We start from the raw sequence: 72,089 nt of genomic DNA, 5'->3' as shown, positions 1-72,089 counted from the left end.
TAGATGAATAACATTTCAATCAATGGTTGGTTCATATCCCAATCGTTGACGATTGGTTGACGTAGATGAAAAGATATCATTGACGAAGACAATATATTTTTATATTCATGTGTGAATGTTATACAATGTAATATATTCTTCATTTTGATCGTGTTAAATTCAAATATAAATGATTATTATTAACTAATACAATATTGTTTGTCTCAATATAATGTAAAATTTACATGTAAAATAATATTTTGCAATATACAAAAAAAACTATTCACAAACCAATTCTTATAGTGTATTATTTATTTATATATAAAAAAGTTATATTCACAAATGAATAAATCAACATGTACAGTTTATTCACATAAATAAAAATAATAGATTATAATGATGTTTCTAGTAGTAGGATTGAAGTTACTAACAATAGCAATAAATATGTCGTAATGATTTCTAAACTTTATTCATATATGAATAGAATAATATGTCATGATGATGTCATCATTAGTAGGAATGAAAATATAGTGACATCATCAAAAAAAATTGCCGCAATGAAGTTTAGTCTTGGAATTGGACAAAATTCACATATTTGATGTAAAATGGTGTGACTTACAAAACTCAACGCTCCAAGTTGATATACGCTGTTTTTCGGCCATTCGAGACTGTTTATGGCCTTAAAATGACGTATTTCTATTTTTATAATTTTCCGAAAAAAATGTTATCATTTATTCACAAATGAATATAACTTAGTTATATGTGAATAAATATACATTCTGATCGTATACTTTTTTATATTTAATTTTATATATTTTGTACTTCTTGGTTTTATTAACAATTTTATTCATTTGTGAATAATACATATATATTCACATTTGATTATTACATATATTTATTTGTGAATATTACATATATTCACATGTGAATGTAGTTCCTATATGTTATTCATATATGAATTACAAACTTGCTTTATACCTCAAAACGAAGTATTTTCATTTTTTTAATTTTCCAAAAAAAATGCCTTATCATTTATGAATATTACATGAATTCATTTGTGAATATTATATATATATATATATATATATATATATATATATATATATATATATATATATTCACATGTGAATATAATTTTTATATGTTATTCACACATGAATTACATACTTACACTGTGTTTCTAAAAGACATACATTGATTCTCGTGTAAAGACATATTTACTTGTGAATATTACATGATATATTTAGTTTATGCATTTCATTGAACAGTTGGCGTGCAAATAAATTATCTTATATAATTATGGTAAAAAATTAACAATTGAATCCAATAATTACAACACAAATCAAATTATATCAAAATCGATCAATAATCAGTACGTTGAGATAAAAAATTGTGAAAAAAAATGTATGAAAATCGGAAATTTTCACACTTGGAAAACAATTTTTTTTAAATTCTTCAAATATATGGTTATGTTGATGAATTTTCGATTGCTATCTGTCGTTTGATATTGGTGAATGTTCGATTGATGAAGTGATAGAATCATGACTTACACTTAATAATACGAATAAATGTTTTTGATGATGAATCACAACATTTCGACAAATAAACGAAGATTTTTTATGAAGAAATTATGTTTTTATGAAGTGACGTCGATGCTTTTTTTATGAAAAACATGTGACATTGATGTTTTTTTATGATGAAAATGTGACGTTGATGAAGAACAAATGATGCTGATGAAGAACATTGGAAGGATCCACATAAATGGATAATAGATAATGTTGATGAAGACCAGATGAACAATCTAGAAGAACGTACCTTAATGATTTAATATAAATGTATTTTAAATATATAAAAATGTTTGGGTGAGAATAATTCCCCCATTCTCAACCTTTTATTTTTTCTCAATTGAATTAGCTATATATATATATATATATATATATATATATATATATATATATATATATATATATTGCAGATTTAGATGCTCAGTTTGTTTATATATATATATATATATATATATATATATATATATATATATATATATCATTTTTAAATAATTAATAACCATATTTATAATTACCATCAACCAATAATAATAAAGACTAAAAACAAATAATTTAAGCACATAAAAGATACCAATGATTGAGTCCTTTTTGAGTATTTTTTTTTCTGAAAAAACTAATAACATATTTTATTTATACATTTATTAGCTTGTTTTTTATTATTATTTTGATCTTGGATTATATAAATAAAATTTTACATTTTTAAATACTTTATCTTATGATTATCAAGAAGATCAAGAAGAAGAAAAATTAAATTCAAGGGCTGCTTGCTATCAGTGAGAGAAAGACTACATGTTTTTTAACGACTGAAAATATACAACTAAAAGAGAAAACTAGCTGGGTGAGCCAGGACAATTATAGTACATAGACACAATAGTTAAAGTAAAATACATGTGAAATTATAGAAACTGTAAATGACAGTGTGAGAACTAAGAAATGGACTTTTTAACAACTACCAAGGGACTAAGTTAGAGTTGATCTTTCCTTTTGGACATGGAGTATCTGAAGCTAGAAGCCAACTTAATTCCAAAAAACAACCGATTCATGGAGATCCATGTTGAGATGTCAAAATAAGGAGGCGATGTAGATGGTTATTTTGGTCCAATTTGTATATTATACTTAGTCACACTCTATCATGCCCCATATATAGCAAAATATTAATGTCATAAGTGATACCACATCATCCATTTACAAGGGTATTTTGGTCCAATTTTCCATTAGCTACAAGACCATGATTCCAAACTTCAGATTGTTTCTACTTCCAATAAGCCAACTATGTATTATATAAACTTGGCTAAAATGAAAGACATTAAACATGCCAAAATTAACTAAAATAATCATTCAAATTCTTACAAGTTATTAAGTACATTGTCCTTTTCACACACAAAACCATACCAGGCGACATAAAACAAATCAAAAATCAAAGTATATTGTCCTTTATGGTAAAAATCGTACTAAGTGACAGAAAACCAAGAAAAAAAATTCAAAGTACCTTTCATGAAAAAAAAAACAATAAATATGATTAAAAACCAAAAGAAAAAAAACTATTAACAAAAATGCTCCCTATATAAAAAAATGCATAAATGGTTTGTTTAAAAAAAACTAACATAACTGGTCTCTGTTTAAGAAAATGCATAAATGATCTCTAAAAAAATGAAATAGTCCCTGTTTAAAAAAAAAGAACCTATATAATGGCTTGTTACATAACATAATTAAGCTTTTGAAACCATCTCTAATTTGTGAATATTTTTCTAAAAAAAAGAGAAACTACCTCAAGAGACCTAACATGTCATTTGTCTATAAAAGTAATGAAAAAATAAATAAAACAACACTTTTGTAACTATCTTTAATAAAAAAAAATATTCATGTAGTAGAACTGAAACATACTCCATTAGTTAGCAATAGCACCAACAGATGGATTTCGATAACCGACACCTTTTCTTCCACATTCTTCCATCTTCACACCAAACTACTTATCAATAAAAAAAAAGGAGCATTGTGGTGTTAGTGTGAATAAGAACATGGATGCAACACTTAAAATTAAGATGTTATCATACCAATCTTCATCAGACATTATCAACAACACAATGCCCATCCAGATTGAACATTATCCATGTGATTTTTTTTAACACATCAACACACATTGTCGTGTAGTCATCTAGTGGCTGGCTGTGTGTGTCTGTTCATTAACCAATTGTAATGTTCGTGTCACTCCTCATTCCTGGGCATGAACCTCCAATTTCATTACCTTCATACGAATGAATATTAAATTTTGGCCAATAAAATGCCCCCATCAACCACAAAAATCTGCCATGGGCTCGTAGTCTATTGAAAAACAAAAATTCATCCATAAATCAACCACATACCCTTACTTATAGTACCCTCATATTATTCCTAAACAATAGAAATTATTAATAAATTAAAAAAGGAAACACAAAGAAAATAAAATATCCACATAACCCAAGTCAGAGATTAAAGATATCAACAAAAATCGCTAGATACATTCGAGATAAAGAACCCTGCACTTGAAACCGTCAAGGAAGAAAAAATTATGAAGAAAAAAACCCCTTCTTCTCATTTCTCTATTAAAAGTCATACAAACAATGGAAAAAGTTCGTCATAGAGAAGTGTGACAGGAAGAAAATCTATAAATTTGAGCCTTTACAAACAAACACATTTTCTAGAAACACCATTTTGGCCAATTCAACCTCTGCTCAATCAGAAAGTTACCTCGGTACTCGCTGACTTTAGTTCTTGGATTAAAATGAAAATCTTCACAACTCCTATTCTTAATATCAATGCTCAATTAGAAAGGATCCTTTCAAAAAGTATCTGTCAACAATTCCTGATTTTCCACATTATCTTACAAAAACAACACTCAATTTTAAAACCCCCAAAAAATGAAAAATACAAAAGCGGAAGATATATATATATATATATATATATATATATATATATATATATATATATATATATAGAGAGAGAGAGAGAGAGAGAGAGGAGGGGGACCATGAAAACCGAGTTGAGAGCTCTCATCTGATAATCTTTTTGATTCATTTGACCTACACAATACAATGAAAACCGAGTTAAGAGAAAACCTGTGATTTATAACCAGAATGAGAGAGAGGATGACGAAGAAGTTCTTGGTGGTGGAGACGACGGTCGATGACGAAGTGACAATGTCTTGGGTTTTCACAGAAGGAGGCTTCTTTGTTGTTCACCTGCAAATTTTTATATCAAACATCACAATAATAAGGGAGATTGTTATCACATGATTACCAGGAATGAAAATGGAACCTGTAGGCATAGATGTTTATGTGTACAAAGTACCAGTTTAGGGTTTTTATTAGAGAAAACGAGAGGGACTATTGTTATGGTGTAATTGTGTAACATCTTGATTCCTAGGTATTTTTCATTTTGACCCTTGGTATGGGTATTGTTTGTGAATTTGGTTCTGCATGACATTTTTGTAAATTTTAGGAGTTTCTTGCCTACGTTGGGCGTATGTGGCATGGACCAAAACCCTAATATTTAGGGTTTGTGCACTATTTATACATCCTTAACTCTCAAGGCTCCCTTTATTCATCAGCCTCCAACCTCATATTCGACCCTTACAAACCCTAATCCATTTTGAGCATCCTTGAGCCATTAGTGTGTGTTTTGGGGTTCATAGATGAAGGAGACGGAAAGGAGAACACCTTGGAAGCTTGGAGCGAACTTGGATCTGGACGCTTTGCACCCTTCTTCATCTCTAGAAGGTATAAAGTTTATACCTTGATGCTTATTTTGTTAGATCTAACTTGTATGATGCTATTATGTGATTTTTGTCCCCAAGCTATGGTGTTTTTTATTACGGCATGCTCTAGACCAAATGGGTTGTCCTTTTGGACATTTTGGAGCGTCTAAGGTCATAAAAGTGCAATCTTGGTCATTAGTTTCCTTTCATGCATGGGATATAATGTCTTATTGAGTTAAGAAGTTAGGGTTTTTAGTTTTGAGCACTTCCCTACCATGCAAAGTCATAAAGTTGGAAACTTTATGACTTAAGATGTTATTTTGGGACTAGAACTGGATTTTAGAATATATAACTTAAGGGATTAAGCTCTTAATATAATGAAAAATGTGGTAGACATGTACGTTGGGCGTACAATATACTATGGTATGCTGGGCGTACGAGGTCAACACCCTGCTTTTTGGCCAAGAGCTTGAGTACGCTAAGCGTACAAGCTGAGTACACTGGGCGTACTCAGCTGAGTCAACTCGTCTGGCTTTTTGACTTTCGACTTTGACCTGATTTTGACCAAGTTTGACCTAAGGGTATTTTGGGTATTTTGATTTATAAGTTAAGTTTGGTTATTTTCCAATGAATAAGTGACTGGTAGAGCTGATATTCGTAGCAGTGTCCTGTTTAACTATCTTTTCAGACTGAGAGGTGAGTTTTCCTCATTGTACTTGTGGGTCGATGGCACCAATGTTGGCCCACTGAGTTATGTATCTTGGTTTAGAGGATGTTGCTACGTTGTATTGATCTGTTAGAATTGAATCTTGGTATATAGAATGTTGTCATGCGGTTGTGATCTGTAGATCTGCTTGTGAGTCTATTGACTGGCTACATGATTATTTGTTTGCTGAATATATGTTATCTGGTATATGTCAACATAGTATGGTTGGGTTGAGATCGTACTGCTTTGTGCAGTCAGTTAACAAACCCGGGGCAATCCAACCGAGAGGTTGTGGGCCAGGGCAATCCAATCGGGAGACTGTGGACCCAATATGCATTACGTAGGGCAATCCAACTAGGAGGTTGTGGGCCTGGGTAATCCAATCGGGAGGTTGTGTACCCATTATGCAATATAATTATCTGTTTGGGCGTGTGTGGTACCTTGGGGAACTCACTAAGCTTTGACTTATAGTTACAGTTTTTGTGTTTTTGATACTTTAGATGATCGTGGGAAAACAAAGATGTGATCGTGCACATCCTCTTGGTTTTGATGATACTGATTTGAGACACTCTGATATATGATTCTTACTTTTGAGAACAATGTTTTGTAAACTTTTGGTTTTGATTTGGGTTTGATCTGAAAACAATGATTTCTCTTGGTTTTAAAAATGAAATTTTTACTTTGATTTTTGAGATGTTACAAATTGTGAGCGTAGATTTTTGTAGGCGGCCACTGTTGAATGGTGTTTAAGCGGTGGTGCAATTCCATTTACCTGTTATCATGGGAAGATGTTGCAAGGAATTCAAATGAGAAGGCTAGGTCAAAAGCAGAGATATTTGCTTTGCCAAGACTTTCAACACTCAATTGATCAGGGGTTAAACCATTAAAGGGGTTGGGTGAAGCGGTGGTCACAACAAAGGTAATTGTTGGAAGACTTTCAAAACGATTGAGGGAGTAAGGTACCTGGTGGCGGAGAAGGCGACGTCATCTAAGGTTTAAGGTGATTTTTTTGCCATAATATGAGGGATGGAAACGTGGTGATGGATTTTAGGGTTTTTTTGAGAGAGATGGTGATGGTGAGTGGTTGAAGGTAACACCATGTTAACCGAACTGAGAGAGGAGATGTTATAGGACATGCCATATAAAGTGTATCTCCTATTGACCGATCCAATTTGCTGAATAATGTGAGAGGAAATACATATTCAATTCTGACTGATTTGTGGTTTAAAATTCAAAATCCGAGTTTTTACTTTTTCAACATGTTAATACATGATAAGAATTGGCCGGATAAGAATAAGAGTTAGTTTCTTCAATTCGTAAAACATTTGCGCATTGTGTTTAACAATTTGTACTACTAGTTAAAATTAAAACTTTCTTGTCCTAAATTAGCTAAATGTTTTTAAGGTGTATATATATATATATATATATATATATATATATATATATATATATACACACACACACACACACATACACAAGTTCAACAAGGAGCCATTTTAAACCCTAGAACCAAAGAACCATTTTTTTTAAGTTTTAGATCTTATTATTTATCGAAAAAAATTCTAAAAATAAAGAAATTCATAACTTTTTATCTTCTTTCCATTGATATCAAATTTGATAATTTTTTTTTTACTTTTTTTATATGCTCAGATTCACATTGTGAATCTACACTATAAATTATTAATTTTGTATAAATTCACTATATGAATCTGCACAAATTCATAGTGTGAATCTGCATAGATTTCATAGGGTGAATCTGCACACATTCACGATGTGAATTTGAACAATTTCACAGTGTGAATCTAAACATATAATTTTTTTTTATTTTATCAAATTTGATATCAATGGATGGAGGATAAAAAGTTATGAATTTCTATGTTTTTTTTATATGAAAAAATTGCTCTAAAAGCTGAGAAAATATTGATTCCTTGGTTCTAAGGTTTAAAATGGTTCCTTGTTGAACCCAACCATATATATATATATATATATATATATATATATATATATATATATATATATATATATATATATATATATATATATATTAGGGGTTTGCGCGGTGCGGTTTGGTGCAGTTTAGAGTCAAAACTACAAACCACACCGCATATGCGGTTTGAATATTTTAGAAATCGCAAACAGCACCACAAATGTTCAAAACTGCGTTATGCGGTGCAGTTTGATGCGGGCAATTTATGCGGTTTGGTTGCGGTTTGTGCGGTTTGATGAGTTGTTCAACATTAAGTCTATCAAAAAACCAAAATCCAGTTAAAAAAATTGATTGCTTTTATTTTATAAAAACAAATACAATTTTCAAGTGAAATCGTTTTTAATAAATTGTGATTCATGCTACTATAGTTTTGTAGGTCACTACTAGAAAAACAGCCTTTTACGACGCTCATTACGCGTCGTAAAGGGCTCAGACGACACGCAAATGCGCGTCAAGGAAGGCCCTGTCATAAAGAGAGACGACGCGCATTTACGACGCTCATTTACGACGCGCAATTACGACGCGCGTTTACGACACGCAATGCGTATCAAGAAAGGTCCTGTCATAAAGGAAGACGACACGCATTTGTGTGTCATAACCTTACGACGCGCGTGTTAATGACACGCAATGCGTATCAAGAATGCCCCTGTCAAGAAAGGTCATGTCATAAATGAAGATGACACACATTTTTGCGTATCGTAAATTTAAATGTTTACAAAAAAATAAATTTATATATTTATTAATATTTAAATTAAATTTTCATTTAATTTCTCATAATATAAATAAAATAGCATATACAAAAAATACAATCCATTGCATAATGTAAAATAAAATTTCATACTCAAAAAATAAAATAAATTGCACAAATTATAATGTCATACAAAGAATCATTCAAATGTTAAACAAAAATAATACATTGCTAACATGGGTTATACATTCCTATAAAACTAACAAATAATCATACAACTCTGTTTCTTACTAGAAACATTTGATGTTATTTGTTTCTGCCAACGCCTTGTGTGTGTACCACCTGCTTAATGTGTACTGGAAAGGAATGCCAAACGTGATTACAAGTCTCCCTTAATCTTGATTACTCACCTGCTTAAGTAGAATGTTGTTGTTGAGAAGGTTACCTAGAAACAGAGAAAAACACAACACCTCTCCCACAATCACAACATCATTTACAAAAAAAAAAAAAAAAAAGGAATGTCAATTACTTTCATTAAGACTTTCATTCAATCACAAAAATATTAAATAAAAGGGTGAAAAAAATAACTTACTTTTGATAAGTTGATCTACCTTAGAGAAAACACAGCTAAAGCATTGAACAAGACCCTAGGGCCTTCTTCTAATGTAAACACAAGGCTCGTCTGCAAAATTGAGGCGATAAAATAAAACTTGAATATTGTTTGGGTAGTTTATATATGATTTGATAATTTGATTTAAAATACATTAAAATAAATTATCTTTTTTATTACCTTATGGGGCTTGTCAATTCCTGGGATTATAGGTTCTCTTGCTAGTATTAGAAAACGAGTTATGTTATCTAAATCATCCTGAACATTCAATATAACAATTATAAGACAAAAGGAGAAATGTATATTTGAAAATACTATGAGATATGATTTTTTAAATGTTATCAATCCATAAATTAAGCGCAACAAATAGTTTCCTATCTTTTTTAAAAACTTTTATGGGGGTATAATGACTGAAATGCCCTTGTATTTATATACATGTTTACAAATATAACTTTAATAAATAGGTGACACCTGGATTATTTGTGCTAGAATATCAAGCCCAATTTCAGCAGCCCGAGAACTTGCAACTGCTCCAGTGTCTCGTATGGATTCCGAGGCTACAATGTATTAAAAAAAACTCTTAACAAATTTTAAACAAAGAAAAAAACACAATATTAAAAGTTTAAACACAAGAATTAGCAACATACTTTCATTTATTTGATTATTGTAGCACCCTACTTCATTGATCAAATTGATCAAGTTCCTGTGTCATCAACATAACTCTACTAAATCACAAACTAGCACTTACTTTCTTACAATTTTACAAAATAACCAATGACATTGATTTTGGTCTACACAGTTCTCCAATTTTGTCTATTTTAGACATCTAACTCATACTTGAAAAATTTTTTTGTATCAAACTGATAGTTGTCCTGTGCTAAAGTAGTTCCAACCACATCTTATGTCTCAATGAACACCAATTTATGTTGGATTATTTCTTGGACCATACATAAGTTTCAGTTAAATAAGTTCAATTCCATTCATCACTTAATTTAGCAAATTGATAGTTGTCATGTGCTAAAGTAGTTTTAATAGAATCTTCCCTTACGGCTCCATGGTACAAAACCATTGACAAAATCAGGACTTGTAACTGCAGAAACAGGGGACCCATTGGCCTCACCGTTTTGCTTTTTGGCATTTGGGCCTATGCCATTTTTACTCATTACTTCAACAACCTTGAAAGGTGTAATGATATATGTATCCTATTTATATGCAGACAAGCATGCTAGTATATGAACCTGTTCTACTGCTTCCGGAAGGAGTGAGGTCCGCTGAGGGGACTGAGCCTAGCTGTAATAGGGTTGCTGTGAACCATGTTGACCTTTCACTTGAAAGTATTAATTGTTTTTCAGACTCAGAAAGAAACTCTGAAAGTGCCAAGTCAGCTTGTTGCCGGATTTCATGGCTGGAATCACTTAACATATTAAATAAACCTGAGATCTCCACATGTGACATGTCAGATGAATCCAAAAATGTTGTGAGAAAAAAACACATGCAAATTGACGGGAATACCCTTTAACTGTGAAGTGAGATCATTTACCATCAAGAAAATCAGGAAGAAAACCGAGTATGTCTATGTCTGGAACATTGTCTAACATAGTGATCCATCCAACCAAAAATTGGCGAACATAAGGATTCAACACATTCATATGCTCTTTCAACAAAGATATAAATTCTTCAATGCTGATAAAAGATAAAAAATTATTCAGGATCCCAAGTTCAATACATTTTACAGTAGTAAACCTATCAAATTTATACAAAAAATTGAAAGATGATCACCTGAATTAGTCAGACTCTGCCATAATGTTCTGTTTTCAACAATAAGAACAACTGTGATTCAGCATTAGAACAAATATAACAAATAAAAAGATGAGTCATTTACTTACCTTAACGAGTTTATCTAACAGATGAGATGCACTTTGTACATTGGGATCTGAGTCTGCTGAAAGCTTACATAAAGCATCAAATATCTTATTGAAGAACACAATGAAGTCTCCTCTCATAACCTGCAAAAGGCATAAAGTAAGCCCTAAATGTGTTGTTTACATTTTATACACCATTTGATGAACTCATAAGTCATAACTAATTCTCACCTATGTGATGTTGTATAAAGCTTCACAAGCATAATAACGAACTCTGCTATCTTGATCGGAGAAAGAGTTTATAAAATTTTACTTTGCTTTAGGAATAGATCATCGAAAATTACTCCAACTTTATTCTGTTTTCTCAATCTAATTTATGTGGAGACTAACCATCTCAAATAGGTTTAAGGTATTAACAGAGAGCACTCTGCAGGTACCATATGTAGTGGTGCTTTGTGCTTGCTAAGGTGGAAGGAAACCACAGCCAAGGCCGTGGTTACCATACCAGATGAACTTATTGAAATTAACTTTTAACCCCGATGTAATGCTAAAACATCTAAGAAGTTGCCTCAAGTTTTTGAAGATCACCGACCTCATGCTTAACTGACAAAAACAATTACTGTTAATTCTTCGAAAAATAAATAAACACATAGACATATATATTATTATCCATACAATAAATATATAGATGAACTGTATTTGGACAATGGTGTCTTTTAACAGATATGGGGTCTTGTCCTGTAGCCATGACTGGGAATTTTCATGCGTAAATCCCTGTGAAAAAGGGGGAACAACTGACAATTCACTCACCATGATAAATAATATCGACAATAAAGAAATGAAGAAAATTATGAGAGATGTAGGGTAGGTTTAAGATAGGACAACTTTGTAGAGTACCCAAAACATCTCTCTCTTCTCTTCTCTTTCCTTTTTTTTCTCTCTCTCTCTCTCATACACACAAACACGCATATTCATAGATGGAAGGTGAATCATGGTGTCATTGGTTCAAATTCTGCTTTTTGGTGGAGAGAAGAACCTGATGCCTCTTTTTGGTGGTACAATTTGCTAGCAGGTGGATTGTAATGGAAGAAGAGGCAAGAGAAAATCATCATTCGTCAAATATATATCCAATGGCCGAGGACCCACATATTTATGTTCTTCTTTCTCAAATCACATGAACTTTTCAAAATCAGCTTCTATATGTATGTGAGAAATAAATCGGGCTGAACTCATCAATTAGGGTTTGAAGCACTTATAAGAATAATTCAAACATTTTATCAGCCTAACCTTATCATTAATCACTCTACAAAGATGAAATAGGCAGAGATTAGTCTAAATTAACATGAAAAAGGGTAAGGAAACAAATACAAGTGCCAAGTAGAAAATATGAAGTACTAACTAGACCATAATCACTAAACTTCAAATAATACCGATTTTATAAATATTTAAGAATGGAAGAATGTTAATCCTCTATACAAGAAGTATATATGTAGAAGTAGAGTAGAAAAGAAAAAGAAGAGGTGAGGAGAGGAGATGACCTAAAATCAGAATCTGCAATTGAAAAAACATGACGATCTAGCTCCCCAAATGCTACTCCTTTGTAGCGTTGCATCATTGTGAAGTCATTGAAATAAAAGAAAATAAATATACCTGAGAGAAGTCGTGGGAGCTAGAACCAACGTAAGTGCACATACATATCTTTTATGAAAAAACCCTAAGTCGGTGTCTTAGTCAATAACTTGTACCAAAAAACCCTAAATCACTATGAGAGAAGAGTGAGGCCTGAATCGCTTTCATTGAGATGGGATATCTTGAAGCGGAGATGTATAGCAGTCCGATAGGGCGGGGATACTTTACTCATGCGGTACAATCGGACGAATCAAGGGTGTCGAGCTAACCCACACCAAGTCGATTGAAGTTCCTGCCTTAAACCTTGCAGTTACCGTAAAAAAACACACAAAAGTATTGGGCTAACAATATACGTATAGTTGATGGTCGCCATTTTGTGATCTTTAGGAATGAACGCGATTTTTTAAGAAAAAAATTGTAGAATGGTTATATGAGTTGTCGAGGTGTATAGCAGGTATCGTGATTAGGGTTTGCATAGAGAAGGGAAGAAGAGAATGAAGGGATATCTGAAGCGGGGTATTTAAAAATTTTAGAATTTTAAGAGAATTTCATTTCCCACTTTTAAGAAACGCGCCTTTTGAGAAAAACATAAAGCGACACTGATAGAGGACGCACATTTTAGATAAAGTGCCCTCCGTGTTTTTGATTTTTTTACATTAGACACTAATTTAAGGGCGCGCAATAATACGTGACAGAAATCCTTAAATTTTTTGATGAGATGACACTTTTTTAATGTCACTCTCTTTTGCGTAACATTAATCAACGAGCGTCGTGGTTTGCGCGTCGTGAAAGGGTCTTTTTCTTGTAGTGGGTGTCACTGTTATTGCTTTATATTTCCGTTATAGTTGCTATATTCTTGTAAACGATGAGATCTTGATCTAATAGTGATTTAATGTTACGTTATAGATATTTGATTATTGTAAGAAATATATTTAAAAACATCGTTTCTAAATCGTGATTTGAAGTTATAACAAAGTAAAGAAATATATATATATATATATATATATATATATATATATATATATATATATATATATAACACGCGGTGCGGTGCGGTTTGAACCGCGATTTTATAAATACAAACCGCAAACCATAAACCACACACGCATAGTGCGGTTTGATAAAATGACGAACCGCAAACCGCACCACGAAATTCTAAACCGCATTATGCGGTGCGGATGGTTTGTGCGGTTTTTTGCACACCCCTAATATATATATATATATATATATATATATATATGATTGGTTTTTTACAAGATCTGTAATAAAACATAATATCTTAATTCTAATTGTCCTTATATATATATATATATATATATATATATATATATATATATAGTTCCTTTTATGTACTATATGTATACAACAAGTTTTTACTTTCTTATTTAAACAAATTTATGAATACTTTCCTTCATGTTCATTATTGTTCCTTATTATTGCCAAACTTAATGACATTTGATTAAAGAAACGAATGGTAATTGACTTCGAAAAGACCCTGGGTCTCAAAGGATTGATTTTGGACCATAAGGAAAAATGTTATTGGGCTAGGTGTTTAGACCTTGGGCTTAGAGAGAAGTTGGGCTTAATTCGGACTTTGGGCTTGCTGGCCCAAGGGTGCCACGATGTGGTAGGCTAATGACCACACCATGACATAATAGTTAAATAAAGAAATGTGGCTGGATGGCTGCCACAACATGGTGAGATGATGGCCCCAACGTGGTAGTTGTTGTATCCAAAGCCCAAAATTTTAGGGTTTCTCTCAAATTTAAAGACCTTAACTCTTGGATAAGTCCATTCCCCCTTTTTGAAACCCTAGCCTCCCTTCCATGGTTGTGAGCATGGTGGCCTAGTTTTGAGCTTTATTTCATGGTTTTGAGAAGCTTGAGGAAGAAGGGGCTCCATCTTGGTGCAAGGAAGAAAAAAGCTAGTTTAGATCCTTCATATTCTTCAGATTTCCGAGTCATTTGTAACGCCCCCAAAATTATAATGTAAAAATTTCATTTTTAATTCAGCCAGAAACACCAATTTTCCTTTTTCCAATCATTCAAAAGCATATCAGAATAAAAACAGTTATCAGAGTACAATCCCAAAATTATAAAGTGCGGAAACATGAGGGGATGCACTGCGATCAAGCTGAGCCCTTCCCATTCGAACCAGAAGTACCAGAAACCATAATCATAAAAACTGTAAGCACAAAGCTTAGTGAGTTCCCTAAAATACTGCATACCATACATACAATGGGCTCCGCCTACCATCGGGTCCTACCCGATATTGGGCCTCGCCTGGTATCGAGCCCTTCACGGTATACCTACAAACACATAGAATACATGCAAGAGTCACAAAGACAACTACCATACTATAACATAATCCAATAGGCCGACATTGGTTTCTTCGACTTGCAAGTACTGTAAGAAGACTCACTTGAATCAAAAAGCTGACGAATACTCAACTCAAAACCGTCGACCGCAGCTAACTGATCTCATGCTTAACACCTCCTATTTATCCACACAAGATAAATCCTAAGTCTACCTTCTAAAAATGGAATTTGACCAAAGTCAGCCCAAGCCAAAAGTTAACGGTCAACGTCAAAGTCAAGAATCTCGTGGAAAGTGAAGAATCTATTGGTGGAGTTTTTCAAGCCTAAACTTTTTCAAAAAACTTCTTGATTAATAAAATTTTCTATTTAGTTTTTTTTTAATGATTCGTGGGTTCGTAGACTTCTAAGGAATTGTAAGTACATAAGATCATACAACAAAACAATGTGAAAAAACTATCTAATTGTGGATATATATATATATATATATATATATATATATATATATATATATATATATAATGTTTTTATTTTTAACCTTTTTAAAAGATCCATCGCTTTTATGTCAAAACAATCATTAAAATTCTTAATACGAAAACTATGAGTAAATTACAATTTTGGTCTATGTGATTTGCTCTAATATGCACTTTAGTCTAATAAATATATATTTTTTAACATGGTTGGTCTTGTGGTTTCAAAATATTTAGTGGTTGTCCTTGAGGCCGTTACCATCTAAGATGCTACATTAAGTACATGTGAAATGACGGTATTGCCCCTCTGTTTGTCCTTTTCTTATTTTGTTTATTCTTATTTATTTATTTTAATTATTAACTATAATAAATATAAAAGAAACATACAAAGTTAGCCAAAAATCTAATTACTTTTTAAAAAATAACTTAAAAAATCATTTATTTAGAAACTAACTAAAGAATTGTCTTCAAGATTCTTGAAGTGCAATTTTGGCTCAATTTTTAGTCTGACAAGAATAAGTGTATATAAAATATTTTCTTTAGATTTTTCTAAACAAATCGCAGGTGGCTGTGCTCTACTTGCCTCCCACCTACAATTTACTCTAAAAGTATCTTGTTTTTTTTTTTTTATTATTATTATTATTATTATTATTATTATTATTATTATTATTATTTTTAACTTTTCCAAAATCATTGGTACAAGCCACTGAAGCACAAGTCGTGCATTAGTTACTTGTACATTCTTATAAGGACCATCCACTTGCAAAAGTACAAGTCCCTAATGCACGACTTGTGCATCAGTAGCTTGTACGTTCTCATCTACACATATATCTATGAATGTACAAGTCATAATGCACGATTTACACATCAAATACTTGTACATTACACTCCAAATGCAAAATGCTCTCAAAACCCAACGTGCATTTACTATCCCCCAAATGCGATTCGATCTCTCTCTCTCTCATACCCTTTAGATGAGATTTGCTCACCAGATTTCATATATTATCTATTTTTTCATTTTTATTTTTATTTTTTTTTTGAAAATAAATCATAAACAAACATATCCTAGATGTATAAAACTTAATAAAACATGATTAAAACACTAAATAAGTAGAGATCTTATAAAGTTTTCGGAAGAGTACATTTCTATAACCATTAGAGAGGTCGAGAGAATTTTATGTAAGCTGAAAACTAGAAAATAAGTGTATTTACTTCTGCCTCATGGGTCTTTATTGGCCCAAATCACAGCCAAACAGACTCAAGTAACAGCTGCAAGGTAGGATTTCGTAGGTGTGACTAATCACCTGCGAAATGAGTGGCTATTTTCCGAAAATTGCTAATTTTGGCTATTTTTTAAAAAAAAAATAGCGTTTTTAGCTAAATTTATAAATTACTCTAAGAATAACTCCATCATTATCACTGCTAATTATGACCAGAAAAACATCATAAATGGTCCCTATGGTTACCAAAAATCTGAAGTTTAGTCTTTGTGGTTTAAGAACTTCATAGATGGTCCCTATGTTTTCAAAACTTTTGACGATTAGTCTTATTGCTAACTCCGTTAAGTTTTGTCCGTTAACTGAAAGGTATTTTCGTCATTTCATTGCCACATGGACTATTTATGATGTTTTTTCTTATTTTAAAAAAAAAAGTTATATATATAATTATTTAATCTCTCTCTCTCTCTCTCTCTCTCTCTCTATATATATATATATATATATATATATATATATATATATATATATATATATATATATATATCATTTACCATAGAAACAACCATATTAAAGTTCATCCTTAGCTTTTGATTTTCGAGTTCACATCATAAATTCTTCATATTTGTCTTCTTGTTTCTTTCTATTATATTTCATCCTCCTGATCCATGTTCATAACATGTCAAACAATTTAGACTTGAGATCAACTTCCCCGTTCTCCCTACAAACCCTACAACAATGCCCTTACCCCCATCTCCAAATCCCTCCTGATTCTGAATACGACAACAACCAACACATTGTTAGCTCTGGTAGCAAAATTTGAGATACTGTAGGGTGCTGACCACATGGTTGCCCTCTTGGTTCAAAAACAAGCCAAGACCAACCATCATCATCACCGTTATTGGGTCGATTAGAGAGAGTATCTCAAATCGGATTCGTTACAAGCCCTAAGACGATTATGACACTCTTCGAAGCTGTTTTTTCTTAAATCAGAGTCGTTACAAGTCCTAAGACGATTCAGAGAAGCTGCCGAATCTTGCAAAATCATACTGGAAACAATCGAATCTATATTACCCAATGGAATTCTTGATGATTCTTAATATCATAAGCTTCAAGAAATTGTAGATAAAGCGGTTGAGTTGTTACCCGATATTTGGAAACTAGCTTCAGATCCACAATCAACCATTTTATCATACAGGCGAGCGTTGCTTGTCCAATGGATTCTTGATAAAAGACCCGTCGAGTGTTGTACTGTTGCACACCTTCATGAAAGGCATCAACGTGTGAACTAATCGTATCCCAACCTTTGATTTGTGGGTTTGTTTTTAGATGCCAAACTTTTGATTTACTTGTAGGTTTTCTAAGGGTTTTGGAACAACAAACCTAAATCTTTGATTTTGTTGAGGTTCTATAATGGTGTTTTGAATAGGGATGAAGGTTTCATCTTCATCAGTTTTTGAACAAAGATGAAAGTTCCCTAGTCACACCAGAAATCCATGTATATGTCTTTTACTTCTGCCCCTCATCTCACCTCTCCAACCTCCTCTCGCCTCTTACCTGTTCTTCTTCATCATCGTCATCTCCCTCTGGACTTGTCACCAAATAAAAATTAAAACTTGTAATCAAATCCAAACCAAAATCAAGAACAACCAATAAATCAATTCCCCCATCGAAATCAGAGGAATGGAGAAGTATAGAGGGATAACAGGTGGGGTGAATAAGCTTTTGGATGAACAAGAATGGTGAAAAGATGGTGGAGCTCAATGGAGGTGTTGGGTTGATTTTTCTAGCATTTTGTTTTCTGTTTCTATATGTGTTTTTAGAGAGAGAGAGAGACTTTTTATATATAAAATTTTTATGTTTAATTTTTTTCTTTTTAATAAAAAAAAGAGAATACATCATAAATGGTCCATGTGGTAGTGAAATGACGTAAATGCTCTTCAGTTAACGCACAAAATTAACGGAGTTAGCAATAAGGACCAACCGTCAAAAGTTTTGAAAACACAGGGACCATCTATGAGGTTTTTAAACCACGAGGACTAAACTTCAGATTTTAGGTAACCACAGTGACCATTTGTGATGTTTTTTCTTATGACCATGATTGCCAATCTCGACCATTACACAAATCACCACCATCACCTCCAATCGCCACCACCACCATTACCATCAATCACAACCAATCACCACCACATTTAAATATCAAACCTAAAATAAAAAGCAAATTTAAACATCTAACTGAAAAATCAAAACCACATTCACAGTTATAATTGCAAAATCAAAACATAAAAACTCACTCACCATGGATGCATTAAGTCTATTTCTTTTGGCATGAAAACACTCACTAATCATTCCATCTCCTCAACTTCCATACACATACGAACAACACCAATGCTTCACTATATATATATCCTCACTAGAGTTTGAAAAGTATCAGAAAACTAGGGTTCTATCCTTACTAGAAAATCAAACATGTTCCCACCTTCTAACCCTAATCCTAAATCAAACTGAGAAGTAAAAAGAAGACGAAGAAGATGAGATGGTCGGAGAGAGCACATGTATGTTAACTGGGACACCGATGCTTGGAATTGAAGCCTAACCATCATCAACAATCGTCACCACCATAGAAATTCGGATTTGGAGCTATAGGAGTGAATGTGATGATCAGGGGAGATGAGATAGTGAGGAGAGCATAAGGGCTTGTTTTCAGGAGATGAGACGATAGAGGAAATGTGAAGGTTGGGGGAGGTGAGACTTAGGGTGACAAGGTCAAGAGAAGGAATTACGTTAGGTTTCCGGCCAGGTCAAGGGAAAGAGCGGTGATAATTGAAGAGAAAGCGTGAGACCTCAAAGTCATTAGGGCTTCTTTTATTTAATTTAGATTAACTGGTCCTAAAATTTTACATGTTGTAACAACTTTGGTTTGAGGGTAAATATGTCTCTTTAAATTGTAGGTAAGGGAAAATTAAAGGTAACTATCTTAGGGACAACCAATGTAATTTTTTGAAAGTATAGGGACCAGCCAAGTCAAAGTATCAAATTTAGACTAAAAATGTAGATTGATACAATCCACAAGGACCAAAACTTGTAATTTACTCAAAAAGTAATTTCAAGAGCGGGGCCATGCTTTCAAGAGCCCAACGTACGAAATAAACGTGGCCATTGCTTTGGCCTTTAGTAGACATGTGAATCACGCTCTTTACCCACCCTCCCACATTTCAAAGTCAATAAATACCACTTTTCCACTCATTTCCGGATCACTGAACGGCCAACGCCGTCGAGCATCGCCACCACCTCCGCTGTCAACCCAATTTCTTAACCTTATCTTCACTAGTATCGGAAGGAGCGGCGTAAAGCTTTGTTCTTTCTAGCTTTTTTTTTTACAATTAAATATCTCTTCTCAAAAAATAAATACTCCTATAAAGCACATTGTTTGATATGTTGATTTTTAACACTAGTCATATCAGATATCAGTTCCATTTTTGATCTATATGTGAATATAGAAGTAAAAGATCATAAAATTAATATATAGTTGTTATGTTTTTGATATTATATATCTGCCCTGACAAAAGTTTTCTAATGATAATCTTTTATATATTAATACTCATTATTATTTTGGGTATTTAATAAAATAGATTAGTTCGTAATAAAGTAAATGGTAAAAATTTAAATATGATCAAGGAGGATAAAATGAAAGCCTCAAAAAGAACGTGCTGGGTAGCGTATTTATTTATACAGTAGTAATATTTCAGCGTAAGATGAATATAACTTGAATAGTTTAATGCTTCTGTAGTTAAATTCAAGAAGCATGGATCATGAGATTCAAGCAAAGCTACTTAGACGTGATGATGAAGAAGAAGGCGACTTGAAAGGAAGAATATGGAATGAATCCAGAAAGATCTGGAGGGTTGCATTACCAAGTGTTATATCAAGAGTTTGCGCATTTGGAACGATTGTTGTCACACAATCATTCGTCGGCCACATCAGCGATTTAGATCTTGCAGGTTATGCCCTTGTCCAAACACTAAGTGTCCGATTCGTCAATGGAATTCTTGTAAGTTTGCTATTACACTTGCTTCTTTAGCTTGTACATATAAGATCCGTTTTTACATAAAATGGTGTTTAGGGTGCATTAGACATGAAGTGGGACCAATGTCATATTGTCAATTAAATTGATACTTATATTGCAATTTTTTGTACATCTAAAAGAAAGAAAAAGTTTGTCCGAGTTTGGTTATACAAAAATTGAAATGAACTGAAAATCTGAAACAACGCAATTTTATGTATAAGTTTAAGACCAAATTTCATAAAAACCATAGCAGTTTGGAGTTGTTATGGTTTAATCATTGGTTTTTTTTTTCCAAGTTTAACCGTTGAAACTTTATATTTAAAAAAAAAAAACACCACACCGTTTTTTTCCGGCAGCGAGTTAAATAACATATGGAAGAATATTTTTTTAAGTGAAATGTGACTTTTTTTTTTTTTTATTTTTTTTTAAGAAAAATAAAAATAAATCAAATTGATGATTAAATTGAAATGATATTCTCCTCAAACTTTTAAGTTGGTAAACCAAACTATTTTCAAACTCTCATCGTTTCTATAGAATTCAAAGTTTTTTTTTTCTTAATTTTTTTAAAGCAAACTCCCAATGATTAAAATAGGAAAAAAGTTATTTCCATGGTTAAACCAAAAGAGAAAAAAACTATAGTGGTTTTAATGAAATTCTCTCTAAATTGAATAAGAATGTTAACAACTAAAATTAACTAACACGATTTTGAGGTTTCCATTATAAACTAAGCATATGTTTATGGTGTATTGTGTTACTAGTTGTGAAACCCGTATATTATACGGGTTAATTAAAACATAATGTTAAATAGGAGCGATTAAATGAAAAGTTTATTTGAATTTGAAATATGAAATAAGTGAAAATTATGAAGAAAAAAAAAACATGCAAAAAATAAATTAATTAAAATTATATGTTTAATTGTTAGACCCGTGTACTAAACGATTTATTATAATAAAATGTTAAATACAAATGTTTAAAGTGTAAATTTATTTGAAATTGAAATTGAAATTTCAAATTTGAAATTAATAGTTATTATAGTAGGTTTAATTTATGGAAACTAAATTAATGATATAGTGGAAATGAATAATGAAGTAATTGACAAGTGGAAAATAAATATATTTCAAAATTATGACAAAATGACATGTGACCAAATAAATGAGAGAATGACAAGTGGCAATAACATTTTCATTTATTAGGGTAGATGTTTTTTAGTAAATGACTTGCTTTTCATTACATTTTATCATGTTTTAAAGAGAAAATTAATAATAAAAAAAATCTAACCAGAGAAAAGCAAAACACCTTTTTTTTTTTTGAAAAATTACTTGTTTACATTAATTTTTATTAGCATTTGAATGAAAAACAAAAAATACAGTAAAAACCATAAGTACAAAATAGGAGAAAGAAATCTCAAACATATTTAGCTTTTTCAAAGTCGAAATGTTATTTTTTTGGTTCAATTTCAATTTATATAAATATCGAATGTGATGCTAAGGCTTTTTCAACAATTAGAATTACAAGTGTATTCAAGTGTTTTATACTAACAAGTGATCGGTCTTCCATAGCAACATGCCCTTGTCCACACTTTTTAGTAGGACGAACTTTTTTTTTGTTCCATTATCAGTATTCCAATAGACGCTAAATATAGTACAACTTATTATGTAATCATTAATATATTTGCAGTTAGGAATGTCGAGTGCAACCGAAACTCTTTGTGGACAAGCCTTTGGAGCTGGTCAACACCACATGATGGGCATCTACTTACAACGATCATGGATAATCGATTTAATCTCTCTAACTGTCCTCATCCCAATTTTCATCTTCGCTACACAAATCTTTAAATTTTTAGGCGAAAACGAATTCATAGCAAAAAGCAGTGGACACATTTCTCTATGGTTCATCCCTTTCGTCTACAATTTCGTGTTTAGCCTCACAATACAAATGTACCTACAAGCACAATTGAAGAACATGGTGATTGCATGGCTTTCGATTTTTCAATTCGGGATTCATATTCCTTTGTCGTTGCTTTTCGTGTATAAGTTGAACCTCGGAGTTGGCGGGGCTATGATTGCTTTATCTATGTCTTCGTGGTTACTTGTGATCGGAGAGTTTGTTTATATATTTGGTGGTTGGTGTCCTTATTCTTGGAGGGGGTTTACATCAACTGTTTTTAAGGATCTTTTTCCTGTCGTGAAACTTTCAATATCTTCTGGTGTTATGGTTTGGTAAGTTAGGAACAACCTTGTCTTTTACGGTTTTGACTTTCACATTAAACTGATTAATTTTGAGACTTAACGTTAATATGAGTACTCTTAAAACTAGCATCAGTTCTAGACACAAGGGTAAAATGAGTGTTATAATTGTAATGGGAAAAACTTTGTCATTCTTTATTAAGTCGTTCTTTCGAATACTTTACAATTATATTCGACACCACTTTCAAACACAAGTGTAAAATTGTCATATACTCTTGTTAGGTAAAAGAAAATAGGTTTTTTTTTGATAATTAAGTGTTGTATGGATAAAATGTGTTTGGAAAATATTTAAAAAAATGACGACACTCTTGGCGAAATTAGGGTAAATTTGAAAAATAGGACTTAACGGGGGGAAGTCTCATTTTCCTGTTATTCTGTATTATGCCATCTTTTTGTTCTTTATCTACTATAATAAATGAAGGTTTTTTTTTGCCACATGTCATCTTCTCCTTCATTTGGACACATGACATTTTCTAACATTTTTAAATTTTTTATTTTCCACTTGTCATTTTATTGTGTTTTTTTTTTCATTTTATTAAATTAAAATTTCACATTTAATATTTCCACATTTAATATGTAAGGTAATAAATACGTAAGGTATTTATTAGAAAGAGTTTATATATGTAATGTATCCAATACATTAAAGTCTCATTAATTTTAATAATTCAAAAAATTTCTCATTTTTTTTATAAATTCAAACTTTTCAAATTGTTAAAATTTTATATTTATTTTTTTTAAATAAACCCATGTAATACATGGGTCTCAGTGTCTCACACCTAGTTAAGTCATAAAAGCACTCATGTATAGCTTCCTAATGCAAAGTTGTGTTCCGCCATCAAGTAAAATAGAAACATCTTACTTTCTATATATGTGGAGTTTGCATATAAAAAAATGTGCATTTTTTGGTCAATAAAACTGAACAAATTAAACACTTTTTTTATTTTTGTAATTATAGCTTGGAGTTATGGTACAATGCTGTGCTAGTCTTGTTAGCAGGGTACATGGAGAATGCAGAGGTTTCAATATCCGCCTTCTCAATATGGTATCCAAATTTGAGCTTTTATATGTGTTTTAGTTCTATCATTGCATTCAAATCACTAATGCTTGATACTTTTGCAGCCTCAACATTAATGTATGGGAGTTCATGATCAGTCTTGGTTTCTTAGGGGCTGCATGGTACGTAACAGATCAAACCATTCACAAAGTTCATTGGGACCGATCTATATAGGATTGTCCAAACTTTTATGTCTTTTTTCGATAATAAATATGAGAAGGGTATATATGTCTTTTACACAAACCAGAATTAAAGAGCTAATCCCCATCCTACCTTTTTCAACTTAGAGAAAAAAAAATACAGTTTTTGTCTTATTGAGAACGGTCTCGGTTTAAACTAATGAATTCCAAACATAATACAACATGTTTTGTGTAACGAAGGGGGACTTAAAATTCATGTTTTTTCCTGTACATTACATGTGTATCTGATGAACATTGTGTTGGTGAACAATATGCAGTGTCCGTGTTGCAAATGAATTAGGGAGAGGAAATGCGAAAGCAACGAAGTTTTCGATTAAAGTTTTGTTGGGAACTTCTATTGCAATTGGAGTCTTTTTCTTCATTCTTTGCTTAACTTTCGGAAAAAAACTCGCCTACTTATTTACAGACGATGAAATAATCGCAAATATCGTATCAGACCTTTCTTTGCTCCTTTCGTTCTCAGTTTTACTCAATAGCATTTCCCCTGTTCTCTCAGGTACATCAGTCAACTCTGTCATATTTCTACTTTTTTAAAGTCAGCTCTAAACTTTCTACTTCTGGAAAGTCAAGCATTAGACAATAACCTACTATAGTGTAGGACTGAGCTCCGGATGATGTAATCTAATTTATATCTCACATGATGTTGTTAGGGTTGGGTATGGTTTATGCCAACTCATGGGTTGCTTGAAGAATAACATTTAATATGATTTTTTTAGGGGTGGCGATTGGAGCGGGAATGCAGGGTACGGTAGCGATTGTGAACTTTGTTTGCTTCTATTTGATTGGTATTCCAGCGGGAGCTTTGCTTGGTTACACGACAAACCTCAAAGTAAAGGTATGTAATCCTCATGAGAACAATACTTACTTATATGTGTTTATATTATGACAGTTTTTGGTTGGCTATGTAAATAGGGTATATGGATTGGAATGATTGGTGGTGTTGTGACACAAACACTTGCGCTTATTTATATGGTATGGACAACCGATTGGGATGATCAGGTAATTTTATAAGGCTATTTTTTTTTCTATTTGTAGGTGTTTTATTATTTACATTAAGTAAAAATTTTAATTAGGTATTTATTGTAGGTTAAGCGGGCTTTAGATCGGTTAAGTCGGTTTTACGTGAAGACCTCTGATAATAAGGAAATTCGTTAGGAAAAGTTTGGAGAAGGTTAACTTTTTGGTATTAAATGTAAGGTGTTTTTGTAGGAGGTGTTAAATGAATAAGTTATCTTTCTCGTCATGATCCATTACTTTCATTTGAAGTGGGGAATGACAATAACAAATTGTAAGTCGTACCATTTGAGTGACCCATATCAACCTGCCCTAGAACCATATGAGAAGTCAATGAAGGAACACTAGTAATATTTTGGATGTGCCAAGGTTTCGATCCTAAACTTACTATATAAAATTTCACTTCTCAACCATTAAGATTCCATTGTGAAAAAAGTTTGGAAAGTCACTGTATAACTCTAATTGCGAATACCTCAACCCACGACTATAATGAAGCAAAAACCTTTCACATATAAAAAAACAACAAAACACAATAATAATATCAAGTGTCATTAAAAACATCGACAAACACATTGAAAAAACTATTATTAGAATTATCCAAGGGTCGTGGACTTAAGGTTTATATTGGTGTATAAAGTGTAAACTAAATTTTCTGTTTTTGATGAATTTTTTTATTTTTATTTTTTAGCTATGTTAAATGGGTTGTTTCTAATTCATTAAGTTTCTATTATGTAAAAAGACATGGTTAATATTTAAGATCAATTTTATTGGGCTTTCATCTTTTGGCACATTTCAAATGGTTTTATGTTATTCGGTCCAGTCAACCTAAAAACCAATTTTATACTATTCAGTTGGGTTTGGGGGACCAACTCAAAACTAGACTTGCAAGGACCGATCTCAGACTGAAACCCAAAAAAAGACCGAGACTAGACCGGTCTAAAACGAGATTGCAACGAAAAATGACCGGACGAAAAAAAGACTGAATCAAGAATGTCTGAGAAAAACCGGACCGTTTTGAGGTCGATCCCAAAAAAAGATCGGATCGTTTCGAGACTGACACAAGATTAGTCCGAGACCGGTCTCAGACCGATTTAAAAAAAGACCGCTAGCCAAAGTTCATAAGTATATAATTTTTGTGTTAACTACACAATTTTTAATCACACAATATCTAACTTCATTTTTTTTCTTTTATTAAACTTTAGTGTATCATTTTTAATAATGTTTAATCTATCATTTTGGTGTTAATCACATATTTATTGAAGGAAAAACCCAAAAATGAACTAAAAAAACCAACAAATATCGAAACCGGACCGAAAACCCAAAAACCAAAGCGAAAAGGCACACGGAAAGACCGCAAGACTGGACCGAAAAAGATAAAGACCGGTTCCAAAAAAGAGCGGACTCGAAAGAAATCGGACCGTAAAACGCTGGCTCGAGACCGGTCCAAAAAAAAGGCCGGACCACTCCGAGATCGACCACAGAAAGACCGGACCGTTTCGAGACCGATCCGAGACCACAAATGTGCAACTCTACTCAAAACAAATCAACTCAAAAAAACGAAAAACGAAAAACCGTACGATACTCCTCTTCTCAAATAACTATTGCATAGTTACCAAAAGTGATTTATGCAAATTGCTTACAAGTGATCATTTTAGCCATTTTCTACTTTTTTTTTTTAATTATTATTTTTTTAAGAAATTAAATATTTTTTTATATTTTATTTTTAATTAACTTCTTGCCGTATCAAATATTAAATATGACCGTATCAAATGTGTGGTGACACATTTAATGAAATCGGTGAAAAATCCAAACCCTATCTCACATTCGTTTAATCGCTGAGTGCAGAGCCAACACAATATTCTTCACGCCTTCGGGCTGTTTGTTTCTCCCATTAAGAGACTAGCTCTGGATCAATCAGATTGGTTGGAGTTCTGGATCAATCTGAATGAAAAAAATACTTCTAATACCCTTGCCCTAACATAACACACGCCTGTGTTTTCTTTCTCCCCCACTAGTACTACACGTCGAACCCTCCTCCATCATTCTCCCTTCTTCTCAGCGTCGACCACTTCTCCCCTGCCAGCTGCGCCGCTCCGCCTTCACCTTCTTCACCTCCACCCTCGATTCCTCCCCCTTCGCCGGTAAGTTTATGCTCCTTTCTTTTTGGTCGATTTTTTTCAGGCCAATCTTTATGGTCGTTTTTTTCAGGCCCTAAAACATGTTCTGCTTGATTATATAAAATTGGTGCTTGATTTATGTTCTTCTGCTCGAAATTGGTGCTTGATTTATCTCCAACCGTGTTTCAGAAGTAGGATCGGAAGAAACCCAAATGATCCAAAACCATAAACAAAACGGGGTGCATGTAATGTGTAAAATCAACGTGGAATAGGAAAATGAACCCAGAAAATTGGGAAGCAATGATTACGAGGTCCAATTTTTTCTTTGACCTTCCAAATCCCCTTTTCTTTTCGCCATTTCCCATTCCCATCGTCTCCCTAATTTCTTGTAAAAATCTATAATTTCTTTAATGAAGGTACATGTTTCTGATATGTTTGATATGTTTTTCTTTTATATCTTGCCTGTACAACCTTGACCTTAATTCTTCAGCACATTTGAGTTATATCATCATTTTATGATCCGGTTGATAATTGAACGAATTTATTGTGAGATATTGTTATAAAATTTGTTATACTGTGATATAAGGATCCGTATATGTCAAATTTGGATGTTGTATGATGTCCAATTGAATGCTGTATGATGTAAAATTTGTATGCAAAAAAATAGTTTAAAGGGTTAAAATGGTCATTTTAACCATTAAGAGGTACACATTCACATTGAAATTCTTTTGCTTTAACTAAATCTGTTTCTTCCACGTTTTCAGAATCTGCTCCTTGTTCTAAAGCTTTGGTGCCATCTTCATAAGCATCATTTCAATCATGGAAATCGAAGATTGGGCAGGTGGATCAAGTGATTCAGACATAACTGCACCTGATAGTGATATTGAGGACCATTGCTATGCATATAGTGATTTTCCCAAGTTGCAGTTTAGGTGCTCTCTCTCATTTAACCCTTTCTCTTATCAAGTTTTCTTACAACATTGAGTTTTAATTTTCAGGAAAGATATATCAAAGGCTCGTTGGAAACAAGATTTGGGAATGGCTGAGATTGTTAGTAATAAAGGCAAATTGTGGACAACAACAGGGATAGTTCGTGGTGGAAAGTTATATAGTTTTCTTGAAGATACATTGTAAGTCAAAGGAGACAAAAAAAAAAAAAAACTTAATACTTTACAACTTCGTGGTTACATGTTATAAAATGTTTGATGATGTGTAGGTTTTTGGCAGAGATAGGGGCATTGCATCTGTTAGATGATGAGGATAAATGTATTCCACTTGAAGATATTTATAAAAAGGTTGCAGAAGGTGTAGGTGGATCTTCATGGGAGTCATTTGAGGTTTACAGGCATCTTAAGTCATTAGGTTATATAATCAAGAGGCATGGTGTTTGTTGGAGCATAAAACGTGGTAAAAGTGAAGAAAACAGTTCTATAATGGAAGTTACTGAGTTGTTTAGTAGTATGGAGATAAATGAAGAGAGTAAAAGACTGGTTTTTGATGTTTATCCTCCAAACAGCAAATTTAGAAAGTCAAATCCAGGCAATCCGATCTTTATTCTCTGCATAATTAGGTAAGATGACCTTATAAATTCATATTTTGTTATCTTTGATAAATAAATCATCCTAATTCATATTCTCTGAATTGTTTTTTTCTTTTTTTGTCTATTGTAGTGGCAATCCACCAACCAAGAAACGGATTGAGGAACTTGAAGGACAATGTGAAGGCATTCCTCTGAAGTTTTGTTATGTTGAACATGGACGTGTAAGTTTCTTTTCTTTTAATCAAATTGAGCTTCCTGTTCTTCCTTGAACACGAATTTACAACTGATAGAATACAGATTCGAGATAGTGATTTTTTAAAGTTTCTATATTCTTATTATTTGTATATTTTATTTGTTACTTATTTGGTCAATACAATTACAATTGGAGACATAACGGATCTACATTTAAAGGTAGAAAAATGTCTAGAAAATGAATAGAGCAAGAAAGTTTATTTTGGTGTTTCTTTGTTTTATAAATTGAAAGATATGTTGGTTTTGCTTAAAACACGAATCCTCCGTTTTCATAATAATGTGAGAGCTACCATATGAAAATAAAAGCAATAATATATAGTTAATGTTTATATTATTATCAAAGAGACTTGACAAATTTCAAATATATTTTTTAAAATTATAACATGTTTTGTAATGGAATATATTTTTTAAAACTATATTAAAACAAAATATAAACTTGATAAAATACATATAAGTTTTTTTTAGATATAAAAAAAAGTGTTTAAAAAAGAGAGTTTAGATATAAGACTTTTTAAACAACAAAAACAAAAAGAAACAAATAAACGTGTGTTTTGTTTAAATTTAAAACGTATAATAACATTTCTAATTATATTTATTGTATATATAACAAAAAAGGACTCAAAACAAAAAATGGGCTCTAGATAACATTTTTAATCATATTTATTTTATAGATAACGAAAAATGGGCTATATAAGGACTCAAAACAGAAAATGGGCTGTATAACATTTTTAATCATATTTATTTTATATATAACGAAAAATGGGCTATATAAGGACTCAAACAAGATAAAACCAATAAACCAAGTGAGGTGATCGGGGAATAGGCTTGCACAAAAAAACCGGTTCAGGATCCGAACCGGTCACTGAACCGGTAAACCGGTTCATCCTGAACCGGTATGAACCGAACCGATTCAAGAACCGAACCATCGGTTTAAACCCGTTCGAGATTTTAGACATTGAAACCGGTTTAATAACCGTAAACTGGTAGTCAAACCGATCAAACCGGTTTAGAACCGGTGTAACCGGTTTAGATAGGTTCGAGTTTAATAATGACGGAACCGGTTTGAACCGAACCGGTTTAAGGATGAACAGGTTTTACTATTCATGAATCGGAACCGAACCGGTCCGATTTGAAAAAAAAACCGGTTTGCTCACCCCTATCGGGGAACATGTAGCTTAACCAAAACTAGAATGATATTATTTCGGTTTTGTGGGATCAAACATGTCAACATAAAATGGAAGGATATACAAAAGTTTTGGGGCCAAAGTCTGAAACGAACAAATTTAGGTATTAAATCTTTCAATATATGAAAGTTTTGTGGCTAAAGTATGAAACCCAATAACTCCAAGGAGGACAATATACGAAAGTCTTATGGTCAAAGTATTAAACATATAAAAATGTCGTGACAAGTCTCAAACCCAACACTATTATGGCTAAAGTCTCAAACCCTAAAATATACTATTGTCTATTGCTAAGGTCATTTGGTTTTGAAACTTATTTCATGCAACTTTCTTCCGTTTATAAGGCGATAATGAACAACCGGGTTAAATTAAAGATTCAACCAAAACAAATATTAATGGCTTAAGTTAACTTACCATGTAGCATCATATAGTTTAAACGAGAGTAAAAAAATGACCGTTTATGCAATGGCAAAAAAAATCAACAACTCCCATTATAAATCAAGTACTTTGAAGCATGTTAAAAAAACTTTGATGATATTTGAGTGATATTTTTCGGAGGCTTTCCATACTCTTTAGAAAATATATTTTGATATAACACTTATTATTGGGTTTTATTGTATTGGACTTAGGGGGTGTTTGATTTGTCTTTTTGAGAGGCAAAAGTTTTTTTTTTTTGGAAAAGTTACAAAAAGTTAGGTTTTAACTTTTCCAAAAAGTCAGTTTTTCTTCTATCTAAAATCCAAAAGTAGCTTTTAAAATGTTTTTATCAAACATTTTTTTATCTTTTATCTTTTCCAAAAAAGACTTTTGTCTTTCAAAAAGACAAGTCAAACACCCCCTTAGGGCTGTAAACCAACAGAATGTTCATCTAACCGTTCGGCGGGAGTTTGTTTATTTAGTAAATGAATGAAGATGAATATAAATCTCCGTTTATTTAGTTAAGTGAACGTACATGATTAATAGTCTCGTTTGTTCATTTATGTTCGTGGACGTTTGTTTACGTTCATTTATTTTCGTTTGTTTAGGTTTATTTATGTTTATATATGTTCAATTGTTTTTATATTATATTACTATATTATATATACGTTTATATTCATATATGTTTAATTATGTGTGTTTATTATTGTTCGTTTATGTTCGTTTAACATATTCATTAACATAAACAAACGAATATGAACAAGACACTTTTTTAAACAAACACGAGCGAACATGAACAAGAAAACTTGTTCTCTATTCGATTTCGTTCGTTTGTTCGACTAACTTAAACAAACGAACAACAACAAGCATTGTTCGTGTTCGTTTGTTTCGTTTAGAGCCTTAATTGAACTCAATAGGAAATTAAAATTTTGCATATAGATTTGTGGTCAATTTGTAAAGTGTTGGGTAATTTGCAATTCGACTTTGCGTGTGGCTCTCTATGTATTTGGAATAATCTTGTTTTTCAAAATTCTCGAGAGTTTAATGTACAGACAATTATGTTTTTGTGAAAGGTTGTTGGATTTCTTTGGATTTATCTGTGTTATTTATTTCCCTATATGCCCTTCATAGTGTAAATGATAAAAAGAGTTATGATCTACTTTGTTAAGACTACTTCACAAGTGGGAGGGTGAAGTCATTTTGTGGGGATCTTAATGAGATGGGGGAAGTCACTAAGCGATCTGGATCGGTTTTTAATGTTAGACTTACAGACTTATGTAGTTATTTTATTTATCATGTTGACGTGACTTTGGGTGGTTATTCTTTTACTTGGACGGATAAGTGGGCATCCAAGATGAATAAGTTGGATGCCCACTTATATATATATATATATATATATATATATATATATATATATATATATATATATATATATATATATATATATATATATATATATATATATATATATATATATACACACACAGGAGTAGGATCAAATGAGAACACCAAAAAGGTTGAGAACACGAGAACAAAGTATATTCATTTGTGATTCCAAGTATTCATTTGTAGATGAATGATAAATTTTTACGCCTTTAATTTCAATTGAAGAGAAAAAGCATATTCATGTTGATTATGCGTAAAAATTTATCATTTCTCCACAAATGAATACATGGAATCACAAATGAATATACTTGTTCTCGCGTTCTCAACCTTTTAGGTGTTCTCATTTGATCCTTTCCCTATATATATATATATATATATATATATATATATATATATATATATATATATATATATATATATATATATTTGGTGTTTGAAGGTATTTACGATGCTTTTCCTTGTATTACAAGTGTGGTTTTGGATTGTGACATCCTAGATTTAGATTTATGTATTAAGTATTATTATATATAAATAACACACTAAACAAATAGAGCATGAAAATATGATTATGTGGATTTAAAGAACACCGAAACCGGAGTTTATATGGAAAAGTTACGACCATTTAAAAAAACGAACAATCAAATAACAGTATGTTGCATGTAACGGCCTAAAATGACACTTCAAATGTTGCATAAGGTACTTTAAAATGTGATTCTTTTAATCCTGAACAATTTTCTTATAAACACCAATCAATCTAGTATTTGATTTTGGAACTAACTTATTTTTCCTGAAAAAGCCCGACACCACCGTGGATAAGAACAAAACAACACAATATAGGCTTTTTCGAAAACGAATCTTCAAATGATTCGTTGCAATAGCAACACAACTCGTTAAGTGAAAATGGTAATATTTTTTTAAGTCGGGTAATAAAATGGTAACATTTTTAAGTCGGGTAATACCTTAGTATTTGATTCTATTCTAAGAATTTCGTTCTCACAAAGTTTTGACACTTGCGCAAAAACAGTCGAATCACTGAAATAAAAAATCCTTCGATAAAACACTTCAAAATCTTATGTAACATAGTTATGCTATTCGTTTGGTAAATATTTTTTACATATTCCATACTGTAGTTTCCTAGACATCTGACTAGTGTTTTCGGAAAAAAAAAACAAGGGATGTCGGTTTTCATCGGGCTGTCGCATGTGGTTCGAGGAGGCGCTAAGTGTCGCGATGCTAGCATACCACATCACCCAAAAAACCTCTATAAATAGAGAAGGTCAGCCATCTCTCTCTCTCTAGATATATCCCTCTCTTTCTCTCTCGTCGTAGAAAAACACCACCGCCGACCACCTCCGATCCTTCGGTCGACATTCCAGCCTCCAACAACGAACACAATAGTAGCTCCGTCCAACCTCAAAACATCCGATGGAAGCTCCGACAACCGCTGTCGTCATGGCTGCCGACCGCCGACCGTCGTAGCGCTGTCATCGACAACCAACGACAACGATTTTTCTGGCCGTTTTCCGTTGATTTTTCAGCCACTTTCAGATATGATTCGACTCCTTTTCAGGATACTTTTTGACCTCTCGTAAATGGAACTCTATCCGTTCGGTTTTTGATGCAATCTCGATTTTCGACTAAAATCGCAACGTTAAAGCACGCTTCAAGGGCGAGTTTCACGACCCATTTTTTCAAACTTTTTAAATGTTTTCGAGGGTGAATACTTGAATTATAACTGTTATTTATCTTTTATATAAATGTTAAATGATTATTTATTACTTATATAATTATAATTCATTATTTATGTCTTTTATAAACAAGAGTTTATTTAAACTGATATGCACATCTATTGAGACTTTATATACATAACTGGTATGTTGGTTTTACATTGGTTAAAACCTGGTTTTTACTCGTTTACATCCGTTATCCTGCCGAAATTTTGTTAAAAACTTTATACAATAGTTGTACTCGGTCAAACTTTTTGCCTAATAATTTTGACACTTAAAGTTAAGGCACACACACTTTTAGATTTTTTCAACCTAAGGGGTTACATGAGACACATTCATCAACTAAGTGTAATAATTAGCAAAGACCCCTAAACTATAACCATTAATCCTAAGTGTGCGAGGAACGTTATGTATAAATCTATAGGGGTTAACCACCCCACATGTGGTTGCTAGCTACAACCTTGACAGAAGAGTCACACCGGGTGATAACTGTCCATATAAGCAGGGGAAGGCCATTTATACATAGTAAACACATACTTTTGGTTTAAAAAGTACATTTATATATAAGTCGGGGAAGGACAATTATGCATAGTAAATGTATAATTTTTGGTTTAAATAGTACATTTGCATATAAGATGGGGAAGGCCATGTAACACATAGATTCTGGTATGTCCCTTTTAGCCCCCGAGTTATTGATTTATAGCGAAAGAAGTCCCTCCGTATGCTGGGTGTACGTTTATGTACGCTTAGCGTACATGGGACATGTAGAGTCGGGATCTTTAGCTACGTATGCGGGGCGTGTTGAATTAGTGTCTAAGTCCATAACTATTTTGGTATGTACTTGACCCGATGGTGCATGGTCCTTTTGGGTTGCCTTCATCGAAGCAACTTGATAGGATGAATTACGGAGAGAAAGGATTAAATATGATTTATTAATATGTTATGAGAATAATATATTAAAGGAGAAATCATATTGGTTAATTAATATTAGTCAAGAATTAATTGGTAATTAGTTTTGTGACTAAAAGAGATTAATTAAACTTAAGGGACTGGAATTATAATTATAAGATAATTGTAATTTGGGTCATGGATTGCCTTATATTAAGGAGTGGACGAATTCTATGGGGAAGCCCATAAGAAATCGTCCAAGGCCTTAAGGAAAGGGATCCATGGGTTGCTTAGGGCTTAAGCATCCAAATTAGGGTTTCCTTGTTAGATAACCCTAATAGCCTAACTATATATACATCCCTTATGACCCAAAAACGTGGCTAAGCATCCTTCTAGGGTTTCACACGTTTTAGGGCAGCCTCCATCCTCTCTCCTCTTCATCCTCTTGCTCTTGGTGTTTGTGAACCATTAGAGGAGTGACATTTGTGACTCTAAGCTTTCTAAAGTCAATACAAGGAAGAATTAGAATTGTTATTGCTACATAACAATCAAGGTATGATCTAAACCCTAATTATATGTTATATTGATTATCATATTCTAGATCTAGGGTTTATAGTCTTGGATAACTTGCATGTACAATAGAGAAACCTAGATCCAAGCATTAGGGTTTGTATGAGCACATAGGATGTTCTTATGACCAAAACCCATCAGTGGTATCAGAGCCTAGATTGGTTTCTATTGTATTGATGCCTTGTATGTTGAAAAAATTCGTTTTTTGTGGTTCTGCTTGCTGAACTCGCCGAGTTCATGCTAACTCGACGAGTCCATGCCTGACTCGACGAGTCGGCTGGTCAGTAAGAGGGAAAACCGGGATTTCTTGCTGTTTTTGCTTGAGGATACTTGCCTTATCATATTAGATCAATATAAATCCGATTTTTTGATATATATGAGTATATTCTTGATCTAATTGAAGATATTTATCAATTAATAAAATATTTGTTTCCTTATGTGATAATTGATTAATTATTTTGATTAAATTGATAAATTGTTTTGCAAGAAATCATTAAATAAATCAAATATAGATAATTATGTGATTAATTGTTAATTTAGATTATTTGTTATTTGATCCTTGTGTTATGAAAAGTTTCACATTTTCCCCTTTAGGTTTTATAGTTTAAATTTGACCTCAAAAGTTTTGTTGTTTTGAAATTAAATAGTTGAAACCCTAATGTTTTGAAAAAGGTTTCAAAACTTGCCCTCAAGTTTTGGAATTTAAATTTTGATTAATTGTTTAATTTTTATGTATATTTAAATTCTAAACCCTAATGTTTTGAAATGTTTCAAAAACTTGCCCTCAGGTTTTGGAATTTAAAAGTTGATTAAAAGTTTAATTAGGAATGTTAAATTCTAAAACCCTAGTATTGTTTTGAAAAAGTTCAAATCACACCCTTATGGTTTTATTAATTAATTAAGGTGTATAATTAAAGAGGTTTAATAAATCCATAAAAGTTTTGGTTTACAATTTAATTGAATTAAAGGTATAATTATTAAATTTGACCACCTAGTATTTTAAAAGTGTAAAATATACCCTATACTATATATAACATTAAAAGTATAACATTATATATATGTATGAGTAAAAGTCAGTCTTACCGTTAGTAGGCCTCATTCACGAAGCTGGTCTATAAGGGGTGTTTAAGGAAATTGCCTATAAAATGGCGATTGAATGGGTATCCACTCTTACCCACCGCAATCTTGACTAGTGGAGGGTCGTTAGCCGAACGGGTAGGATATGACAAACCTTCCATTATAAGTATAATGAAGTACAAAAGTAACTAAATGTTTTACAAATTCCCAATCTTAGTTACTTAGGCAAAAGTGAATTGATGCAATTCCATGAAATTACACTTTGTGCCCTTGCAAAGACGTTAGTGGAGCGTGTGTGGTTTACCGGCACACTAAATGGTTCTAAGTAAAGGTAGCAAAGGGTGACTCAATGTTTGTCATAGTTCGGTGGAGCGTGTGTGGTTTACCGGCACATCGAATAGGTGACTGTAACATGTGAGGGCACCATGTAAGTTTGCATGGTTATTCACACTCGCTTTGTGATCCTCGGCATCCCAGTCACAAACAAGAGGGGCATATCGAGATTTAAACATGCCATTGAAATGTTCAATGAATCTCAAAGGATCTAGGAGTTTTCATAGATTTAAAACTTAAATTTCTTTTTCGTTTTTCATGGTGGAAATTAGTGAATCGTCATTCACTTACCTTCAAATGTTCTGCAATTTAGGTTATGGCATCCCTCTCCCGAGTTGTAGAGTATTGTGTTGGGTCCTAGCCTTAATATCTCATTTGGGTGATTTATTAAGGACTCAATCAATCAACTAACTTGAATTCGTTTTCTCCCGTTTAGTAGATGTAAAAGTACGACAACTATGGTCTTCCCAAATCCCGTGGAACAAGCATTCCACATGAAGATGATATTCCATGATTCTCTCGAGGAACAAGAGATCATGCTTCACTTCCTCCACCTCCTCCAATTATTCTCCCTAACCCACAAGTTCGACGGCTTGAAAAGTTCAAGCTCACTCAAGCCCTTTTGGCAAGTAAACATAAAGAAGGAAAGTTGGTGTGTGCACACGTCCTAGGGATGAAGTCACACATTGATAGGTTAAGAATGTTGGGATCCGTTGTCTGTGAGGATATGGCTATTGACTGGGTTCTTCAGTCACTTCCTAACTCATATAGTGAGTTCGTAAGAGAGTACTATATGATGAACCGCGACGTGACCCTTATAGATCTCACCTATATGCTTATTGCTGCTGAATCATCAATGGTTTGGCGCAATAGAGAGGCAAAATTGATTGGTGAATCTGCCTTCCAGACCTCTATGGATATAGGAAATGGCAACGAAAGACATGCTATGATCGAAAGGTTTGATCTTAAGAGAAAGGCAATGTCTGAAGTATTTCCATGTGCTGTTCCAAAAGAGTCGATTTGCTTTTATTGCCAAGAGAAGGGGCATTGGAGACGAAGCTGCCCTATTTACCTAAGAGATCTAAGAGATGGGAGAGTCGAAACGTATGGCTCTGCTTTAGGTAAAATCCATTGACTAACTCTTTTAAGCTTCTATTCTAGATTCTTAATACATAATGTGATAAGATTACAATTGATGTTTTGTAGGATCGAAGAAAAGAAAGGAAGCTTAAGGGAAGAAGTGAGCAAAATCTAACCGTGAAGAAATGGATTTCGATCGCATTACTTGAAGATTAGATTCTTGAGCTACTACTTAGAGTTAGAATTGAATTGCTAAGAAATATGTATTAGCATAGTTTTTTAACGAATTGCATTGTAAGGACAAATTTTTCCGCAATAAAATAAATTTTGATTTTATTTATTTATTTATCCTTGCAATGGCGTGTATGAAAAATTAATGTTTGAATGTTTCTAATATTAGCAATAATGGATTTGATTCTTAATTATGTTGTTTGTGGAAATGTCGAGAATTTACCAAATAGGGAGAGTTTCTCATCGCTCAAGTTTCAATTGGACAGAAACTTGGAATCATGCAACTTGGTTGCACGATGAATGAGAAATTTCATATTTGGAAATTAGACTAATTCATTGAGAAAGTGTCAAGTGAAGGACTAGGAGATCGAGCACACGAAGTTGCGTGTTGATTAAGTCCACCACAAGAGTAATAAAGATATTCGTCATAATTTACTAAAGGTTTAGTAAATATGATTACACTTATAAGATTAAGTGTAATTGTGAATTGATTAAAAGGGTTTAAATCAATAGCAAAACGAATAAGAAGAATCAAGTAGGCAGAAAGATAAAAGTTTCTCCATTCTAAGAAGAAGGGAGAGTAGCTTTTATGCTTTATGATAGGTCTTAATGATTAAGAACCATATCTCAATTAATCCTCTAAGTGAGTCTTAGTACAATTGTATGTCTAAGAAGAGGAATCAAGAATTGAAGAAATGGTTAAATCAAGAAGTAAATCATACTTCGTTCCAAAACAAGTCTTAGAGTTAAGATTGTGACATTGAGTGGATAAGTATTAAGAAGGTTTATAACATTCATCAAATGTGGAAAGTTGTGATGTATTGGATAAGACAAAGACCAACTAGGACCAATTTATGAAATGTTTTGATAAAAGCTACACTAACTCTTGAATATTTGTTTGTCAAGAAATGTTTATTGACAAGATAATCTTATATGTCAAGGAGTCAGTGGGAGTCTTAATGGTCTTGAAAGGTTTCAAGAACAAATCAAATAAACCTTATCGATCATCACTAGCACACGAGTTAAGGTTTACAACCTATCGTGTTGACATTATTTTGTTTCTGTGCTGTTCCAATTGAGTTAATTATGCGTGTGAGTCCTATGAGTTCTCATTTGAATGCATAAAAGGCAAGGACCTTGATCAATGAAAAGTACATTGATAGGAAAAGGTGAGCCGCTTAACTACTTGGAAGACATGGTGGACAACTATGTTACCATAAGGCAAAGAAATCAAGATTAGGAAAATTTGATCCATATGAGTTTGAATTTGTCGTAAACTTTGGTTTTAACAAATTCACATGGATAGGAACACATACACCATTAAAATCTAAGTGTCATAAGATTCCCTCTTTCATGAAAATGACTGTGAGGAAATGCTTTCACTAATAGAGATTTTAAAAAGATAGTGATTGTGAAATTGTATTCTCAAATTCGATTATGGTTACGGTATCCCTTTCCATGATTCGAATTGTGAGATTTGGCAATTAGTCTAAATTGTTTAGACACACATATGAGCTATCTAAGGGAAAGGTGTATAAGCTTAGATAAAGGATTATCAAAGCATTAAGTATTAGAAACATGAACTTAAGAAATTCAATTAGTATTGTTTCTCTGGAAGTTAAGCTGGTTTCTGAATACATATCAAAGCTAGTGGGAGCATAAGTGTTATGTTTATAATAATCATCATGATAGTGGGAGCATAAATGTTATGATTGTATGATTATTAAGGCAAGTATTGCAAGTTAGCAATATTAATTATAGAAAAACAAGAGTTACACCTTGCAAAGTTGTAAGGATTGAATAGTTGTTTTGCTATAATTAAGGGAGAGAATATTATGCTTCATTTCAAATCTAAAGGCTTAGGTTGTGGAATGTTAATAATTTAATCAAGGAAACACAGTGCATTCTTATAAATCCGATTATGATTACGACATTCCTCTTCATAGTTCGAATTTTGAGAACGTAGCACATAAAATATTATGGCAGAAGATTGATAAAGTATCAAATCTTTATGTAAGACATTATGCATCGTGTTCCATATGCTTCGGGTATATGATCGATTGAAAATGCTATAATATTTGACCATTCTAAAATTTTCCAAATGTCTAGCGCATTTAGAGGGAAAAAGGACAAGAATCGGTTTTGACTAAGATAATTAAACAACTATCAAAGGACAATCCAAAGTTCGCCGAGGATTGGTCGCTTGTGAGTAGTTGGAAGCATGATATTGGATGGACCATATCGACATTATTATGAATAGATAAGATTCTATTGAGAATGAGTTGTCATATGGTAAGTATGGAAAGTTTTCCATATTGGGAATTGAATATTGAAAATCTATGTCTAGATTAGAAACTTTTATGCAAAAGGATGTTCAAAGGAATGTACTTTGAGTGAGAGACATCATATCTAAGGAATTGTATTGTAACAATCTCCGATAGAGGACTTTGTAATATCATTGGCAATAGTCATTGTGAATTTTGTGCTATGACATTACGAAAGGATCGTTGCATAAAATGTTAGAATCTAACATATTCAATAAGTGGCAAGAATTTGATATTCTTTCACTTATGAAAAAGGATTTGGAGTTGTGAAATAAGTATGATCGGAAATGTGTTCAATTTGATCTATTTCACAAAGTAAGAACCATAGGTAAACATTGTGTGCATGCTAGGAGCATGAGACAAGTGTAATAATTCAAGTAAGAAGTTGATTACCCGAAACAACAAATAATGAGTAATCGATATGGTGATAAATAAAAGGTGTTTTATTTATGCTCAAAGGTTTGAGGCCATATGGGATTAGTATTATCCTTGTGTTTCACTTTGCATGTTTTGACTTCCTGAATAATTTAATTGGTTTAGAACAGTCAAATTATTCGAACGGGCCACAGTCGTTCATACGTTGGAAGTAGGTATGAATAAAGACTGTCTTGAATTGGTGTGTGGATTGTCTAAAAGAGTATTAGACATAAGCAAATGTTTTCTGCAACATTCATAAGTGCTTATGAATATGATTTGAGCATTGGATTAAACCCACGCTCACTTGGATCACTCCATGGATTGTATCACGAGTGATTGGTGAGACAATAACATCTTATATTCTTGAAACCGAGATGTGTGAGTTGTATCTTGCAAATCGGTTGCACATTGATAATGTGTAAACGCACTAGTAACTTGGTGTTATAAAACATATTGTTGTGTGTGATTCGGTGAATAAGTGCAAGCGAGCATTGAGTCAAAGTTTATCCGTTCCTTTTATCCAAAGAAGGATAAAAGCGATATCTTTGGGCCCCTCGATGATTTAGTGATGACAAACGTAAATGCTCGACCGGGCTAGGGCTAATTTGATTTGTTCAATTAGTCAGTCGTCATAAATCAGAAATCGAGAAATAGTACAAAGAGAATGATTTGAAATCATGTCTCATACGATATCTAGAATGGAGGAATATATGATCCCTTATCTAAGGACACGCGTATCTGATAGGATCAGAGTTGACAGCGGCTTTGGAAAGCTACGATTGCAGATCAGGATCTGAAGTCATACGTATAATAGTTATTAGACTTATCCAAGTGGGAGACTGTTGGATTAGTGTCTAAGTCCATAACTATTTTGGTATGTACTTGACCCGATGGTGCATGGTCCTTTTGGGTTGCCTTCATCAAAGCGACTTGATAGGATGAATTATGGAGAGAAAGGATTAAATATGATTTATTAATATGTTATGAGAATAATATATTAAAGGAGAAATCATATTGGTTAATTAATCTTAGTCAAGAATTAATTGGTAATTAGTTTTGTGACTAAAAGAGATTAATTAAACTTAAGGGACTGGAATTGTAATTATAAGATAATTGTAATTTGGGTCATGGATTGCCTTATATTAAGGAGTGGACGGATTCTATGGGGAAGCCCATAAGAAATCGTGCAAGGCCTTAAGGAAAGGGATCCATGGGTTGCTTAGGGCTTAAGCATCCAAATTAGGGTTTCCTTGTTAGATAACCCTAATAGCCTAAATATATATACATCCCTTATGACCCAAAAACGTGGCTAAGCATCCTTCTAGGGTTTCACACGTTTTAGGGCAGCCTCCATCCTCTCTCCTCTTCATCCTCTTGCTCTTGGTGTTTGTGAACCATTAGAGGAGTGACATTTGTGACTCTAAGCTTTCTAAAGTCAATACAAGGAAGAATTGGGATTGTTATTGCTACATAACAATCAAGGTATGATCTAAACCCTAATTATATGTTATATTGATTATCATATTCTAGATCTAGGGTTTATAGTCTTGGATAACTTGCATGTACAATAGAGAAACCTAGATCCAAGCATTAGGGTTTGTATGAGCACATAGGATGTTCTTATGACCAAAACCCATCAGGGCGTACATAGCCTTTCACCAAAACCCTAATTTTAGGGCATGAGCCCTATTTAAGCTCATTTATGACCTTGGACCCTCATTCTTACCAACCTCCAATTCCTTTGAACATCCCTAAGACCCAAGTTACCGTTGAAAGTGATCATCAAGCTTGAAAGTGACATTAGTGGCTGTCGTGACATGCTCTTTAAGGAACTGGATGTTTGTTGACGAGTTGATCTTTGTGGTTTGCCTGAGAACACAACCCAAAAGGGATATTAGAGGACGACCGGGGGTTCTCCTGGGATGTTACTCCGAGGATCAAGTTAACTTTATTTCTGAGAGAGATTTAGGTAAAATTATATGGGGAAGAAGATGATCCCCTTCCTTGGGCAGGAAGGGATCCTTTTATACCTATTGCTAATGGAATGGGGTGATTCTACCCATATGGGAGTGAGACGTGGCACTTTCCTACTGGGAGAAGTACGTGCACGCCGTTTGACAACCAGGTGACGTCAGTTATGGGCGTCATCCAGTTGTTTTTCATGACCTGATTAGTCATGATAGAATGAGAGGATTACGAGGAATATTCTTCCTTGTGGGGGAAGGTGAGTTGTCATCCTAGCGCTGGCCTGTCTGGGGTAAGACTGAGACCCGACCAAGACCCTGGCTTGATAACGTCCCGTCAGTGCTTTCCGTCAGATTTAACATGGTCGCATACAGTAATGTTAACAAGTCCCTTAGACCAGTAGGCTTCTGCGTTGGGGACGTAGCAGAGTCGTTTTGGTCTAGTCATAGACACGTGGCAGACTGCTATTGCTAGTATGTGCGGTTGACAAGACGGAGCTGCCGTTGTTCGACGGTTTCATCATGAGACGGTTCACTGCTCTTTTTGTAGCATTTAAACCCTTTTTTCTCTAGGAATTTCCTCCTCACTTTCTGCCTTTATCACTTTGCTTCTTTGCTCTAAAGAACCCTTTTGATTTTTCCTTGCATTCTTCCATGGCTGTCGCTTGTTCTTTAGGAAGGGAACTCACTGCTGAGGAATTGGAATCCTTCCAGTTCCAGTTTTGGTTTGTTGCTGAACATAGGGTTCAGATTCCTCTCCCTCATGCATCGATCTATAGTCCCCCTGAGCACAAGGTAGGCATTCCAATTGCTTTGTTCGAGGCGGGTCTACGCTTACCCATTACAGACTTTTGCAACCTGATCATTCGCGAATACGAGTTTTCTGTGAGGGAACTGACCCCAATCGCCATAAACAAGATTTTGGGTTTTGAGCTTCTCTGTCATGCCCTAGGTTAACAGCCGACTGTGTCGGCGTTCAAGCACTTTTTCAATGCTTCCACCTAATCTGGGACTCAGACCCTTTCTCGCCGACGAGGAGTCCATACCCTCATCCATGATAAAAAATCCAAAAAGAATTGGCAGGAGAAATTTTTGTGGGTGAACAGTACCTTATGGTGCTTAGTTATCCTAAGACCAAGGCGTATGTAGACCATGCGCCAACGCTCTTTGGTGTTGACAAAGAGTTGGCAGATGCCTTAGAGAAGGTTAGCATATATGGTGATGCTTGGCACAACTACTTCTTGGCTGCTGGCGGGATGAGCACCACTTGGAGGGCTCGTGGGAAAATGCCCGAGTTTTTCGTCGAGAAAGAAGGTATGGTGCTTCTTCTTCTGCTTGCCCTTGCTCCCCTTTTTTACTCGAAAAAGTACTTTGAAATCGGTAATCTTGTTAACCATTGTTATATTTGTTTTTTGTTAGGCGTGGAGGAGATTACCTCCTTAGAGAGAGCTCTACGAGGTTTATTCGACGGTGATCTTGAGTGCCGCGACATCAACCTTATAGAGACTCTCCCGCCATCTGTTTCCGGTCGGGGTATCAGGGCTATACCTGAGTCTCCCGTTGGTTCAGAAGATGCTATTAGCGCTGGCAAGGAGCCAAATCTGCAGGATGTCGTTGTTACCGATGCTTCTAATCCTGCCCCTTCCGGGTCCCTAAGGAGTCTCCGACATGTAAAGAGGCGATTCGCTTTGCTGGAAACCTCTTCCGCCGGTGGCGTTGAGACAGCTAGCATCGAGCCCCCACTTCGCAAGAAAAGTAACTTGGATTTCTTGCTAGGGGGTTCCAAAGGTTCCACCAGTGTCCACGATAAAAGTTCTTCGATGTCACACCCCAAACCTAAACGGCGGAAACGTCAGGGGGTGGATGACTTCATGTTAAGTATCACAACACATGCATTATAGTAATCAAAGTACAGCAACCAATACATTAATAAGTATAGGTTTTTACATAAGTGTTCAAACATTGTATATTTAACATCAAAAGTAGATACTGTAAAAGACAAAAGACGCAACACGACACAATGCCGTCTTCTCAAAAGCTTTGGAGGTGTACCTGTCTACTGGTTCCCTAAGAATACAAGTTATTTTGAAAGAGAGAATCAACATTTAAGTTGGTGAGTTCATAAGTATTAGTTTCATTAATGGTTGCCTTAGTTTTAAGAAAATGATAGAATGAGTTCCAGAAAATCCCCTTATTTTCTAATACAACTGAAAAGTAGTTTTAATACCATAAAACCGTTCCGCATTGAGTGTTATTGTACTTATATCATAGTATAACATAATTGTAACACCGTAAATTTTCAAACAATTTTTTTATTTTAAAATCCCATAACCCTCATAACACATTTCATAAAACATCTCATTTATTTATTTTACAAATCGCAACTCTATAATTGTTTGATTAATAATCCAGGATCCTCAAAACATAACTCTTCCACTGGTGTGTACAATCAAGCCGATGCCTTCCCACGATCATGAGAATGACCTGAAACACATATCATATAACACGGTAAGCACGAAGCTTATTGAGTTCCCCAAAATACCACACACACAACTCATTAGCCACTCTAGGCTATAACTCAATAAGACCCTCCGATCTCTGTGTCTCAGTGGGACCCTCCGATCCCAACTCAGTAAGCTCATAATAAAAATACTCAACATAAATCTCAAAGACATAATGCAGAATATCAGATACACAGATAAGCACAATAAACATCTCAATCACACAAAAGTACCACTCATGGTGAGTATAGTGAGAAGACTCACCTCGGATGATGAACAGCCCCTATAAATGCTGCTGCTACGCACCGACCTCTAACTCTGAGCCAAACCCACAATTAACCCTATTAGGAACTAGGTCCAAACTCTTACTCATTAGGTCTAAAGGTAGTCCACCAACCAGCCTATCCATAACCTAAAACCCATTGGGCCCACCAAGGCCCAATAATAAATGGGCTCTCCCGAGGCCCAAATCTAAAATCTAAATGGAAAGCCCAACTCAAAGGCCCAAAGCACATATATATAATCCTCTGGTCCATAACTCTATTACAAGCCCAAACATCAGGCCCAACACTCAAGGCCCAAAAATGAGACTTAGCGCAAAACTCCACAGTGAGGTTACGCGGGGCGTACCTCCCTTGGTATGCTCAATGTACTCACGAATCTAGATTGGCCATCGGGGACACTGGGGTAGTACGCGGGGCGTACTGGAATTACACTCAGCTACTCCCCAAATTCACTCTTTCTACTCACTTGGTCTTAATCAGTTAAGACCTTGACTCAAATCACATATCTCGATTCTTTAATAGCCCTTACTCCATAAATTCAGTGACTTTAAGCCTTTGCATGGCTAAAATGGTCAAAAACACCCAAAACACTCACTCTCTTAACTCAAAATGCTCATAACTCATGCATGGCTTGATTCCAACATCCAAGGCTTGATTTTTATGACACAACACCACCAAATACACTCAAACGGGGTTGGTCATAGTCTCTGGAGCTCAATAACTCATAAAGTCTCCAACTTTGGGATAAAAACCCTAAAATACTCTAATATGAAGCTCAAAACAAAAGAGTGAGAAAGCTTGGAGCTTTATACCTCATGATGAAGCTCCCAACTCAGATATGCTCAGATCCAAGGCCTGGACTTTCACTCCTTCTTCTCCAAAGGTCCTTCTTTACTCCAAGAACACAGAAAATCACTTAAGGCTCTCAAATGGACACACATAAGCTCAAGAACGAGGATTATGGTTTAAGAGGGTTTATTGACTGAGTATGGTGGCCAGGATTGAGGCCATCTCATTCTTTATATAGGGACACCCCTCAATTAGGGTTTTCACTCTGTGCCTAGTACGCCCAGTGTACCCTCTGGTACGCCTAGCCTACTAGGTGGCTCCGATTAAAGATCACACACATGAGTATGCTAAGCGTACACACACATACGCCCATCGTACTCAGCTGCCACCTTTCTCAAATGAGGGACTTATCCTGCCAAACTTCAAACTTCCATAGCTTCCTCGATATAACTCCGAGATTGTTCATAAGCCAAGGAGATAGTTGGAGGCAAGTTGACCTTGAAGAAATTCAAGAGTCAAGTGGTGAAGGAACTTCAAAACCTAGCACTCAACTTGAGGAGGAAACTCCTGTTGAGCAAATTGACAAGTCTGTAACTATGAGGCGTTCCATAAGGGTTAGGAATGCACCTGAGGATTATTATGGATTCCATATTACCGCGGAAGGTGATACACTTATCAGTGATAAGACACTGATAGGTCTGGATGAACCTAACAGTTACGCGGAAGCCATGGCAGGCCCTGAGTCAGCCAAGTGGAAAGAGGCAATGGACAACGAGATACAGTCCATGTATGACAATCAAGTTTGGAACTTGGTTGAGAATGTACCAGGTCGTAAGACTATAGGGTGCAAATGGATCTTCAAGAAGAAGACCGACATGGATGGTAAGGTACACACTTATAAGGCTCGATTGGTTGCAAAGGGTTTCTCATAAACTCCGGGAGTTGATTATGATGAGACCTTTTCTCCAGTGGCCAAGATTAAGTCTATTAGGGTTCTGTTAGCCATAACTGCATTTCATGACTATGAAATATGGCAAATGGATGTCAAAACCGCTTTCCTTAATGGAAAGTTGCCTGAGAATGTTTACATGAGTCAGCCAGAGGGTTTTATCAATACAGAGTACCCTAATAGAGTGTGTAAGCTTGAGAAATCCATTTATGGGTTAAAGCAAGCGCCTCGCAGATGGAATCTTTTCTTTGATGAGAAATTCAAGGAATTTGGCTTTTCTAGGAGTGAAGATGAATCTTGTGTATATGTCAAGGCTAGTGGGAGTATAGTTAGCTTTTTGGTTTTGTATGTGGATGACATACTACTCATAGGAAATGACATCCCAAATCTGCAGGAAGTTAAGTCCTAGCTTGGGAAGTGTTTCTCTATGAAGGACCTAGGAGAAGCTGCCTATATTCTAGGGATAAGGATCTTGAGAGACCGGAGTAAAAGACTAATTGGACTTAGTCAGAGTACCTACTTGGATAAGGTGCTGAAGAGATTTAGCATGCAGGACTCCAAGAAAGGAGAGTTACCCATCCAGAGTAACGCCAGATTGAGTAAGACACAAAGCCCTAGTACTGAGGCTGAGATAGCAGAAATGAGTCGAATACCTTATGCTTCGGCTGTAGGATTGATCATGTATGCTATGACGTGTACTCGACCTGATGTATCCTTTGCCTTAAGCATGGTTAGCAGGTATCAGGGGAACCTTGGCAAGACACACTGGACTGCGGTAAAGAATATCCTCAAGTACCTACGGAGGACTAATGACTGAGTTCTTACCCTCGGTGGGAGTGATGGCTTGAGAGTTGTAGGGTATAGTGATGCTAGCTTCCAGACTGATAGGGATAATTTCCGCTCTCAGTCAGGCTGGGTCTTTACCTTAAACGGAGGAGCAATTTCTTGGAAGAGTTCCAAGCAAGAGACAATGGCTGATTCAACTTCTGAATCAGAGTATATTGCAGCGAGCGAGGCAGCAAAGGAGGCTATATGGATGAAGAACTTCATTGGAGACCTTGGAGTTGTACCATCTATTAAAGAGCCAATGGAAATTTTCTATGATAGTGAAAGTGCAGTTGCCTTATCCAAGGAACCAAGGGATCACAAGAGATCCAGACACATCAACAGAAAATACCATTTCATCAGACATCGAATAGAAGAAGGACTCCTCATGGCGAAGAGGGTATCATCAGATGAGAATCCAACAGGTCCCCTCACGAAGGGACCGACTTGGGTTAAGCATCTCCAGCATGCTCGGAGCATAGGGCTGAAGGATGATATTAGATTTAGTAGTTAGATAACTTGGAAATTTGTAAAGTGTAAATGACATTAGATGATGAATAAAAGGTGTTTTATTTATGAGTAAAGTGTTGCTATGTCTTATTGATCGTTTACTATATTTCTTTTGCATGTTTTGACTTCCAGAATAATTATGTTTGGTATATCATATTATTCGAACCTCCACGGTCGGTCATATGTCGGAAGTAGGTATGAATCAAGATTGTCATGATTGGTTACAGAGGTCTAAGGTGTTGAACATGGCTACAACAATCATGAGTGCTTATAAGTTCTAAGCATTGGACTCAACTCACGCTCACTGGAATCACTTCATGGAATTTATCTCGAGTGATCGTGAGACGGTAATATCATATAAGTCTTCAAACCTAGAGATATGATTTGTTACTTATGAGTTGGTTATGCATTGATTGTACGTAAACGCATTGGTAACTCGATGTTATAAAACGTGCTTTTGCGTATTATTCAATGAGTAGTAGAACAGACATATGAGTCGAAGTTTATCTGTTCCTTCTTGGATTTGAAGTTGATATCTGGGCCCCTCGATGATTTTGTTTTGACCTATGTACCGGGCCCGGTCAGAACTAAGTTGATGTGTTCAATTAAGTTCTTTGTCAAACAAATCGGAAATCGGGAAACAAACTGCTGGACAATAATTAAGACATTGTTCCATGTATTTTTCCGGCTGATATCTAGAATAGAGGATTATATGATCACTTATCTTAAATGGCGTATCATCATCTTCTCAGTTCCGAGAGACCTTGAAAGAGCTACGATTGCCGTTCGGTTCCTGAAGTATTACAGTTATAGTTATTAGACTTATCCAAGTGGGAGGCTGTTAGATAAGGTGTCGAAGTCCATAACTATTTCTGGTATGTACTTGACCCGACCCGACATGGTCCATTTGGGTTGCATGTCACCATGCAATTGGATAGACTAAATGAGAGAAATAACACTTGTGGATTATTAATATATTATAAGTTCTAATATATTAATAATATTATTTAATTAGTTTGATCAAGAATTAATTTAGAATTAATTAAGTGATCAAAAGATAACTAATTAAATATATGGGTTGATTATGTAAATCATCCATAACTTGTATAGTGGGCTAAGATGCTCCATGCATTATCAAGTTGGGTTCCACCCATAGGATGCTCCCTGGGAGTTAGAAACCCATGGGTCATGGAAATGCAGAGTCATGACACATTAGGGTTTACATGGTGTAACCCTAGATGTGTCAACACTATATAAGGAACCCATTCTCCACCAAAATCGGCTACACACATGAACAAGTGAGGGCTAGGCCGATTTTAGAAGTGTGTATTCTCTCTAAAGTCATTCCAAAAGCATTTGGTGTTGTGTGAAGCATTTGAGGCATCACACTTGGGGTGCTAGGCTCACAAGGTTTCAAGGATCATAAGCAACAACAAGGTAAGTTATTCTATCTTTCATTCAAGTTAAAAATTGTTCCCCATGTATGCTAGATAGGAATATAACCTTGCAATTCAACTTTGCATGATAATTAGACAAACATAGATCCAAGATTATTAGGGTTGCATGTACACTTAGGAAGTGTTAGAATGCTCAAAACCCATCATATATATCATATGATAGTAAATTTCATTGGATATATCATATATGACCTGATTCATTTACATATAAGGACTTGTTTTTTGTATCCATGTTAGTGTCTGACTACTTTAATGAAAGGACATGAATTCATTAAAGCTTCACAGGCCTCTAAAACTCATAAGAGATTTTTGTAACTTTTGTACTGGATTACTTATTCATTAATTCTTGTTTTAGGTTAAAGATAATCCTTCTCGAGACTTTAAAAGCAAGCATATACATATCTCTAAAGGGTCATGGAATTTTTCACATCAAGATCATGGATGGCAAGTCTCTAAGTATACTGTTGAAGGATTAAAGGTATAATACAATCTTTCTAAATATCCAAAATTGAAAATTTTCAAAAGGGTTGTTCTAATGGTTGAATTACTATCTTGTCCTCAATGTTGTATACTACTCTCAACTATGCCACAAGAAATTTTTAGTGAAAAAAATGGAACCTGAGTAACTGAATGATGTTGTCAATGTAATCCTTTCTCTACAGGTAAGTGTATATATATTACTTCTCTTTTCCATTTCTTGGAAACACTTTAACGAAAAGCATTTAATAATAAATTAATTTGATCTTGACGATGATATAGAGAAAAAACGGTGTGCTAGCTGCGTGGGAACCAACAAGATCATCAAAATGGTTGGAGATTCTTTATTGACATTGTCATTGAGAACAAGTAAGATTGTTTCTTTCCTGAACTGAATGAAAGTATTTGAAAATTTTACCCTTCAAGAGACTTATGAAATGTCTTGACTAGGTACGTTGTGTGGAGATGCCCTACGCTTCTAGCAACTCGTCGTAATCGCGAGACTTCCTCATGCTAGGGTTGCAGCCCACAAACCCTAATCTCGGACGATCTGAAACAAGATGTTACAATTCTCCCCCACTTGAATTAGATTTCGCCCTCAAAATCGCTCCTTATCAACACATAGATTGAACTTGATAACCCGAGAAGCACCACCGAAAGGGCCCCATATCATACAACAATCTCTTCCAAAGACACCTGATCCCAATAGGAACTGCCGACCCTGAGGAAGGACATACCTATCTGCCGCTGCGGTACTTGATCTGACTCTCCCGAACTTGAAAACTCTAGTGGGTACTACGACTCCCCACAGTGAATACTAACCAGTGAGTATTACGACTCCCCGCAGTATCACAACACTCTCTCGCTAACCAGTGAATACTACGGTTCCCCACAATATCCCAACACTCTCTCGCTGACTAGTGAGTACTACGACTCCCCACAGTATTATGACACTCTCACAATGACTAGCGAATACTTTAGCTCCCCGTAGTACCACGATACCCTTTCGCACTGACTCGTAAATGTTACGGGTCCCCGTAGTCTTACAACACTCTCTCGTTCACTGACTCACCATGGGCTCACTCCATGGTTTCTCCTGATAATCCCAAGCGATTACTCCCACCTGGATCCATTTGCTCTCTTATCACCCCATAATCTCATCATCAAGACATCACTACACTGAGTTCACCAACTCATGTTCCGCAGCTCAACCTAGATAGGTGCTTACACCCACACATCTTATGCACCACCACTCCATGATGTAAGTTCTTGAAGGAAAGGCACTTTTCTCAGCACACAGATACACCCTTAGATAGTCCCACTCAGGCAACACTTAACTGATGGGTTCCCACTGGAACAAAATCTCTCGGTACTCTACTCGCCATCTCACACTTGAGTCTCAACATGGCCAAAAAATAGGACATCATACATGGGTACCTCGGTACACCATCACAGCATCTCACGCTGTCTTGCCTCAACCACTAATCTTCCACTTATGCAACTCGAAACCTCGAAATACTCCCGTCTCCCAAACAGAAATACGGAGGAATCGTCAACGACTGAATACACGTTGACGAAAATCCGAAGCTCCATCCTCTACTGATCACCACCCATAGGAAACTACTCATACCGACTCAGAAATTGGCTGACAAATCAACTGCTGACCCTTCTAGAGTATAAATCACAATCTATACCTATACCCGCAAATCTAAGCTATTGCAACCGAAAAAAATTCTGGAGTATAGATCACCTTGAACTCAACATTTGAAAACCCGAAAAAAAATTCCCTATCCCCAATAAATTCTCTGACCAATGGCCACCCGCTGTGGATCCACTCATCCTTTCTTAAGCACATAATCATACATCATCCCGCCTTGCACCTTGGCTCATCCACCAATAACCCAGGTCTCAAGTGTCCGCACTGCATATCTCCATAACCAGTTCCCTAACCACACTTGAACGAATCGCTGATCCTCCCAATAGAATACCCATCTCTCCCCCACTCAGGATTCGAACCATCACCAATTGGCATACCAACAATCTACTTCACAGACTGTTTCACCAGTTACACCACACTTGACTCTTGGAAAGTACCATGTAATCACTCAATGATCTTCCCAATGGAAATCAAGCAACTCCAAATATCCCGTAACTCAGACAAAATCTCGGAATCCTCCCAATGTGACTGCCTCTAATCATCTCGAAGCCTTAGACCAACACACCGCTGGATACCCCAACTGTTCCGTAATAGCCCTGAACCTCGGTCTGGGAATAATGCACTATCACCTCTGATCCCTCGACGAGCCTCCCACCGCGGGAATCATCTTAAAAGCAAGAGACCTCACTCTCACAGTAGATACACGACATAGACAACGAGGGCCACCGCCCCGATATACTCCTACTGATCACCTGGAACTGCTGCTAAAAGTATGCCTCCCTCAATAAGGCACCTCCTTGTTCTTTTCCATCTTAGTCCCATAATGACTCTCTCATGGTATAAGAAATACGTCGCAACAAACATACTGCCCAAAATACTCTGGTGAAAAGGTTGCAACCCTATGCTACCCCACGAGGTTTACCTCCAAACTCTGAAACCGGAAGCTCGCTATCTCTTTTGCTTCTCCCAGGAAACGGGGAAAGCGCAACTCTTGCCACAAAAGGTGAAGTCTCATCTATCGGTCAATTGCTCGACTCAGACCGCGATCCTATAATAAGCATCATCTCTACTCATCCCTGAGTCTTGCGACTCCAACTGGTATCTCACTAAAAATCTCTCGGAAACTAACTCGATTTCCCTCTCAAGGTATGCTCCATTGAAACTCGTTTGACAGGTCCCTCTGGCCCCACACTCTATCACATTTGATCTCAGTCTAATCAATCACAATGGTATAGTTGGTAAAACCAGAAGCACTAACCGCCACAAATCATGGTACTCAAACCATGTGATCACCTCTCGATCTGCTACGAATCATGGTACTCGAACCATGTTATCTCCTCTCAATCTGCTACTTAGAACCTCTAGAATTCTCCCTGTTTCGAGTACGGGTCCTCTGATTTCAGTAGTACGAGACTATACAACCTGCCACATCTACCCATACTTTCCACACGGATCGTCCCAGATTTCCTAAGTAGCTGCTCAATCTTTTCGATCACCAATCTCGTTAAACTTGGTCGCTCCCCAGCGAATACTCTCCTCTATTAGCTTACTCATCTGACTAAGGTCACTCCATAGGCTCTTCCTAGGTTCTCACACTTCTCTGCCATCAGCTGCTGAAGAACTCCTTATGATGCCAACCATCTACCTCCTGAATATCGTTATATCCACTTAGTAGCTATCTCCCATCATTAAGGGTTCCCAAAGCACGAAGCAAGCAACATTCGGGCATCGAATAATCTCTACCAACACGTAAAACCACTATAGGTTACAAGTCCAGTTGGTCTACTCACACTCAAAAGGTATCACCGAACTCAAGCAACTCTACCCTTCGTGGGTATCTAACTACTCTCTCAATAGGCTCCTCCAATGGTCATCTAGGTATCTCTCCTAGATTACACCTCTACTTAAAGCTCTGTCCCTAAAATATTCCTGTTGGATACTCTTACTCCGCACATACTCAAAGCACATCACAGATAGCAAAATTCCTAGGCTAAGGCATCACAAATCAGACAACTGAAATACCTAGCAGATCTCCTAGCATGCATCACTAATATCTAAATAATAACTCGTAACAAAAATAAGTAAGGGTATTTTGGGAAATCACCGTTCGGGCTCTGGCTGATTGTACACACTACTCCTTCTCGTTTTCTCTTAGAAACTCTTGCTCGTTTTGTCCAGCAATTCGAAAAGCTGTCAAATTACTTGAAACACAGCTGGAAATAACATCACTGGAGGGACCTATTCCTTTTATAATATCTCTATTGACAAACTTACAAGAATTGTTACACTGTAAGTTGATTTCATGGCCGTGTTATAGAAATAGGGAGCATTTTACTTATTAACTTCATATAGAAACTTAAAACACTCATATGTTCTTGGCTACATACATACAAACTATTTGGCATGATGTTTTAAACATTCAAGTTCCTGTAGAACATTCCAAAGAAGTCAGTGACTGTAAACATCTGATCAAGACCTTGGTTATGGGTAATTTTTTTTCCATAGTGTCTTAATAATTTTCTCTAATGATGTCATACCATTAAAATTCTTCATTTCTTATTTTGTTTTATTACTAGGAATGAAAACAATAATATGGAGCATCATACATTCACATCTACACAGATGCTGTTACCCACTTGGCCTTGCTAATGTTCTCGTTTGTCTGTTTACATGTTTGTAGGGTATGGTGGCCTTGCTAACACTTTTACCCATTCAATATTTCCTTATTCTCCTTCAATTTTTTTCCTTTGTTGTAAAAGAACTAACTTTAAAAAGGAAAGAAATTAATTGTTGAAGTTTTTTTATTGATTAGGTGTCTTGATTGAACTGTAGGGGTAGTGGGGCAGACAATTAGGAGGAATTGATGGCAAATCAAGCATTTAAAGGGATCCAACCGTTTGTACATGTCTTGTTTCTTTATAATAAATATAATGTAATATTAGTAATGTATTACATTTACTTACTATTGGAATGATTATTTGTATTTGACATATTAGTGGAATGAATTATCTTTCTTATTTATTGTATTTTATTTTGTATTATGATAATTTCAATATGTTGTTTAATTTGAAAATTAGTAATTCTATCAAAAATATATATTTTTTTAAAAACATTTAAAATTATGACACGCAATGGCGTGTCATCTTCCTTTATGACAAGGGCTTCCTTGACACGCATTGCATGTCATAAACATGCGTGTTGTAAGGTTACAAAATGCAAATGTGTGTCCTTTTTCTTTATGACAAGGCCTTCCTTGATACGCATTGCATATCATAACTGCGCGTCGTAAATGCGTGTCGTAATTGCACGTCGTAACTAGATGACGCGCAAAAGCGTGTCGTCTCTCGTTATGACAGGGCCTTCCTTGAAATGCATTTGCGCGTCGTCTGAGTGTTTGACGAAACGCATTACGCGTCGTAAAAGGCTGTTTTTTCTAGTAGTGAACGAGGAATAGTTGATTCTTTGGGTAGATCCTTAAGAGTAAAGAAGATAGTAGGGATGGGTAATTAGGTTGATTGTTTGAGGTTTAAACATAACAATTATATTATTGTGGGTTGAAAACCCTATGTACTCACTAGGTTTCGCAACCTGACCCACTCCAGCTTATTTCTATCACAGGTGTCGATATGAAGTTACATTACACTGAGAGATTGAAAAGAGATGTAGATCACTAGTATAAATGAATGTAAGTTTTGTTTATGCTTATGTTTCTGTATTGACGATGACATCCCAAATGCTTTTTAAAATGAATAAAAATACATTTCTTCGGAAATGCTTTGATAACATATTTATCATGTTTTACTGGGAACAAATTCCGCAACATTTTTATTAAAAGAGATAATCTAATTTTTATAAAGCATAAACAAAACCGGTATTTTCTGGCCGTGAAAATGGGGATGTCACATCCTTGTTATTGGACAGTCCCTCCTGAAGTGTCCAGATTCATCACACTCATAACAGGTCGGGCTCATTCTGATGTTGGTGTTCTAGGGGATTAGTCATGCTGATGCCCTGTAGGAACCGGTAGGGTGCCCCTTCCTATTGCAATTCTTACAATGTAACTTTCGGCAGGCTCCCTTTTGATGGAAACTGCACTTGCTGCATTTTGGAGGGTTTCCAGCATATGGTCTTACTGATGTTGGTGTGGTAGGTGTCGTGGCAACATGAACCGCAACAGTCTGTTGTCTCTTCGAGGGCTCTTGTGTTGTTTTATCCTTCCTCTCTTTTCGGGACTTTCTTTTCTTGCTTTTAGGTTTCTGGTCGGGGGTGTTCCTGTCAGCAGCCCCTCGTCGGTTCCCTTGGTTGTTATTTCACTTGGAGTTGTTGACACTTTTTTCGTTTTCATTTCCCTTTGTGTCATTGAGTTGTGCCATGGCATCTGTCACTGCAGCATGGAAGGTAGCGGAGTCTATTCGTAGGATCGATGTTTCACTGGTGTGCTGGTTATTTATGTGGGATGACATTTTTCTGCTGTATGATGATAAGAAAGCTCGTAAGTAACGATGGTCACTTCGTGTTTTGTTGTATTATTCGTAGGATCGGTGTCTCACTGGTGTGCTGGTTATTTATGTGGGATGACATTTTTCTGCTGTATGATGATAAGAAAGCTCGTAAGTAACGATGGTCACTTCGTGTTTTGTTGTATTATTCTCACTGTTTCCACCTACATACCTGAGATGTATTTATGGTGACAAGTAGTAGTAGATCTTGCAAGAATGCTAAGTCTATCCATAACATACATAGATTATTTTGGGTTCGAGATCCTTGAGTATCTAGCGGTTTCGGTGGTTGGTTGTGCATACAAGTGAATCCATGAAATAAGGAAAATAGAACACATAGCAGATAGAAATGTCACGATAAACACATAATTGTTTTACTAGTAATAACCATTTTAATACATGAAAACTTGCCTTAAAAAGGCATACATTTCATAGGGAAAATATGATCTGATAGCATAACGACTTTATGAGTAGTGTAGTCACTTAACCATAGAGTCGATTCTACATGCAATAATAACTGAAAAGAGAGCCCTATCAATAGTGACGACGATTCTCAAATGTCGAACTGATGGACCAGAAGTTCGGCCAATTCGCTCTCCTTCTGAGTGATCACATTTTCTCTCTGCCTTGCTTGAACGGCCATAGCTTCGGTCGCAAAGAGTTGTCGCTTGAGGTTGGCTACTTCTTGTTCGAGAGAGATTATACGGTCAATACTGCTCTCCTGCACTACGTGCTGGTCTGGTGGGGTCTCCGTAGGGTGGGGTTCGCTAGATATTTCCTTAATGTCTTCATCTGACTCCTCGTCAGATTAGTCATCCTCATAGTTCGTTACCATATACTCTTCGGGTCTTGCTTCTAAACTTTCTTCTTGAAGCATTTCTGGTTCTTCCTCGATCCACTCATGGGCCACCAAGGCCTGATAGTAAAGCTCATCTTGCGGGAATTCAGCCATGAGGTCTGCACGAGAAGTGGAGGCGTGAGTTTCTTAAAGCCTTTTGGATACAAGGTTGGTAAGTTTCTAGATTAATTGCCCGCCATGATCACTCCAAAACATATGTTTGTTGTATTATGAATAAATACAGTTGATCAGGCTCTATTTATCCCCAATACGACTACATAACTGTCCGGGTTTTACCACGATGTTCAATTTCTCCAAAGACTTTTATTGTTATTGTATTAATGTGCACCTAGGTATGTATTTTAATTAATTTGTTCAGAGTAGTTTAGTCCCATTGTATTTATAGTTGCATATCTTGTACGATTAGATATGCCAGTTCACTATAAACCATGCTCTGATACCAGTCTGTGACACCCCCGAACTGAAGAGTACAGCGGAAACGTCCGGGGGTTGGGGTGACTTCATCTTGTAATATCATCACAATGAATATAATTGAAACAAAGCATGCATGATCATCACACGAGAAATAATACAACAATACAGAGTTTACATCATTGTAATTGTTTACATGAGTTACATCCCAAAATATCAATGTTTATAATAGCAACAGAATGAAACAAATTTCCACATGACCTTGATGTCCACCTACGTAACGATTTCCTGAGAATACAAGTTATTTTGAAAACGGTCAACATATATAATGTTGGTGAGTTCATAAGTGTATTTGTATGAAAAGTTTGTATCGCTTTGTAAACACCAGAAAACCCGATATTTTCTGTAAAAGAAGTAAATGGTTTGAACGCTTTGCATCAAATCTTGTATTAAAGCATGTGTGATTTTAAAATGTATAAGGGAAGTAGTCCAGAAAATCCCATGTTTTATGTGTAAGTAAAAGGTGATGTATAGCATAAGTTGTTCCCAGAAAATCTGATATTTTCTGCTTGTAAAAGTGTTGTAGTATTAAGACCGAAAGATCGTATGTTGGTGTTTGTATAGATTTGTAATTGTAGAATCGTTGATGTATTTTGTAAATTTTACAGTGGAGTTAATTTCTTTGTGATTCGTTATAACCATACTTGATAATGACTAATCCGCCCGTCATGACGTTTTTTCAGACGCCGACTTGTTTAAGGTAAAGTTTGTCACCCTAGACTGGCCTAGTCTAACTGTAGCGAATGGCTCAGGTGTGGGGTGTCATCCTCGTATAGATCTATACACAAACTCTCACTCTCCCTCCAGGAGACTCTGGTTATAACTACAGGCTATGGTTGTACACTAGATAGGTGTCAAACGAAATGTCTCACAAAAGCCTTAACTTTATTTACGTGAATATTGAATTGTACAGTTTATATTGTTTCCATGTATGTATTTAGTTTTCAAGGCCCAACGAGTATGTATGTGAATGTGTGAAATCAACAAGCATGTAGATGGACCATGAAGGCCCAAAAAAACATGTATGGTATATTCCAAGCCCAATAAACATGTAAGAGGACAACTATGGCCCACTAAACATGTAAATTATATTCGAGGCCCAATAAGCATGTAAATGGACAACTAAGGCCCAATAAACATGTAAGGTATATTCCATGCCCAATAAACATGTAAGAGGACACTAAGGCCCACTAAACATGTAAATTACATTCCAGGACCACTGAGCATGTAAATGGAAAACTAAGGCCCAATAAACATGTAAGGTATATTCTAGGCCCAATAAACATGTAAGGGGACAACTAAGGCCCACTAAACATGTAAATTATATTCCAGGCCCAATAAGAAGTGTAAATGACGTAATTGATCCGTTTGTTGTTACGTTGGTTGTTTAAGCTTAGTTGTTTACCAAAATGACATAAAAGGCCCACTTTTTGTAAAAAGACATTTTTGGTCCTTAAAACCGAAATTTACAATTAAAGCACATTTTTGGTAAAAATGACACTTTAGGTCTTTTAAGACCGAAATTTACATTTTTGGGCTTGTTTAAATGAAAAAAACCCTTCTAGCCCCTTTTGTTAGAAATAACACTTTTGGCCTCAATTTTATGAAAATTGTCATTCTCGGCCCAATTGTGAATAATTTATCCTTTTGGCCCACGTTTAAATAAATTTACATTTTTAGCCCTTTTAACCAAAAATTTACATTTTTGGCTCAAATTTGTCTAAAAAGATAATTTAAATCATAAAAGCCAAAAATTTACAAGTTTAGCCTATAAAAACCGTGAAGGCCCAATTTGAGGCCCATTTTGTGAAAATTTACAATTTTGGCCCTTTTAAAACCATGAAGACCCATTTTTTTTTTAAAAAAATGACTCTTTTAGTGCCTTTTAAAACTGTGAGTTGACAAAAGATCCTCACTTTTTGTTTTACTTTGTCAATTTTTGGCCCTTTACACGATTTTTTTAGTTTCAAACATCCTTAATATGTTTTAATCCTTTCATCTTCATAATAATTTGCATGGAGTGTTTTTGTTTACCAATATCACCATGTTTTAGTTGATCTATCGAGATTTATGAAGTTCCAACATATAAACACAACATTTAACATGGTAAAACACACATAATCATGCTTAAACACATAGATCTACACAAGCAACTTGTATTTTCCCCAAAACAACGTAAAAAATGATAATAGGTGGTATGAACTCACTTTGGGGTGTTGGATTCGGTTTCGGTGAAGAGTTTGAAGGAGATTTTGGCTCTAACAAGCTCCCTTGAGTAGATCTCGAACTTATGAGGTTTCAAGGTGATGGTCTTTGATGAAGTATTCTTGGACACACACCCAAGCAAACACGAAATTTAGAGAGGGAAAAGAGATTTTTCTTGAGAGCGCTAGAGAGAAATCTTTGGGGTGAGTTTGAGAGTAAAAATGAAGGTGGTTGGTGTTTTGCTCCTTGGCCGTGATTAAGAAGAAGAGAGAAGAGAGAAAAGATATTGCATGGAAGTATGAGATTTTCTTGTTGTATGTTGTGTATTGCATGGATATTCACCATGTAAACATGAGGTGTCTCCATGATATTATCCCATCCTTTCCTTTCTTTTGTTGTATAGGGTCGAGAATGAGGGGGAAAGAAAGAAAGGATGTTTTGGGCTTGTTCTTGCTTTGGCCCATTAGGGAGTTTTGATCCATGTGGGCTTACATAGGTGTTTACGATCCAACATGAAAAAAAGAATGGGTTTTCGGCCCATTGAGGTTCAAGGAAGTCATCTACGACCAAATAAGGCCATTGAAAACAAGGTGAGACATTTTAGGTCCAATAAGTACCATAAAAAGGATCCTGGTCCAATAAGGGGGTTGAACCGGAAAAAAATTAGGGTTACAAGATACAACAAGAGTTGATAATATATAGATAGAATTCCTAGCCAAAAATTCTAGTTGTGACACTATTTACGAGGACTGCCTCCATCCCATAGGTAAGGCTAAATGGAGTTTCTTCTGAGCTCGACCTTGCGGTGGTACGATATGACCACAACACTGTCGGGAGCTCGTCTACCCAGTCAGACTTTGATCATAGTAACCTTTTCTTTAAACCATTAACTATGGGTTTGTCTGATATCTCGGTTTGTCCATTGGCTTGAGGGTGCGCCACGGACGTGAACCGACGATGGATCTTCTTTCTTTCACACCATTCCTTGAAGGGGCTACCTTCAAATTATGTGCCATTGTCACTTATGAGAACTTTGGGTGTGCCAAAGCAAGCCAAGATATTTTTGGTCATGAACTTTATCATTTTCTTTCCTGAGACGGTAGCTTGCGGCTCCAACTCTATCAACTTTATAAAATAATCCACAACAACTAACAAGAATTTCACACCCCCTAGCGCTGGTGGGAATGGTCCCACTATGTCAATCCCCCACCGATGGAAGGGCCAGAGGCTGGTGATGTTGGTCAACGATAAGGAGCGAATGTCGAACATTCTTTACATTTCTTGGTTAGGGCTGCTGCCTCGTTGTATATGTCTGGCTAATATAATCCTAGGCGGAGTATTTGGCCTGTGAGTGCTTGGTATGTCTCCATAATGACTTTCCTCCAGCAACGCCTGTCCTTCTGTCTTAGAGATGAAATTTAGCCATAGGCTTAAATACCCTCTTCAATATAGTTGGTTGTATCTAATTGCGAATTGTGACGCCTTGACCTTAACTTTTCTCGCTTCTGCCAAGTCTGGGAGTACACCGTGGCGCAAGTAATCGACATATGGTTTGGTCCATTCTAGGGTAGTCGAGACTATATTAACCATTTGGTTATCAATGATTTTTTGTGGAAGCACTTCGACTAACACTTTCTTTGTTAGGTGATCAAAGGAAGTTGAGGCTAGCTTGCTAAGAGCGTTCGCCCTCGCATTTTTTCCACGGGAGATTTGCTTTATTGAAAAGTTATTAAATGTGCTTGTTAAGCTGTGGACTGTATCTAGGTATTTCTGCATCCTTGGATCTTTGGCTTCATATGTTTAGTTTATTTGGTTCGTGATGAGTAAAAAATCACTGAGAGCTGTTAATCGCTTTGCACCAACCTCCCTTGCTAACATCAGGCCTACTAAGAGTGCCTCATATTTTGCTTCGTTATTAGATACTTGGAAATCAAATCGCAGTGTGTACGTGATTTCTTCACCTTTGTGGCTATGAAGGATCAGGCCTACGCCTAAGCCTTCCTTACTTGCTTCACCTTTGGGGCTTTGAACGATCATGCTCCAATGGGTCGACGAAGATTGTCGTTGGTGTTCCATTGAGTATCTGGGATTTCGACTTGGAAATCTGCGAGGGCCTGGGCCTTGATGCTAGTCCTAGGGTGGTAATGGATATCATGTTTGCCTAATTCTATGGCCCACTTGGCCAGGCGTCCATAATTTTTCGGCCTTAACAGAACTTGCTTTATCGGGTAGCTGGTTAGGACATCCATCTTGTGAGCTTGGAAATACCGTCGTAGCCGCCTGGCAACGTATACTAGGGTGAGGACCATTTTCTCTAAGACTAGGTAATTAACCTTTGGCCCTTACAAGTCCCTACTTAAAAAGTGGATGCGGACCTGTTTGCCTTCCCTTTCCACCGCCAACACGGAGGAGATAACTTCTTCCGATGCTGCTAGGTACATCTGTAGCGTTTCTCCTAATAGCGGGCAAGCGAGGGCCGGTAGCTGGTGTAAGGCATCTCTCACTTATTGTAATGCTTCGTTTGCTCTTTCTGTTCATTTGAATTGCTTTTTATCTAAGCACCCTTTGAGGGTTTGGTACAGGGGAAGCGCCTTTTCTGATGATTTAGCAATAAATCTTCCTAATGCCGTTAGTCTACCATTGATCTCTTGTACACCTTTGAGGTTGTGGGGAGTTTTCGACTCGAGGAACTCTTGGAATTTGATGGGGTTGGGCAAAATCCCTTCCTTGGATGTCTGATACCCAAGAAATTGACCTTCTTCTACGCTGAAAGTACACTTGGTTGGGTTTAACCTCATCCGCGCTTTAGTTAGCGTTTTTAGAGTCTCATCCACATCATGGAGTAATGTTTCTTTGTTACGGCTCTTGATTACCATGTCATCAACATAGACCTCGATGTTCCTACCAATTTGATCAACGGATATCTTGTCCATTAGTCTTTGATATGTAGCACCCACATTTTTGAGTCCAAACGACATTTTCTGGTAGTAGAAAGTGCCCTTCTCGGTGTGAAAAGTTGTTTTCGCCTCGTTGTCTCGTTTCATCTGTACTTGATGATAACCTTTGTACGTGTCAAGGAAACATTTTGAACGGAAACCCTTCGAGCGATTGGACATTCTGCTCTATCTCCGGAAGGGGGTAATGATCCTTTGGACAAGCATTATTAGGGTCTGAGTAGTCAATGCACATTCACCATGACCCATTGGCTTTCTTTACCGTAATGGGATTTCTATCCATGTCGGGAACATCGCTTCCCTAAGTATGCCGACACTCACTAGGTCGGCTACTTCTGCATTTATAGCCCTGTTCCGCTCTTCCGCATGACCCCTCTTCTTTTGTATGACAGGATTGCTTCCGAGTGTGATGTTGAGACTGTCCTCTATAACCTGTCGGTCTACGCTTGTCAGATCTGTTGGCCTCCAGGCGAAAACAGCGGAATATTGCTTCAGGAGCACTATTAGTCATTCCTTGGTCTTTCCTGAAAGGTGAGCACCGATTTGCACAAGCTGCTCTGGGTATTCTACGTTTACCTACTGTTGTTCAGTGGAACAATCCTCCTTCAACTTTTTTGGAGCTCGCACCAACTTAGGAGCAGCTATGATCTGATGGTAGTGTTGCGTCCTGGTTTTTGTGGCAATAATTGTCGTTGATCCCTTGTGTGTGATAAATTTAAATATGACATGTATCATCGATGGCACAAACCGTAGTAGGGAGATTGCTGGTCATCCAAGCAGAATATTGTGTTCTGCTAGAAACCGAATCAAAGAAAATTCAATTATTCTTGTGATTCCGTTCCTTTTTTCATGACTTACCAACGTTAAAGGCATCCGGGTAGTGCCCAATGGCCACAAGTTTTGACTAGTAAACCCAACAATGGTCCTCCAGTTGGGGGCCTTATCCCCTCCTTCCATGTCTCCGGTAGTTGCTTGAACCAATGCTCATAGAGTATATCAGAGCTACTACCATTGTCAATGTATATTCGATGGTTTTTTGTATGGCGAATGAATCCAGATATGAAGAGTGGATCTCGTGGATCCCAGTTCAACAACCTAGGATCACTACTCGAAAAAAGTGATATTGAGTAGATTTCTCGAGAGTACCTCTATCTCATCCTCCGTTTGGTGAGTTGTGTTTCTCTTACGGGATTTAGAGATATTGAGTACCTCGTTGCCATCATATGGAGGTTTCCGCAGCAAATCGAGATGTGTTATCGCCATTTGAGGAAACGAACCTTCTGACGATAGTTGCTGTAAACTGCTCTTGAGTACTGGCTCTGTTATTTCTGTCGTAATTGGCGGGGCCCGTGCCATTAGCATCTGTATTGGGGCTTGTGGTCTACACTCGCGGTGATGTTCCTCGTTTACTATCACCAGTGTTCTAAACATACCTTCTTCTACCGTCCCGATTTCTATTTGGTTTAGGTCCCCCTTTTGCAGAAGACCAACGTTGTCTATTGGCCGTATCACTCTGAGAATACGTCCGGATGGCGCCAAATCTTGTGACATGATCTTCAGGGAATTGGACGTTTGTTGACGAGTTGATATTGGTGGTTTTCCTGAGAACACAACAAAGAAGGGTCGTTAGAGGACGACCGAAGGTTCTCCTGGGACGTCACTCCGACGATCAAGTTAGCTTCCTTTCTGACAGAGATTTAGGTAAAATTGTACAGGGAAGAAGATGATCCCCTTCCTTGGGCAGGAAGGGATCCTTTATACCTGTTGCTAACGGAGTGATTCGCCCTATGTGGGAGTAAGACATAACACTTTACTACTAGGAGAAGTACGCTCACGCCGTCTGACAGCCATGTGACGTCAGTTCTGGGCGTCATCTGACTCTTTGTCATGACCTGATGGGTCATGGGAGAATGAGTGGTTTACGAGCAATATTCTTCCTCATGGGGGAAGGTGAGTTTTCATCCTAGCAATGGCTTTTCCAAGCTAAGACCGAGACCCGACCAAGACATTGGCTTGATAACGTCCCATCAGTGCTTTCCGTCAGATTTAACGTGGTCGCATACAGTAACGTTAACAGTGGCCCATTTTGGTGTGTTTGCAAGAAGAATTAGTTGGTGAGCAAGCCTTAGATGTGGTTGAGCTTCAAGATCCTGAGTTTACTTCATCTTAGGAAGCTTTTGGATGTAAAAAGTTGCTACCTTGTTGATCCTTTTGATTATTAAAGTTAGTGTTTGCTATAAGCTCATTTTTGGTCCATGGAATCTCCTTTCTGAGTTTGGGCAACTCCAGAGGCTGGAAAGGCTAGATCTTAGTCCCTTTGGCATGTTAGAAGCATAAAAATGAAATCTTTTTGATCGATATGAAGCCATGTATGAGTCTAGGACCTTTAAGTGAGTTTTGATGGACTAAAATGGATGTTGGGCTCCCATAAGTCATGCCAAGCATAAAGTTGCCAACTTTATGCACTTAGAACTTTTTTCTAACCAAGATTTGGTATTGGGATTCAATGTCTACATGGGTTAAATGTCAAACGATAATAAGGGTTGAGCTGTCCAGTACGTTGAGCGTACCAAGGTGTACACAATGTGTACTGCATGGCGGGCTAGTACGTTGGGTGTTCAAGGATTATGCCCCACGCATGCTCCCAGTGAGATTTTAGGCTTGTGTTGGGCTTTTGATTCATTTGGCCCCTAATTGGTTTTGGTCCTTGATCTGTTTAGAGTGGGTGGGCCTTTGAGCAGTCTAGTAGGCGTTAAGTGACGTTGTTGGGCCTATTGGGACTTAGGGCCCATTATTGCTTTTGGGACCAAAGATAGTTAGGCCCATTAAAGGATAAAAGGCTTTTGGGTCTTATTTTAGGAGTTTGGACATAGGGTTTTGGTCCAAGATTTTGAATTGTGCCCTAATTCTGATCAGGTTAATTTGTGTATATTCAGTGTGAGATTGCCAGAGCAGTAGCCGATCAATTAGTATTTATCAGCAGACCCAGGTGAGTCTTCTCGCTATATCAATGGGTCGAAGGCACCAATGCAGACCCATTACTTGACATGTGGAATGATAGTTGTCGTGCTTGCTTGTCTGAAAGACCTCGGGGGTAGCCCGTGGCACTTGTATGGAAAAGCATGGTGGTAGCCCATGGAACTCCAGGGAAAATATCATGGGGTAGCCCATGGAAATCATATGTATATGGTGTGGTAGTTTGAGATTGTATGTTATGTGGTATTTGGGGAACTCACTAAGCTTTTGATTATAGTTTGTATTGTGGTTTCAGCTACTTCCGGTACTAAGGGGAAGGGCTCGGCTTGATGGCGCAACATTCAGTCTCCATTATTTTCCGCACCAACTGATGTTGTTACTCTGATAATTTGACATGTTTATTATGTAATGGATTTTGGAAACAATATATAACTGTAATCTCCTAATTGAAAATGAAAATTTTTATTTGGTTATGGGGTTGTTACAATATAACACCGTAAATTTTCAATCAAAATTTTCATTTTCAAAACCACATAATTCTCAATATCACATTTCCAAAACCAAAATTGTCAAATTGTTGAAAACACAAATTCATAAATTTTTTGACAAAATCCAGGATCCTCAAAAACATAAACTCCATCTCGTGTGTACAATGAAGCCGACGCCTTCCCGTGATCCTGAGAAGAACCTGAAAAAACATAACACATAACACGGTAAGCACAAAGCTTAGTGAGTTCCCAAAAATACCACACACATCTCATTAGCCTCTCATGGCTATATCTCATAAAGATCCTCCAGTCCATGTGACTCAGTGAGGGCCCTCCAGTCTCATAACTTGGGTTGAACTGTCCGGTCCTAACTCAATAAAGCTCGGAACAATACACTACATAAATCACAAAGACATAATGCAGGATATCAAAATTATCAATATAAGCATACAAGACCATTTGGTCACACAATATCACCACTCATGATAAGTATAGTGAGAAGACTCACCTCATAAGTAAGCAACAAATCCTCATAACCCTCGAACGGTCCAATCCTCGCCTACACGTCATAATCATCTCTAATTAACACTTATCACCTCAACCTAAATAAGTTAAGCTAATCTCTTTATCTAACCCTTGGAAAGGGTAAAAGACAATTTTACCCCTCTATGGTCTCCAATCCATGTCTTGACCAAACCCTAAAAGTCAACATAAGTCAACACTCGAGTCAAAAGTCCCTGTTGACCCAACTCGTCGAGTGCATCTATGTGACTCGTCGAGTTCCCTCGTTTCCTTAGAAATTTCGTGAAAATCCAACTTAACTCGTCGAGTTGTCTTATCAACTCACCAAGTTACACATGTCCAAACTCATCTTGGAAAATCCTAACCGACTCGTCGAGTCAGCTCACCGACTCGTCGAGCCCCTTCAGACCATTTCCTCAATCATACATTTTTAGGTAGAAAATATGTCTCATACTCAAGATCTAGCCTTCTAAGGCTCACTTATCATGTAAAGCTGCAAGCTTGATGTTGATGCATGGCATCTGGGGCTCAAAATGCCAAAACAAGCTCCATAAAGGGTTTCATGCATGGAGACTTTCCCAAATCTTGATAAAGCTTGGATCTTTGAGCTCATGGGACCTCCTTTTGTCCTTATCTGGAGTCTCAACTCCATGATAAGCTCCAACAACTCAGGAACCACAAGATAAGGGGAAAAACCCTAAAACTCTCTAGAAAGAGATCTATCAAAAGAAATGCTCAAGGTGGTAGCTTTTTACCTCCAAACTGAAGCTAGAACAAAGAAACACTTGATCCACAAGCCTCTTCTCATTCCAAAGCTTGATGCTCTTCACTCTTCTTCCAAATGTGCACTAAAACACCCAAAGTTATCTCCTCTCTCTCTTAAAAATGGATACACACGATTAGGGTTTCTCATAGAGGGTTAGAATGATAAGGGAGGCGGAAATGAGGGATTAAGGTCCTTTTAATAGGACACAAACTCTGAAATTTAGGGTTTTCCAACTCAGATCTTACTTGTTGAGTTGGGTTCCTCCGACTCGTCGAGTAGACTCTAAAACCCCGTGGCCATAATATTCTCTACTCGGCGAGTTGGTGCTTCCAACTCGTTGAGTTGCCCTGTCAAAAAGAAATAAAATAATTAAATATCATTCTTGGGAGTCCGGATGTTACATACAAGTTGGTATCAGAGCCTTGGTTTGAGGGATTTGGGCACACCCTTAGGTGTGTTAGAACTCAAACTGAGGAAATGATAATATTTTCAAAATAAAAATAATCGAATTTTTCTAAAAAGGTTTTCTTAAGTAAAAGGGAGAATGCATTGCGTGCGATCGGCCAAGCTCAAGTAAGGGTTTCCCAAAGATTAACCATGCTTATGAATTGCAACTAGTATGTTGATATGTGAAGTGAATGCTAGAGTAGGGCTAAGGATACCTTCAAGGATTATGTGTTAAAATTTCCTAATTTTTGTGATGCCTTATAGCCTAGGAAAAATTGATGCCATATATTTCTTGGAATCAATGTTGAATTTGTTATTTGCTAAGTGTATGATTTCAATGTTATATTTGCTTAGGATTGCATAGCCCTAGAATGATGGATTCTGCCTCATTTTCTGTTCCTTGTTTGGTTATGGACTTAGGGTAGAAACTTTATTTCACAGTATATGTGATTCGATTTATGTGAAACTTGCATTCATAAGGCAACCTGCAATGTTGATTGAGGTTTCTGTTTCTATGAGGATATAGAAACCCTAGAAGAGTCTAAGGTATGTGGGTGTGCTATGTTGTATGTGTTATGTTTTGGGTATACTTGGGTGAATTAGAGGTATCAGGTATGACCTTGAGGAAGGTACATGTAGGTGTGGAAGGTAGTATTGGGCCCGTACTACTGAAAGCACATGATATGTACCCGAGACAAGAGTAGACCTGGAAACTCTAAGGAGTCTGGCGAGGAGGAATCCCATCGAACTTCTTTATCGATTGTCTCTATGTTGTATTTTCAGTTGAGGATGGTGATGACTTGATAGTTTCATTTTATTTACTTCTTTTTTATAGTTTATTTTAGCATTTTTTTCATTCATAGTTTAGCTAATTTTCATGCATATTTTCCTTTTTATTATTTTATGACCATTTCGGGTACTTTCCAGTTTCATGAGCATAATTGCAGATTTTAAGGAGACTAGCGTATCGGGATCTTTGGGAAGCGATTGGACTTGGAGGACAACAAGGATTTTGGGCTTGAAAGTTATGGAGATGATGCATGGAGTGGGCTTGTTGATTATTTGAAGGATTGGAGGAAACGAACTTTAAATTTGCGAGAAATGGAAGAATTTTTTAGCGTGCAAAATTAACGATCAGGTGATTACGAGAGCTTTAGAGGATTTGGAAAAGAAAATTTGGGCTCAAATTGAAGAGAACTTGAAGAAAAATAGGCTAGAAGCTGACCGAACTCAAACCGGGCTAGAGGATTAAGTAGTGCAGGCCCAACAATTGAAGAAAGCCCATTCTCTGTCAGTTTATGTGGTCCGCGTAAGAATACCATGCGGCCCGCTTTAGTTCCCGCAAGGGCAATTTCGTGATTTTATTTTTGGCTTCTATTTGAGGAAGTTTGGTGGGATGCTTTTGAGACTCTTGCACATTCGAACTTGGGAGCTTTCTCTGGAGATTTTGGAGCATTTTGAAGGCCAAGAACACCTCAATAATTTCATCTTTTTGCTCTTGAATTTTGTTAAATGTTTGGTACAATCTTTTCTTACTTTGTTTTCTTGAGTTTAGCCTTGCTAGGCTAAACTAAACTTGGTTGACTTTGATGAAATCCTTTGAATGTTTGTTGAATGTTGAAGACTCCATGAAATTGTTCTCAAATCTTTATGAGAATGTTTTATGTTTTAACATTCTTATTACTACTTGTATGTTTTTATTCATGAGTTTAAATGTATTTGTGGTAATTAGTTGGATAATTTCTTGATTAAGTAAAGGATCCTCAAAGTAGCAAGCAACACTTGATTCTTGTGGTTGTTTTACTTCACACAATCATAAAAACATTTTCTCCAACATGGAAGTGAAAGCATTTGACTCCTCTTGGATTTGGTGACTTTTTGGTTCTTAATGCTAGTTGACTTTCTCTAATTACATGCTTAATGGAAATGATGACTTTGAATAAGGAAATTGTTATGATCTTCTTTAACCATTTTAACAAATAAGAAGAGTCTAGGTAATCTCAAGCTTCTTGGATTACTATAGCCAAATTAAAGATTTAAAATAAGTATAGCACCATTGGATTCAAATGATATGTTCATCAAATGTTCAAGTGAGGATACCTTCAGCCAACCATCTTTCTCTTATTGATTTTATATCAAACTCTTGTTTTTGTTGAAATTATCTACTTAAATATTAGTTTAATTCTAATTTATTTTGAGTATTACAAAAGACCAAAACCCCCATTTTTACTTTTACTGTCATTTTGCAAGTATTTTTACAAATAGACTATCATAGAGTTATAAATGTAACGTCCCAATTTTCAAGACTAAAAATTTTCTTTAAATCATTACCAAAACCATATTCATGAAAAACATATCACAAGTCATAACATGAATTCAGAGTATCATTTCCAAAACATATGTTCATTATTAGAGTAAAACATCCAAGGCCTAAAAATTTTCTTTAAATCATTACCAAAACCGCTCCAGGCCCCGTCTGGCTACGAGCCCCACTCGGATACAAATCTGTTTCACTTAGGCCTCGTTTGTCCCTAGGCCTCTCCCGCTAACATATACTAACACATAAACATATCACAAATACATAAGCTAACATATACTAATAAATCTGTCCTGAGGCCTCGCCTAGCTTAGGCCTCGCCCTTGCCCTGCTACTGATGAGTCATGGAACCCCGTCCACGCTCCTACTGATAGTGAGATACGGGCCAAACCCACACTCACTCTTTCCTTAACTTGGGCCTCGCCCTTAAACGGCTGCTAATGAGATGTGGAACACCGTCCACACTCTGCTACTGGTGAGATACGGGACCTCGCCCACACTCACCTCCCTACCAGGCACATACATGTATCACACAGACAACAAGTATAACTATCATATAAACGATTCCCTAGGCACCCGCCCGCTATCATTGGACCTTGGTCCTAAATATTATTCTAGCATACTGTGCCTAGGGCTAACCCCTGGGTCTTCCTACTCATAACTACATGGGCCGGCATTGTGACCGTAGACCCATTCACACAAAGAGGAAACTTACCTCGTACTGCTGAACTTGCTGGTAACCCCTCTGGATGCTGACCGACCATTCCTTGAACTGCTGCTCCATTAACTCCCCGAGCTACCAATAACCAAAACACATATCACTTAGCTTAAACGTTCTCCCAAAGTCAACTAAGTCAACTCTGGTCAAAGTCAATCTTCCAGGTCAACCCTACTCTCCGAGTCTGCCTACTGACTCGCCGAGTTCATTAGCTCAGAATCTTTTCATTCGCGACTAGACTCGCCGAGTCAGCCCCTAACTTGCCGAGTCTACCGATTTCCGAGTCCTGACCTGTCCAAGTCATTGAGTCCCCACTCAACTCACTGATCCGAGTCTTAACTCGAAGGGTTTGGGGTTTCGCGACTTGACTTGCCGAGTCCAAGAATAGACTCGCTGAGTCCCAGGAAATCTCCAACAGACTCGCCGAGTTGTTCTTCCAACTCATCGAGTTCCTGCCTGACTTCATCCAACTCACCAAGTCCACCCATGTGACTCGCCGATTCGCTCTAGTTCTTAATCCATCTAGTGGGCTTTCGAGCCATGTTGGGGATCCAAACTGTAGATCCACTCTTCCCAA

At 36.0% G+C, this 72,089-nt stretch overlaps 2 protein-coding genes across 7 annotated transcripts; both read left to right on the top strand.

Moving 5' to 3' along the window:
* The first annotated feature begins 19,997 nt into the window (after nt 1-19,997).
* On the top strand, nt 19,998-25,697 carry LOC145062607 (protein DETOXIFICATION 24-like). 2 transcript variants are annotated; one of them, XM_079010187.1, is made up of 9 exons: nt 19,998-20,104; nt 20,548-20,808; nt 22,501-23,042; nt 24,025-24,111; nt 24,189-24,245; nt 24,581-24,819; nt 25,040-25,158; nt 25,236-25,322; nt 25,410-25,697. In XM_079010187.1, exons 2-9 carry the CDS (start codon nt 20,563-20,565, stop codon nt 25,476-25,478), a joined length of 1,446 nt encoding a protein of 481 aa, XP_078866313.1. In that variant the 5' UTR covers nt 19,998-20,104; nt 20,548-20,562; the 3' UTR covers nt 25,479-25,697. The 2 variants fall into 2 exon arrangements, with proteins under 2 accessions (XP_078866313.1, XP_078866314.1); XM_079010188.1 differs by lacking the exon at nt 19,998-20,104 and having other exon boundaries at nt 20,633-20,758.
* Nucleotides 25,698-27,183: 1,486 nt separating this feature from the next.
* Nucleotides 27,184-29,456, top strand: LOC145063022 (uncharacterized). 5 transcript variants are annotated; one of them, XM_079010625.1, is made up of 6 exons: nt 27,184-27,478; nt 27,647-27,765; nt 28,219-28,386; nt 28,453-28,584; nt 28,671-29,024; nt 29,125-29,456. In XM_079010625.1, exons 3-6 carry the CDS (start codon nt 28,274-28,276, stop codon nt 29,261-29,263), a joined length of 738 nt encoding a protein of 245 aa, XP_078866751.1. In that variant the 5' UTR covers nt 27,184-27,478; nt 27,647-27,765; nt 28,219-28,273; the 3' UTR covers nt 29,264-29,456. The 5 variants fall into 5 exon arrangements, with proteins under 5 accessions (XP_078866751.1, XP_078866749.1, XP_078866750.1 ...); XM_079010623.1 differs by having other exon boundaries at nt 27,644-27,765; XM_079010624.1 differs by having other exon boundaries at nt 27,546-27,765.
* Nucleotides 29,457-72,089: the final 42,633 nt, after the last annotated feature.

The sequence above is a fragment of the Lactuca serriola genome, chromosome 7 (genome assembly GCF_051521515.1).
Source record: "Lactuca serriola cultivar US96UC23 chromosome 7, Lser_US96UC23_V15, whole genome shotgun sequence".
In the NCBI taxonomy this organism is placed as follows: domain Eukaryota; kingdom Viridiplantae; phylum Streptophyta; class Magnoliopsida; order Asterales; family Asteraceae; genus Lactuca; species Lactuca serriola.
This window is presented reverse-complemented; position numbering and strand designations above follow the sequence as displayed.

Excerpts from the sequence above, each read along its gene's own strand:
- LOC145062607 (XM_079010187.1), top strand. The coding sequence starts at position 20,563 with ATGGATCATGAGATTCAAGCAAAGCTACTTAGACGTGATGATGAAGAA. Across the intron at positions 23,043-24,024 it reads TCTTCTGGTGTTATGGTTTG|CTTGGAGTTATGGTACAATG; the intron begins GTAAGTTAGGAA and ends TTGTAATTATAG. Across the intron at positions 25,323-25,409 it reads CAACCGATTGGGATGATCAG|GTTAAGCGGGCTTTAGATCG; the intron begins GTAATTTTATAA and ends TATTTATTGTAG.
- LOC145063022 (XM_079010627.1), top strand. The coding sequence starts at position 28,274 with ATGGAAATCGAAGATTGGGCAGGTGGATCAAGTGATTCAGACATAACT. Across the intron at positions 28,387-28,452 it reads TTTCCCAAGTTGCAGTTTAG|GAAAGATATATCAAAGGCTC; the intron begins GTGCTCTCTCTC and ends TTTAATTTTCAG. Across the intron at positions 29,025-29,124 it reads TTTATTCTCTGCATAATTAG|TGGCAATCCACCAACCAAGA; the intron begins GTAAGATGACCT and ends TGTCTATTGTAG.